Below are 72,089 nucleotides of genomic sequence, written 5' to 3'. Positions count from 1 at the left end.
TGAGATTCGGCACATTTGATTAATGCAGTTGATTCATTTATTGCCTATGGTGGCTAGACTTGTCTATTGTATTAGTTTTTATTGTTGTGATGCCGAGAGTGGCTATTTAGTGGTGTTTTGAGGCATAGGAGGTCGTGGAGACATATTATTGATATAGGTGTTCCAACAAATGGTTTAGGTTTTTGAATACTTTGCTTTACTTTGTTTGTATTTAAAATTTAGTTAAGAAAATCAATCGATTTAGAGGAGGATTTTATTATTACAAACTTCCATATAATGTCATGAACCAAACAAGAAAACTCAATAACATAAAAACTTAAGAACTTTATAGCTTGTTTGGATGGTTGTTACATATCATTTTATAATGTATCGTATCGCATTGTATTGTACCGTATCGTTTGATGAATATAATGTTTGGATAGATTGTGTCGTTTGCCGTCGTTTCATGATATCATGCACCAGCAATATGAAGAATAAACTTGCAATATTATAAAGAAAAATTATGATACAGGGTAAAATTATTATACAAAAAAGTAGGATAAATGATAAAATAAAATTATTTAACAATAATTAAGGGTGAGATTGAGAGAAAAAGACAAGGTAACGACGCGACCACACCAAATGTCGTTACATAAAGTGACACATTTCGTCGTTACGTAACGACAGAATTAACGATACGATACAATAAAATTTAAGTAACAATCAAAATAAACATCGTATTTAAAGTAACAATACGATACGATACAACAGTTAACAACCATCCAACAAGCTGTTAATGGGTCAAATATGCCCTCAAAGTATGCGTGTGGGACCAAATATGCCCTCCATATGGGGCCGTCTAAAATAAAGGTATATTTGAAGCAATTATGGGACAATAGTGACATGTTTGTGCCAAAGTATTAACGGCGAGCAAATCCGCTCAATTTCACATAGTTCGCATAGTTGGACCTTTTCCGTTCTATATTTTTTTAAAAAAAATCTAACTTTAAACTTCTAATTTAACAATTAATTTTATGATTTATAGCCACAAAACTTTTATGACATATTTTCGACCACAAGTTTTAAAATTCATTCTTTCTTAAACTTCGTACAACTAAATTGGGAGGAAGGGGGTAAGAAATAAGTCAAACGAAATGTAAACAGTAAGAGAAACTGAAATAGACGAGAGAAATGAGGTTTACCGTCATAGCTGCTGCTATCGAAACTCTGTTGAAGATGCCTACGCATGTCATAGGCACGTGATGAGACATGCTCTACAAACTCGTTAGGAGTTCCTGGAATAGTCCCATCCATACGAAGCGCTCTCTCCACTTCCTCATCTCTTATAGAACTTTCCTCTTCTTCTTTGTCTCCTCCGCTAGTCAATTTGCAACAAACAGCCATAGACCTCATTCTATTACAACTTCTAGGTATCCGGAATTGAGGAAACGGCGATTTTGGCTTGGCGTGAGAAGAAAGAGCGGAGATTCGCCGCTGATGGTGGTGGTGACGGAGAAGCTTTCCAGGAGGAAGAACGATCGACGGAGGAACTGATGAGAGAGAATCCATGAGTTTGATCAGCGCAGTTACGTCTTTGATACGATTCGATTTAAACTGTGTGAGAAAATTAGGATAGAAATAGAGAGTTCTGTGCGTGAAGGAGAAGAGAAATGGAAGTTGGAAGGGAAGAGAAGAAAAGGAAGATGTTTTGTGTAAGCAGCCAGAGAGTTTTGTGAATCTTTGGTGTGTTTTGCAGATTTTTTTTTCCGCTGTAATTCAAGGATGGGAGTATGGGACCCAGTGGAGCTCGCGTCAAACACGGTACCAAATATAAAATGTAAAGGGCCAAATATACACGTGTAATTTCGAAAATTATATAAGAATAACTTTCGTTATAGAGTTATTTATACTTTTACCATCATACTTTAGAATAAAAATACCCTTATTTTGGATGGACTATCACGTGGCAGCACCAGATGAAAAAGGTCCATTTCTTTTTGTTTATCTGATCCATTTTAAAAAACCTACCACCCGACCCAATTTTCACCCGAGAATAAACTTAGCATCTTTTGTTCTAAATCAATTTTTTTGTAAAATATTGAAAAAAAAAATTCAACAAAATATTTTCATTTTTTTAAAACTAATGCACATGTAGTCCACTATTTTAGGAAAGTCTTTTTTTTGTTTTCCAGTTTTTACAATTTTTTTTTTTTTTTTCAGTGTTTACAAAACGAAAATATTTTGTTGAATCTTTCTCAAAATTTTAAGTTAAATTGTATCTATATATAACAGCTTTATTTATTCCGATATTTTTTTACTACTATAGAAAAATGTTGTTATAGAAGACGATATATATTATAAAAATCGGTTCTAAGTAAAATTTGATTTTTATAGTGAATAGTTGTTATAGAGAGGTATGAGAGCACACACATTTAGAAACTCTCTTGCAGCTGAGCCGAGACATCTCATAATCTCGGAGTTCTCAGCACTTTCTTAGACAAAGACATCCCCAGTTAGAAATAAAATAGTGATCAACATGAGCATGTATAGGATATTTAGAAAGCACAAATACGTCACTTTCTTATTTGACAATCGCATAAACGTGAATTTCCCATTTCACTAGCTACAATGCATACCATTTACACAATTATATTGATGTTCAATGCCACATTAATAACCGCCAAATGACACTCACAATCAACTACGAGAGCCAGCAGGCAACTGTACAAAATGCCAGGTCGAAAGCGGGATAACTGGTAATCTGACAATCAAGTGTTTATTTTCCCTAGAGAGTATCAAACGGTTTAATAATTCAGGATATACATTAAAATGCAACTGAAAGTAAACCCGTAGAGCATAAAAGCCAGATAAAAGAAAACAAACTAGATTTACATCCAAGCTCCCAATGAATTACATGGGTACTCAATGGTGAAAAAGCTTGAAATACAGGATAATAATGATTGCCAGGATAAGGGCTCCAATTACAGAGCCCATAATCCACTTGTTTCGGCTAATCCTTCTAGACATAGAAGTCAAGACCTTCTTGCTCTTGTCAATGGCATCATCCACACCATGAAGCTGAAAGAAAACCAAGAAAATTAAACATAGCCACTCGGGTAGCTACACTAACCAGAACTGTTGAAGCTGCTCAAATAGAGAGCGAGGTAAAAAGTAAAGGGCTAACAGAACCAGAAAGAAAGTTAAAAAGTTACTCCAAATAAAGTATAACTAATTACACTAAACAAAGGTCTCATACCCTATGATGTGAATTTAGCAGTGATTCACGCTGTTGTTGCAACTCCCCAAGGATTGAGACACCAAGGTCTTCAGTCTCCAGGGCAGCCCTCCGGCTCTCCCTGATTCTGTCACTTGACTGATCTAGCCTCTCTGTTGTCATTGCTAAGCGTTCCCTTTGATTTGCAGAAGCCTGTGAAAATTAGGACGAGTGAAAAAAATCCACCCAAGAAATGCAAAGATAAATTCAACTAGCCACATACTTCGACTAAGACAATATGTTATTTCTACCATCTATTTCTTGAAAATTGCACCAAACAAACATTAGCAGCCTTGTCTTTAGCCATGCTGCACATCAAATGCTTCAACTATGCTCGCATAAGAAAGAGAAGGAATTGAACTGGTAAGCAGGTAATATATGCTGAACCTTTTCTACGCTTGGAGACATGGAATTTCATCGATTAGTGATGAGGCTTGACCAACAATGATCACTAACCATACGAAGTAAAACCAATAGATGGGGATGTCAATGTAAGTCAACCTAAGTAAATAGTTCCTCTTAGAAATTGATTTGACCGTCTCTGATATCAACAACCAAGAATGACCACTATATATAGAACCACATCTAGCTTCTCTACGAGAGAGTTGGATATAATGGATGCTAATATATCATTCAAGTCAAAGTCATATAACTTCGAGACTACTGCCACATAGTTGAACATCACCACACGTGTCTATGGCAAATGCTAATACATCATTCAAGTCAAATGATATGAGAGCATGTATGACATAGTGAAATCCATGAAAATAATAACAAGAAGAAAAAAAGGAGAAAAGGGATGTTTTACTATACATACTGCATGTGGATCCATCATTCCAGACTCTAAATCATGGGCAGCTTGATTAGCACCAGTCAAGGCTAGTTTATTAACTTCTTTCTTCAGTTTATTCAAATCTGATTTGTATTCCCTTAGTTTAGCAAGTAGTGCTGCTTTTAAACTTGGCTGCAAACTTCTTGCCTCAAGATCCATTTTTCGTATCTAAGCGCAGACCAGCATTCATCTTCAGTTCTAAAAAAAAGGAACTTTTTCCAGAGGCATAAAAGCTAAAATTCAATGACTTACCAACACATCTGCATCATCCAATCCCACTTTAAGTTCGGATGTCTGTTGCTTTTTTGGCTCTGCTTATTGAAGTTGCAAAGTTATAATCATCATCCATCAGATAGTGGTAACAGAAAACATTTAACAACTTACGAAAGCCTTAACACAAAAAAGGAAATTAGAAGGTTGTTTTGTTGTTTATTCAAGCAGAATAAACTAAATAAATTAGGGAAAATGCATACTACCATACATAAAAATCAGAATTTGTATAAAGACAAACAATCAATCAAACAACGACATCTCAATCCCGCACTAGTTGGGTAGCTATATGAATCATCATTTTTTATTCCACTTTGTACAGGCCCATTTTATTTCAATATTGGTGAATAATTTGTCTGTTAAGGCAAATAAGGGTTCTCCAAACCTAAAGATTCTTAAAATCTCACACTTATCTCTACACTAATATACAAAGCTCAAACCAAACTTAAAAGGTTCTTGGCGAACATTGGAAGCGTAACAAATCTATATAGATAAGAATGCAGAATTTATATAAAGCAAATCAATCAAAGAACTCCCTCTTAGTTGGGGTCGGCTACATGGGCAGATCTAGATAACAACTTATGGCCTTCATCCAAACCCATTAGCTTTTAGCTCAGACCCTGTAGATGTGCTAAAGTTCATTAAATAAGTACAAATAATAGATTTCGAATCCAATAACTCAATGGGCTGTGGTAGAATTCTGAACTCAAACCCATTATGTTCAAATCCCGGATCTGCCTCTGGTCGGCTATATGAATCATATTCCAATCTATATGGGCTAATTTCAATTATACTGGAAAATAATTTGTCTTTTAAAGCAAAATAGGAGTTCTCCAAAACTAAAGCTTCTCTAAATCTCACACTTATCCATTTTTCCTATAAGGAATATTGCAGCAGTAAAGTGAATCTCACACTTATCCCTACACTAACATAAAATTCTTTCACCAGTCTTAAATGAATGATGTAAGAGCACACAAACTAAGTCTTAGTCCTAACTAATTGATATCACCTATTAGCTAAGTCAGCATAAATCCCGAATTGATATTTCCGCATTGATCCCCAAAATTCATACTTCCTCCATACCAATATATGTGAACCTTTTCGCTTTTCGAGATTCAAACATTGTGAGCTTTGATCAACCTTTTGAAATGCATTTTTTCATCATATTGACATGAGAGGAATTGCAACTTAGTACTTTTCTTTTAATTTTGAATATATAAATTTTTAACTTTTCCTTCTCAAAAAATAAATTTTAACTTTAAAACATCGAGTTAATCTAATCCAATTTAGCTTCAAAGGTTAGTTAAATTGACTCTCGAAAAGCGAAAAAGGTTCACATAAACTAAAACTTGGAATAAGAAAGAATTCAAGTGAGTCAGTTACCTCCATCAGGTAAAAGAGCAGCGGAAGTGCATTTGTGAGACAAATTGACAGAGAGTTCACAGTACTGCCTCTCATATCCCTCAAAAACTTCACTCATCTTCCCTAAAAAATCTCCGCTCAAAACACAAATTCAACCTGTAAAAAAAGACAAATCAAACAAAGGATTGAATCAAGTTCAAAATTCAACTCAAACTTCATAATTTGGTACTAGCTACAACACTTCCAATTCACAAACCCTAGGTTTTCAACAAACCCAAACAAAATGAAACAAAAACACAATCGATCCACAATAAATAAGTAGATACATGTGTATGTATAGGCCAAATATACACAGTAATGAAAGAAAGCGTACTACGTACGTTATGATCGCAGACGGAGATGTACGTTGAGTCACGACGAGTTAAGACTGAGTAGACTCGGATCAGAGCTCTGTTAGGAGAAAATGAATTTTCATAGAAATGGTTGTTACACTCCGGAGACTTGCGTGTACTCACAGATTTTCTTTTTTCCTAAAAAGTCCTCCAGCTTTGGAAAAACGATGAGATTATAAGTTAATTTATGTTATATATATATATATATATATATATATATATATATATATATATATTATATTATAGATGTTCATTTAATACTCCGTTGTAAATAAGCTTCCTGAAGAAGTTTATTAGACTCCGCTGTAAATATGTTTATCTATTTAGTTTCCATTGGAAATAAGCCTCCTGAAGAAGCTTATTCTTTCGGTACTCTGTTATGGATAAATATTACTCATGGTATAAGATTATCTATATCTTGCACAACAGCTTAGAGTAGCAGCTTACACAGCAGCTTACAAGCAGCTTGCAGTAGCAGCTTACACAACAACTTCCTTTCTTCTATAAATAGAGGAGAATTCAGTTCATTATGTACATAAGTTTGAATAATATATCAGTTTCTCTCTATACTTGTCTTTACTTTACTGTCTTTATTTTATAACACGTTATCAGCACGAGACTCTGCCATCTCGAGAAAATACTTTGAAAGTATTAGAGGTACGAACTTTCTTTTTCTAAATAATGTCAAATCTTTCTAAACTTGAGTTTGTAGCCCTAGATATATCGAGCAAAAGCTATATGTCTTGGATGCTTGATGTTGAAATTCATCTTGATGCGATGGGTCTGGCAGACACCATCAAAGATAAAAATCAGGCATCAAACCAAAACCGTGCCAAAGCAATGATATTCCTATGCCATCACCTTGATGAGGGCCTGAAAATAGAATATCTTACTGTTAAAGATCCAGTCATACTGTGAAATAATTTGAAAGATAGATATGACCACCTGAAGATGGTCGTTCTTCCACAAGCACGTTATGATTGGACTCATCTAAGGCTACAAGATTTTAAATCTATCAGTGAGTATAATTCTGCTATGTTCAGAATTATTTCCCAATTGAAACTATGTGGTGATAATATTACCGATCATGATATGTTGGAGAAAACTTTCACCACTTTTCATGCCTCGAATATGCTCCTGCAACAGAAATATCGAGAGATGGGATTCAAAAAGTATTCTGAACTTATCTCACATCTTCTTGTAGCCGAGCAACATAATGGGCTATTAATGAAAAACTATGAAAGCCGACCTACTGGTTCTTGTCCATTCCCTGAAGTGAATGAGACGAACTTCCACCAAGTTAAGCGTGGAAGAGGACGTGGCCCCAGTCGTGATCATGGCCGTGGTCGGGGAGAAAACTCTAATCGTGGTAATAACAATGCACCAAAGAATCCTCCTCACTACCAGCAGTGGAAAAGGAAGGAACAAAAGCATGAAGCGGTGCAAGCAGCAAAGCTAGAAAATACATGCTATAGATGTGGAGGAAAAGGGCACTGGTCACGTACATGTCGTACGCCAAAGCACCTGGTTGAGCTGTATCAAGCCTTCCCGAAGAAGACAGAGAAAAATACTAAAGCAAATTTTATTTCTGAAGATAATTTAGACTTCATGCATTTGGATGTAGCTGATTACTTTGCACTCCCAGAAGGAGAAACAAGTCATGTGTTCGGCAGTGAATCTGTAGAAATGTAAATATTTTAATTTTTGTTTTTTGCAGTAGATAGTATGGTTATGTAATTGTTGTACATAAATAAAAGTTATGCTTTGAAAATGATGTTTACTATCATATTTATTTTGTTTATGTCATTTTGAAGAATATGGATAATCCTCAAATTATGTTTGGATCAAAAACCAATCATGAAGATATTTGTGTAATTGATAGTGGAACAACCCATGCCATATTCAAAGATGAGAAATACTTTTCGTATTTGCATAAGGAAAAAGTAAATGTTTCAACAATTTCTGGTAATATAAGTTTGATTGAAGGCTCCGGAAGAGCTACTGTATTTCTGTCTAAGAGAACAAAACTTATTATCGATAATGCATTGTTCTCCTCAAAGTCCCAAAGAAAATTATTGAGTTTTATAGATATCCGCCGAAATAGGTATCATGTTGAGACAATAGATTAAATGAACGTGGAATATCTTTGTATTACAAAGAATATTTCTGGCCAGAAATGCATTGTAGAAAAGTTACCAACTTTATCTTCTGGCTTATACTATTCAAAGATTAGTACAGTTGAAGCACACTCTATCGTAAACCAGAAGTTTACTAATTCAAATACTTTTGTTCTTTGGCATGGCCGTTTGGGCCATCCTGGATCAATAATGATGAGACGAATTACTGAAAATTCGAGTGGACATCAATTAAAGAACCTGAAGATTCTTACAAATGATGAATTTTCTTGTGATGCTTGTTATCAAGGCAAAATGATCACTAGACCATCACCAATGAAGGTTGGCATTGAGTCCCCTGCCTTTTTAGAACGTATACATGGGGATATATATGGACTTATTCACCCACCAAGTGGGCTGTTTAGATATTTTATGGTCCTAATAGATGCATCTTCTAGATGGTCTCATGTGTGCCTACTATCATCTCGCAACCTGACGTTTGTAAAGTTATTAGCCCAAATAATTCGATTAAGGGCACAATTCTCATATTATCATATAAAGGCTATTCGCCTTGATAATGCTGGAGAATTCTCATCTCAAGCTTTTGATAATTACTGTCTATCAGTTGGAACAAAAGTTGAACATCCTGTAGCTTATGTTCATACTCAAAATGGCCTTGCAGAGTCATTTATTAAACGACTGCAATTGATAGCAAGACCACTACTTATGAAAATAAAATTGCCCACTACTGTTTGGGGCCATGCTATCTTGCACGCAGCATCACTTATCCGTCTCAGACCAACACATTATAATAAATATTCTCCGTCATAATTAATTTTTGGTCATGAACCAAATATTGCCCATCTACGAGTTTTTGGATGTGCTGTATATGTGCCAGTAGCACCACCACAGCGCAGTAAGATGGGTCCCCAAAGAAGGTTAGGAATATATATTGGGTTTGAATCATCCTCTATTATTCGCTATCTTAAACCATTGATGGGAGATTTATTTACTGCTCGATTTGCAGATTGTCGATTTGATGAAATAAATTTCCCACAATTAGGGGGAGAGAAAAAGAAAATCAAAAGAGAAATTGTGTGAAAAGTTTCATCATTATCTTACTTTGATCCACGTACCCCTATATGTAATCAGGAGGTCCAGAAGATCATCCATTTACAGAATATAGCAAATCAAATGCCAGACGCATTTACTGATTTGAAAAGGATAACTAAATCGCATATCCCTGCAGAGAATGTGCCTATCCGAATTTATGTCCCAGCAAGACCATCTACTAGCATGAGAGCTAGTGAACCTAAAGCACGCCTGAAGCGTGGTAGACCTTTGGGTTCTAAGGATCGAAATCCTAGAAAAAGAAAATCGACAAATGATAAAAATGATATTATGAAGGGATCTCCTAAAGAGACCCAAGATCTGATTAGTTCTGAGATTCCTGAAGAAATCAATGAACCCGAGACTCAAGTGAGTGAGGAACTTTTAATAAGTTCTACTAGTGATGGGATTAATTTAAATCGATCTGAAATAATGGTGGATAATATTTTTGCATATAATGTTACACTTAACATTATGCAAGATAGTGAGAATCTTGAACCCCGATCTGTCGAAAAATGTCGACAAAGATCTGATTGGCCAAAATTGCAAGAGTCAATTCAATCGGAATTGAAGTCACTTGCTAAAAGAGAGGTCTTTGGACCAGTAGTTCAAACACCTGCTGGTATAAAGCCAGTTGGTCATAAATGGGTTTTTGTGCGAAAAAGGAATGATAAAAATGAAGTTGAAAGATACAAGGTTCGCCTTGTTGCACAAGGATTCTCACAACGACCTGGAGTCGATTATGAAGAAACATATTCACCAGTTATGGATGCCATAACATTTCGATATCTCATCAGTTTAGCTTTACGTGAAAGGCTTAAAATACATCTAATGGATGTGGTTACAACTTATCCGTATGGGTTACTTGATAATGAAATTTACATGAAAATCCCTGAAAGATTTAAAATGCTTGAAGCATATTCAAAATCTCGAAAAATATACTCAATCAGATTACAAAGATCTTTGTACGATTTAAAGCAATCTTGGTGCATGTGGTATAATCGCCTCGGTGAATATTTGCTGAAAGAGGGTTACATAAATGATGTTATTTGTCCATATATTTTTATAAAGAAAATGGCTTCAGAATTTGTTATACTTGCTGTTTATGTTGATGACATAAATCTTGTTGGAACTTCAGAAGAGCTCCAAAAGGCAATTGAATATCTTAAGAAAGAATTTCAGATGAAAGATCTTGGAAAGACAAAACTTTGTCTAGGTCTGCAAATTGAACATTTAGCAGACGAGATCTTTATCCATCAATCTGCCTATACAGAAAGGGTCTTAAAACACTTTTACATGGACAAAGCGTACCCATTGAGTACACCAATGGTTGTTCGATCACTTGAAGTGAATAAAGATTTGTTCCGACCTCCAGAAGAGGATGAGGAACTCCTTGGTCCCGAAGTACCCTATCTCAGTGCAATTGGTGCACTAATGTATCTTGCTAATGCTACAAGGCCTGACATAGCATTTTCTATTAATTTACTAGCAAGATATAGTTCTTCTCCTACACGGAGACATTGGAATGAGATTAAGCATATATTGCGATATTTAAAGGGAACTCTTGATATGGGTTTGTTTTATGCTAACAAAGATAGTGCAGATCTTGTTGGTTATGTAGATGCAGGTTATTTATCTGATTCCCATAAAGCTAGATCTCAAACCGGGTATGTTTTTACATGTGGAGGTACTATCATATCATGGCGCTCCACAAAGCAATCTATTGTTCGTCAAATCATGCTGAAATAATAGCTATTCATGAAGCAAGTAGGGAATGCGTATGGTTGAGATCAATAATTTATTTTATTCGAGAAAAATATGGTTTGGAATGTGAGAAAAGGCCCACAATTTTATACGAATATAACAATGCTGCATGCATAGCCCAATTGAAGGGAGGATTTATAAAAGGAGATAGAATGAAACACATTTCACCAAAATTATTCTACACACATGATCTTCAAAAAAATGGTGACATTGATGTGCAACAAATCCGTTCAAGTGACAATCCGGCAGATTTATTCACTAAATCTTTACCAACTTCAACTTTTGAGAAGATGGTATACAAGATTGGAATGCGGAGACTTAAATATTTGAAACAAGGTTTTCATCAGGGGGAGTAAAATAAGCGATGTACTCTTTTTTCCTTACTAAGGTTTTTTCCCACAGAGTTTTCCTTATAAGGTTTTTAATAAGGCAGCTAGCAATGTTTATTACTAATTATGTGTACTCTTTTTCTTTCACTAGGATTTTTTCCCATAGGATTTTTTTCTAGTAAGGTTTTAATGAGGCACATTATCTTTTAATGAATATTTAAGAGGGAGTGTTATAAATATATTATATTATGGATGTTCATTTAGTACTTCGTTGTAAATAAGCTTTCTGAAGAAGCTTATCCATATGAGACTCCGCCGTAAATATGTTTATCTATTTAGTACTCCATTGAAAATAAGCCTCCTGAAGAAACTTATCATTTCGGTACTCCGTTATGGATAAATATTACCCATGGTAGAAGATTATCTATATCTGGCACAACAGCTTAGAGTAGCAGCTTACACAGCAACTTGCAGTAGCAGCTTACTTATATAGCAGCTTACAAGCAGCTTGCAGTAGCAGCTTACACAACAGCTTCCTTTCTTCTATAAATAGAGGAGAATTCAGTTCATTATGTACATAAGTTTGAAGTTTGAATAATATATCAGTTTTTCTCTGTACTTGTCTTTACTTTACTGTCTTTATTTTATAACAATTTAAATTTTCTTTTACTTATTGTATACCAAGTCTACAATTTATATGACAGTATCAGCTAGACATGTAATGCAATGTAATTCGACTTGTCATAAAAAAAATTAAAGTAATTTTTAAAAATCAGTTTCATAAAACAACAACAACAACAACCCAGTAAAATTCATTAATGGGATCTGGGGAGGGTAGTGTGTACGCAGACCTTACCCCTACCCCCGAAGGAGTAGAGAGGTTGTTTCCGAAAGACCCTCGGCTCAAAAAACAAAAAGATAAAAGGACAAAAAGGAGACAATATCAGTATCACAACAACAATCATAGGAAAAATAGGAACACCATGAAATCCAGAAGAAAGATGCAAAGCAAAGGGAGACAATATTAGTATCACCACAACAATCATAAGAAAAATAAGAACACCATGAAATCTAGAAGAAAGATGCAAAGCAAAAGCGATAGCTAGTAAATAGGACCTACATTGAAAAGCGAAATAGTAAGACACAACATTGTCACTAGCTATCTTAGATAAAAACCCTACATGGCTAGTCCCACAATAGTACGAAGTAAGGCACGACTCAACTATCTCCTAACCTATAGTCCTAATACTCGACCTTCACATCTTCCTATCAAGTGTCATGTCCTCGGAAATCTGGAGCCTCGCCTTATCCTGCCTGATCACCTCTCCCCAATACTTCTTAGGCCGCTCTCTACCTCTTCTTGTGCCCTCCACAACCAGCCACTCACACCTCCGTACCGGAGCATCTGGGCTTCTCCTCTGAATATGTCCGAATCATCTTAGCCTCGCTTCCCGCATCTTGTCATCAATGGGAGCCACATGCACCTTCTCCCGAATATCATCATTCCTAATCTTATCTATCATAGTGTGCCCGCACATCCACCGCAACATCCTCATTTCTGCTACTTTCATCTTCTGGATATGTGAGTTTTTAACGGGCCAACACTCAGCCCCATACATCATGGCCGGTCTAACCGCCGCTTTATAGAACTTACCTTTGAGTATCGGTGGCACTCTCTTGTCACACAGAACTCTAGATACTAACCTCCACTTCATCCATCCTACCCCAATACGGTGGGTGACATCCTCGTCGATCTCCCCTCCCCCCTGGATAACCAAGGTACTTGAAGTTGCCTCTACTCGGGATGACCTGTGAATCAAGCCTCACATCCACGCCCACTTCCCCTGGCTCAGCGCTGAACTTACACTCCAGGTATTCCGTCTTCGTCCTGCTCAGCTTGAAACCCTTAGACTCAAGAGCCTGTCTCCAAACCTCCAGCCTCTCGTTAACACCGGCTCGCGACTCATCAATCAGAATTATGTCATCAACGAATAGCATGCACCATGGCACATCCCCTTGAATATGGTGTGTTAACGCGTCCATCACCAGGGCGAATAAGAACGGACCGCAGAACCTTGGTGTAACCCCATTACAATCGAAAAATACTCAGAGTCGCCTCCTACTGTCCTAACCCGAGTCTTAGCCCCATCATATATGTCCTTAATCGCCATAATGTAGGGAACCGACATACATGTTATTAGTTGAATAATATTGTATGTTTTGAGAAAAATGCACATGTATTTCTTCATTGTACTTGTAGAAAATCACAGTCTTTTCATGAAATATAGTATAAATTAAATAAATTAATTTGAAAGTGTTGCGTGTGGAATGAGATAAATCCAAATGGAACAACATGGCTATAGAAGATGTTTACAAACTTGTCACTTCATTATCCACCGATGTTTAAATCGTGTTTCGCTGATCCTCATAAATTTCTTGATAATAAAAAAAAAGTTGTAAAAACTAAATCAAAATGCTGCTAACACGGATCATGGATTGGTAATTTGACTTGTAAAGAACTCAAGTATTGCAATTAATACACACTATCTAAATTTTGGTATTCCTAGGTTCTAGCAAGCAATCACAAAAAGTGAATATGTAGAATTCTCCTAAGCTTTTGCTCCAATGCCAATGCCAATGCTTTCTAGCATTATGTCAATCAGACGCAAGTTAGGAATTAGGACCTTTGACTCCCAACATTGCAATAAACACAGCAAACATAGCAAAATTTTCAATCTTCTTCAGATTGTGCAGAGAAAAATAGTTGGTTTAGAAACGAGAACCAGACCACAAGATAATGCTAAAATACTAGTAAAACAAAAGAAAGTAAAGGGACGAAAAGGGTTAGCTCAGGACTAAGCAATCTCCATCTCCAGAAGGTCGAAGGTTCGAGTCGCACTGACCAAAAGTGGAAAACGACTACTACAAATCCATATTAATTACAGCAAAGCCTGAAAGAGCAAGATACAAAGACCACTTTGCCGTTCATCACCAGAGGTTCTTAACAAACTTAGTACTGAAACTTTTTAGCAAAAACACTCTCCATGACCAACATTACACAAATGGTAACGTGTCAAACAGTAGACATTTCAAATTTTCATGTGACGAAGCTGCACAAGTCTAATACAACGACAGGGTAAAAACTACGTTAGAACTCTACATTCTGTACAATATGCTCAATCTAATACAATATCTGGGAAAGATCATGTTCCAATTCCTCAGGGAGAAGTGAGCAGATATTCATTTCTATATATTCTATATCACAGCAAAAATATGCAAATCCTTTGCCTCACATAGTGCAAATTTGGACACAAATGTAACTCTCATCTAAGAGACTCAAAGATAAGCTTCAGTAGTTTCTCAACTCGGACCAGTTTCATCATATGCATTTCTACCTATGTCTGTCTGGTCAGAGTCCAAGTGTCCTGACTCATTATCAGGGAACACCTCAGATTGCAGAGAAGGAACGATATTATTCACGTGCAACCATGTCAGTTCCCACAAGCTATCTCCGCCGAGAGCACCCCTCTGAACAAGTACCCCCTTAGATTTCATTACAACCAAGGTGTTCTTAAGAAGTTCAGGGACTAGCTCCTGAAGCTTTTCACTTTTCTTACCTCTGAGCTTCACCTTCATGTATTTCTCCATCCGGTTGAGGACTCCAAGCCAGAGTTTACAGAAGGTGGTCAATTGAGATAGCTCGTGAAGCAACTGTAAAAACACCTTACTTAAAAGCTTCAAGGCAAGAACAAGCGTCTCTTCCATGTTTCGATAATCTTTCTGTGATGTGAGCTCAATCAAGTCGTCCAGCATTGTGAAAATGACAATATCAAAGCACTGCAACCAGAGACCATGTGGAAGGTAAATTTCATCTACTCCTGTCAAGCACATTTGTAGGGATGAAAGAGCATGATTCCTAACTTCTCTCTGATCCAGACAAACTTTCCTTAGACCCTGTACAAGCCTCAGCCACATTTCCCCTATATCCTGAGACAGCTTCAAAGCTTCTGCCTCCGCCATCGCTTCCCTGGCATCTTTGGACCAGCGTGCTAAACAAGCAACAGAACCTGCCATAAGATCCACCGCACAAGCAGGTCTATCAGCTGGTCCAGTACGGGATTCTGCAAAATTTCTTGCTGCATCATTGCAAAGAACATAATTAGCTGAAGACAAATGGGCTCCCTCAGACATGATGAAACATAGGGCATCAAATCCTGGTTCCGAAGCTTCTGTATGTCGAGCTGTAAAAGAAAGTAATTGAGTAATATTTCGCCATCCCATTTGAGATCGGATATGTGGAGCATTTGCTTTAACCAGCCGACTCACTTCCTGCGTAATTTGTTCGCAATATGCATCAGCTACCCGGGCATCAAGCTTGAGAACAAGATGTAGCGACTTTAGAAGTTCATCTGCGAAGTTCTCTTTATAAGGAAGAAGCCTCTGGCAGATGCGCAGTAGTCCAAAAACAGCTTTCTCAATTAGAGCACAAGGCATTATTGTTGAGTGTACAATATTAGCACTATGTTCATAAACTCCTTGCCAAAGAAGTTCTATTCTATCTCTATTGTTCAAGGTGATTGCAATCAGCAATTCCAAGCAGAACACTGCGGTATCTTCATCCTCGGGGGAACTACTACCCTTCTGAGGTCTCCCTGCAGCCCATATGAGGGCCCTTGCCAACTGCAACAAAGAATCAGCTAGGAGAAACTTACTTCCTGTGAAGATGGTATCGATATGGCATTTCTGAATTGTCTGCAGTGTGCGCTGATGAGCCGCAAGTTGTTGCTCAGTAGGTTGAGACCTAGGCTCTTCTGTATCTAGAGATAGGAGTTGACTAAACCGGCCCATAAGTCCTGAAGATCTTCTGGGAGTACCTAGGGATTGCATATGAGCAGCAGACAATGAATTTGTGAGGGGTTTCCCATGTCCTGGATCAGAACAAGCCTCTGAATCATCAGCTGCATCACTGGCCACACGAGCAGGAAGAAGGCCAAGCTTGTGCAGTCTTAAGATGCAATCCAAGATATTTCTCCAGCCAGTACGGATAAAATCACCATATTCGTTTGCTATATTGAAAACTGTAACAGTTGCCATCCTTGCTTTTGCATCATCGCCAAAGGCTAAAACAGGTTCCTCCACCATTGAGGGATTCAAGAGAGTTGTGAACTTACATAGAGATACTACTAGATCATCCAAAACATCTTCAAGATGATGGCAAGCTGAAATCTTTGCAACAGCCAAGAAACCATCTATACAAGTTTGGTAAACATCCTCATGTTCAGCATGATCAAACACCACAGAGATAGCAGCAATAGTAGGGCCCGACATTATTGCAAACATATCATGGTCAAGGTAGGCTTTAGAATCACACATGATGTATGGAGATGTTTTTTTAGATTTGTGCATCAAATCAATCCAACGGCTTGGGTTCATTTCAGCAAAACCAGCACCTTGTTCTGGTGTTGTCCGGATCTCATTGTTGCAGATTGAATGGTACAATTCAGATAGAAATTCACGAGGAAGATCATTACCTCCATTAATGTGCCGATTATTACGGATGAAATCCTCCTCTGTCATCTTCTTCTTTACCTGAACATTGTGCTGGTCAGTGTTGAGCATTATTATAGAATACGATAACAACAGAGCAGCATCTTTATTAGCTAGAATCTGCGGAGATTGCTCATAGTATCTCTCTGAAAATGCCTCAAGCACCCTTGCTATCTTTTGAGATTCCCCAGGCAATCGGAAAGTTTCCAAAAAAAGCCTCAATGCGGTATCTAGATTCATGTCTTGGAAATCAAATGTTCCAGCAAACTCATGAAGCACCTGGACACAAAATTCATCATGATTTCCAAGAAAATCCCCAACAAGATTCTTATCTAGCCCAGCTGTGAACCTAAAAAAGCAAGCCACACTCTGCGGATCAAGTTTTTCCGGCAATAGATGTGTTCCTTGAAGAAACTCCAGCCCTTTCTTTGGGTCCCTATTAAAGTGATCAGCTCCAATCATTAACCTTCTCTTGATGTACTTCCGGCGACGTACGAATGGTACCCAATGATCAGGATCACTATAGTTCTCACACTTAACCATCCAGAATGGAGTATACTCCTCTAGATTTATTGGAGTGTATTCCGAATCATAGGATCCATTGCCTATCCTCTCAGCCATTCCCTGGATTACAGCAATCAGACCATCCAAAGCAAGAATGTGCATGGCAGACAATGGAGAGTTCACCGGAAATGCACTCTTAGATAATAAGTTCGCAAGGTCTTCAAAAATGTTACTGCAGGTGATATCGCAATCTAAATTTGCATACATTTCTACCATGAAGGATTTTTGTCTGCAAAAGTCAACAAGAGCCTCCATTGCTACTTCCTGCTGCTGGTATGAAGCCCCATAACGACTTTGTGCAAGTCTCAAGACCACACAGGAAAAGAAAGCCTCAAGCTGTAGTTTCAGTTCAGTACGCAAGTGCTGATATAGATTTAGTACAATACTGCAGACCATTGAAAGAATCAATGGACTAATTGACAAACCAAACTGCATTAGATTACGGAATAATTCATCCTGGACTAAACTCAACAATCTGGGGTGACTGCAAATAGCAGGGCCTCCCAGTTCAATGGCTGAGTTAATCAAACCAAGGGCAAATAGTGGAACATCTTCATCAAATGCCATAGTATTTGCTCTAGGACCCATCCCTACATGTTCGACAACATTCAACAAAGAGCACAAGAAGTGAAATATCTCGACCATGCATGGGACACCATATGGCTCTGTCATCAAATGTAGGTCATAAGGAATGTTATCCTTCCCGTTATCACCCATGACCATGCCTTCATCTGTGCTAAGCAGACCTGTGGAAACAGAAGAAGTGAAACCTCCAGAAGGTGGTAGGCTATTATATTCGGAGGTACCAGTACCATTTCCCGACTTGCTACTGAAACTGTACTCATTATCATTAGCAGCAACCTACGTAAAAAGAAATTAACATATAATGCTCCAAACACATTTGGGTAGAAGAATAAGAAGAAAAAGCAAAATATTAATTCACAGGAAATACTCGATCAAATCTGGACTGCTGAGCAAAAAGGAGACAACATATAATGCACTGTATTCATGCCTATTTAAACCAGTTGAACATATTTAAACAGCAGCTCATTGAGTCAAGATCCTAATTTTAGTGCTAACATATTTATGGTACCTGCATAGCAACCCTACTAACTTCAATTATCCTACTGCACAACCCACCCCTGGGCGGAAAAAAAAGAGATGCATGTGCGGACAAAATGAAAAGGCAAAGTAAGCTCGAAGGATGAACTTAGTCAACAGAAAAGAAAAGCTCCCATTTTCTTTGCTCTTCTGATGATGCCCATGAGGCAAGATTGGTCAATGAGAAGATTCTTTTTTTTAGTTCGGGCCAGCTTGCATGCACTTTGACTTATCCAAGGGGTAACTTACTACATTCCACAAGCACATGTACTGGATAAACCTATCCGCTAAGGCTGGACCAGAGCACCGAGTGTTTTAGCTAAAATCCAAATCTGGGATCTCCGGACTGTTACTCCTATTCCTTAACTACTCAATCTCCCCCTCGGAAATGGTTCATGGGAAAAATGTTAACACTACTAAATTATAATATGTTTCGCATTTTTTATTGATTTTGGGGTCCAAGGACAGAAGATTGTGGAAACTTTGATAGATTGACTTCAATAGCTGGGAAAAATAATGTTAGAGACTCCAGCAAAGGATAGCTTTCAGGGATTAAAAAGAATGTGCACCTATACCTCGCTTTTGGTAGAACTGCGCCGTCTAACTATGGAATGTTGCATGTTGTCAACTTTTGGAAGGTGCGCAAAAATACATCTCACGAGTTCATGCATGGTGTGACGTGCTATCCGCTGTAAGAGCTCACTTTTTGTTCCAGCTTGATGAACTACTCTGAAGCATGTGTTGACGATGGTGCAAACATGCTGATTACTCAACACAACCGATGCTTTACTTCTCATGCACGCCAAAAGAACTCTAAGTATCTTCATCAATACAACTTCTTCTGATGCAGGATCTGTCACCTCAAATCTGCAACTAGTCACAGCATCCACAACAGAGTGCATTGCATCTTCAATATTGACAGTATTAATATCAAAAATATCGAGGGTCAAAATCTTGAAAACAGAAGACAATGCAACACTAGTGATTGGTGCCCCAGTTTCATCAGACCGAATAACATCCAGAAATGGCTGGAGATATAAGGCTGGACTGATGGCTTGCCCTGAATGCTGCCATGAAAATATCTGCTTACGCAATGTCTTAAGAGACTGGATTAGAGAGTGTTCTAGCTGATCATCTCCTGAAACATAACGACCACCCCACCTCACGTTTCTTCTCATGACTGCTAAAACAGCACTTACTTCAGAATTAATCATACAAGCTATAGCAGTTTTGTTGGAAGAAGTCTCACAATCTTCTGGTTCTTCTTCAATTGCTTTGATACTAGATTGTAGCCTTAAACGCCCCATTTCAGAAAAATAATAAACTGGATTGTCTTCTGGCTCTGTATTCACTAACCTTCTTCGCGGGGGTTGTTCTAGAAGGAAGTCAAGTCATACCCCTCGTGATCTGTAAAGGACAACAGTAGAATTGAATGTTGTTATATTAAATCTTTGTTAACTTCTATGAAAGAGTATTGAGGTACCAAATGCATTCTGAATAATTCTGCAACATAAATGCCATGTAATTTTCATAGTTCTCAAAGGTAGAGGCATAGAAAAAAGCCAAGGTCTGCTTTTATACTATCTTTAATTGCAGGAGATAAAACAATAGTAACGGTATAGAAAACTCATCCCTTTCAATCTTAAAGTTATTTGATCAAAAGATTGAAACATAGCAACATGATACACCACAGCATAATTTATGGATATCATTGTAACTACATCTTAGTCCCATATTTGCTTTACTGCCGCCACCACACCACATTTTCCCTCATTCTGCTTGCATTCTATACTCGTGCCAAATATTATGCAGCAAAAGAGCACTGGTACTACCACAATTTTACATCTTGGTACTCTCAATTATGGCACCAAACAACACGGAGCTTGGATTAGTAAAAGGAATTGTCCCTCTGGAAGGTAGAGAGGATGAAGATATACCATCTTATGGTGCTGCCAGATTCCAGATGTAAAGCTGAAATATGCTAATATAATGTGATTAATTAATAAGAGAGTCATCAAGACTCAAAGATACAATGCCTAATCTGGTCGTTGCCCATTTGCCTTTCCGAAAGACTGCTTTTGCAAAAAGGATAATTAAGTTGATGCCCATGCATAGAAGCAGAAAACTTTCTGCCCTCTAAATCCAGCATGTAAGCATAACATTATATTGTAAGTCGATTTACCTATTTTGCTGGCTGCTATCACAAGTAGGAATTTTCTACAGTGAGGCAACAAGATTCCTAAACGACTACAGACTACTCACCTATTACAAGGACTGGATTGTGAATTTGACTTTGGATATGAATCTGGCATTGGTATATCCACTTATCAGTAGGTAATTAGTACGTTTTGAACAATCTATTGAAAGTAGCAAGCCCATGTCATTCCCATTTTACACAGGTACATTTAGGCAAATGGTAATTCCATGTTACACAGGTACTCATTATGCAGTGCATTTCTTCATCACCCTAATTAGATATCACATTGTTTGCCAAAAATAGAAAAGTAACACAAATAAACATTTGAAGTACTTCCACACCTTCCCTTGGTCAGAAAAACTCACAAAGAGAAAAGAAAAACGAAAAAAGGGTACTACAGTCCCACAAATGTTCCATGAACTACCACAGCTAACTAGAACAAGTAAGACTCCTGAAAACTAATTGACATTCTTTTGGGATAAAAATAAAGAAGAAGACATGCACAACGCGAAAGAATAACAATTCATTCAGCAAGGTGATCCAGGATTTGAACTTTGTGGGTTTGAATTCGAAATGCTACCACAGCACATTTGATTTACTACGTTAAAAATCTATTATTTATACTTATCCAACGAATTTTAGAACACATATACAAGGTCTGAGCCAAAGTTACAGGGTCGGATTATGTACCCTAAAAACCCTCAATTTTCAAATCTTAACTAGATGGAAATAATATCTTAAACTTAAGATCAACAACTAAAATGTTGGAGATCCAAACCACTAATTGTAACACCAAAACATATCAAATTATCCAAAATTGATTACTACAAACAACTCAACAACTTGTCAACAACTCTAAGCATTTTATTCTTTTCTGTGAATGAAATTGATATAAACTAAAAACAAAAACTATATTCACAATGTTCTGTCGATAATTGATCATCAAAAGGAATATTTTAGTAAAAATGTGAACAATTGAAGAATAGAAAGTAAAGAAGAGCGAAACTAAGTAAGATCAAGTGAAAAATGCTTTACCTCAGTTTGGATCTATAGCTGAAGATGACTAGAGAGACCCCCGAGAGAGTGACGAAGAAAATCCAGAAAAAAAAGAGAAGACTAGTGAGAGAAAATGGAGTTTTTCCGTGAAGAGAAAATCTCGTATTCCTTCATAATTTTGACTTCACATTCTAAGCTCTATAAATTAAACGGTAAAAAGTATTTATAACAAGTTAAGTATTTATACCTTAAATTTTAAAAAAAATCTTGAGTTAATATATGTATGCACGGATATTATAAAGTTTTTTTCATATTATCAATTATTTTGACCAATTATAAAAGAATGCTTTCCATGTTTTTAAGACTCACAACTTTTATAAAAGATTGACCAATTATTAGAGTAAATTTTATGGATAGTCATTCAACTTTGTGTTAATTACCCTGAAGTCACTTTTCTTTTCTTTTTTTGCGTTATATAGAAATAATTCAACTTTGTGTTCATTACCCAAAAGTAACTTTTCTTTCTTTTGTAGTTTTGTTACACAAAAATTATTTTACTATGTTCTAGTTATCACAATAGTCACTTTGACCAAATTTTATAAAACTTTCACATGAAAATCTATTATACCCTTGACATTATAAATCCCTCATTTATGTAATACCTTCTATATTATATACTGTATAATATATTTTTACCTAGGTATTTTACTTATAATTAAAATAACTTAATATTATTTGATTTATTATTTTTATAATAATTCAACATTTAATTTTCCCTTAACATTAATTTTCAAGATATAGAGATAGCATTATTAAATTTGTTAGTAACATTACTATGAATAAATCTCAAGTCAATATTCTTAACCATACATAATGAAATATTTTTGACAAAAATTATAAAATTAAAGCTCACAGATTTATTAGTCAAGCCGTATTCGTTAATCAAATAAACAAAATACCCACATTTAGCACATTGATACATCAAATTAATACTTTCAAAAAAAAAATATTAACAGATAAAAGCTTTAAAAGACTTAATATCAAACACAAATATCTTTGAATTTTTTTGAAAGTTTTACTGACTATAAAAACGATCATTTGTTATTTAAAATATATTTTTTTGTCATTTTTATGTTTCAATATATGTTCATGTTTGAATATAACTAAACAAATTGAGTGTCATGACAAAATTAAATATATGAATATATTATAAAAAGTTATTTTAACTATCGGAACCCATAGGTATATATATATATATATATATATATATATATATATATATATATATATATATATATAAAAGGTATTATATAAATGAGAGGATTTATAATGTCAAGGGCATAATAGATTTTTCAGGTGAGTTTTATAAAATCTGATCAAATTGACTATTGTGATAACTAGAGCATAATAAAATAATTTTTGTGTAACATAAGAAAGAAAAGTGACTTTTGGGTAATGAACACAAGGTTGAATGATTTTTACGTAACCAAAAATAGAAAAGTGACTTTAAGGTAAGAACACAAAGCTAAATGACCACCCATGCAATTTACTCTTTGACAATTGCTTCTAATATTTGTATAAAGAATTATCGGCAATTATGTTTTAACTGATATAATGCTGCATATTCGTTTGCATAATCGATATATAAAATTTGCACTCTTTTTTATTTATGATTTCCAACTTGACTTCTCCTTCCGTTAGCAGAATCATAAGATATGTCATGGGCGGCTTTCCAACCATGCCCCATGACCCCTTGGACACGCCCCGTGGCGTCCTGGCCAGCCTCCCAACGCCCGTCGCCACGGTCCGCCCCCTGGTCTCGGCAGCTCCAAGTGACAAGCGCGCATGTGCCTCTGTCGCCCCACCGATAGCCATCGCCAGCGCCCAGCCACAGGCAGATGCCAACAGCACCGCGCGCGTAGACAATGCCGCGCGCGCAGACCCTGATGCTAAAGACAAAGTTGCTGCCAACGGACTTGTTGCTGCTTTGTAGAAGACTAAGTCCTTTTCATTGTAAATATAGAGTAGTTTTGCTGCATTTTCTTTAAGTGTGATTTTCCAGCTTTTATAGATCTAGTCATGTAACTTTGGTTTATTTTTTTTAAGCATTATTAAGGGGGACCAAGCAATCAAAACTTTCAAGCAAGCAAACAATTCTCTGTACTGGTGTCTCTCCCCCCCCCCCCCGACACCGTCTTGTTTTCTGTAATAGCTTCCATTCAATGCAATCAAGCTTTCTTTCATTCTCAATTCTCTTTTCTGCTCTCTTTCAATTGCTCATGACATTGGTTTTCTCGTACGGTACTGACAATCTAGTCTAGCGTACGGAGGGGACCTCAATTGGCGGACAGCAACCGTACTGATATCGGTTGCTTAGCCTTACGTCGCCCTTCCAAGGAACTTCAGGAAGGCGTCACGTAACAGTCGGTATCAGAGCCTAGGCTCGACATCGGACGAGGGATTATATTACAATTACCACCATTTCTGACCATGGTGAATTATGGGGATCGCATCGCGACCCTTGAGGGAACGGTTGACGCATTACGGCCCATCGTGAAAATGGTGCCCGATCTAAAGACCAGCCTAGTGCAAAGGTTGGACGACCTGGGCCGCAGACTCATCCAGGCCGAAGTTGACATAGAAAACATCAGTCACGACTCTAAAGGAGACCGGCAAACAGCACCCACAGAGGCACCTAAAATTTTTGGTAAATTTGAGGTCCTCCAGCAGGAGCGTGCCGAGGATTTAGCCAACAGGGAACAAGAGGCAGACAGGGTGACTGCCATGCAACAAACTATAGACAACTTAACAGGCCAACTCAATGTTGTCAATGCTGCTTTACAAGGCCTACTTCGAGGAGGCGGAAACTAATTTGGGGGTGGTGTGAACCTCGCCCATATGGCACAAAAGCTGAAAATTCCTGAGCCAAAGCCATACAGTGGAGCTCGGAATGCCAAAGAAGTGGAAAATTTTATTTTCGACATCGAGCAATACTTCAATGCCGTGGGAGGCCTAGAAGAAGCTAAGAAGGTAGCAACTGCTGCCATGTATCTTTAGGGTGATGCCAAACTCTGGTGGCGGGTGAAGTACGAAGCCATCAAGGCTGGTGAAGATGCCCTCGAGACATGGGCGGAACTGAAGGCAGCCATCCGCCTATAGTTCTTCCCCGAAAATGTTGAGTACAATGCCAGGAGAAAGTTGCGGGAGCTCCGCCAGACCAAATCAGTGCGAGATTACGTGCGGGAATTCTCCGCGCTCATGCTAAACATCCGTGACATGGGGGACAAAGACAAACTCTTCACCTTTCTGGAAGGGTTGAAACCTTATGCCCGGATAGAGTTGCAGAGACAAAGGGTAGACACGTTGCCTAAGGCAATCCAAGCAGCAGAGTGTCTTGGGGATTACCAAGTGGAAGCCCGGAAGGATAGGCCTCAATAGCCTGTCCGAGGAGGATACAAAGGGGGCCAACCAAACACTGGTGGCCCTAGCAGAAGTGGAGGAGACCGGAGTGCACCCAAATCCAAGGCTCCCTCTTCCGGCAGTACTAGTGCTACATCTAAAAACAATGATCGGGGGAGGAAGCCCCCCTCAGGATGTCGTCATTGCGGCGGACCACATTGGAATAATGAATGCCCACATACACAGATGAACGCCCATCAAGCTTTTGAGGATGGGACGAACGACGATGCCGATGATGCGGACCAGACCGAGTCAGTAGGTGCATTCAATGCAATTGTTGGCTCCATTTCTGAGCCCTTAGCGGGAACCAGTGCCGGTATCCGCAAGAAGAAGGAACCCTGTCCAATTGCCAGGAAAGGAAATAAGAAGGCGAATTTGAGGACTCCTCCTCATCAAGAGAGGACCTTAATGTTCGTTGACATGAAGGTAAATGGCAAGCCCATTCGGGCAATGATAGATACGGGTGCCACCCACAACTACTTAGCCTCGACTCGGGTGGAGCGTCTTGGACTAGTTGTAGGAAAGGGAAAAGGTCGTGTGAAGGCTATCAATTCACCACCTCAACCGGTGGGTGGAATAGACAAAGAAGTACCAGTGAAGCTTGGCCCTTATGAAGGAAAGTTCAACCTGCGCGTAGTGATCATATATGACTTTGAGTTAATAGTGGGGTTGGAATTCCTGAGACAGACCAATACCATGCCCGCACCGTATGCAGACATGCTACTGATGATGGGAGCAAATGGGGCCAAGCCCTGCATTATTCCGTGCATTCCCATGAAGATGGCAGCCGAGAACATCTCGGCCTTGCAGTTGAAGAAGGGGGTAAAAAGACATGAACCCACGTTCCTAGCTACCCTCTGCATGGAAGATATAGAACGTTCCTCGGGTCCCATTCCTGCACCGTGAAGGAGTTACTTCTGGAATTTGAAGACATCATGCCACAAGATATGCCAAAGCGCCTTCCGCCTAGGCGAACTGTGGACCATGAGATTGAGTTGGTGCCGGGTGCGAAGCCACCTGCCTGGGCACCGTACAGAATGTCACAACCCGAACTCTCCGAGCTTCGGAGATAATTGACGAAAATGCTAGACACAGGGATCATCGTGCCCTCCAATTCCCCATACGGGTCCCCTGTGCTATTCCAAAAGAAACATGATGGTAGTTTACGACTCTGTGTGGATTACCGGGCTCTAAACAAAATCACCGTGAAAAACAAGTATCCTATTCCGCTAATGGCAGACTTGTTTGATAGACTGGGTGGTGCGACGGTATTCACCAAAATAGACCTGAGGACAGGTTATTGGCAAGTTCGGATTGCAGATGGTGATGAGCACAAGACGACCTGTGTGACAAGATATGGGTCGTACGACTTCCTGGTTATGCCCTTTGGCTTGACTAACGCGCCAACCACATTTTGCACCTTGATGAACCAAGTCTTCCGAGAATACATTGATGAATTCGTCGTGGTTTATTTGGATGACATTGTGGTATATAGCCAGACACTGGAAGAACACCTGGAGCATTTGCGGAAGGTCCTAGCCCGATTGCGGGAGCACGAATTATATGCGAAGCTATCCAAGTGCTCCTTTGCTCAGAAACAAATTGACTTCCTCGGACATGTCATCAAGGAAGGGAGGATCAAGATGGACCAGCAAAAGATTCAGGCCATTACAGAATGGCCGCCTCCTAAGGATATACATGCCTTGAGGCCGTTCCTTGGTCTATGCAACTTCTATCGGCGTTTTGTGAAAACTTACTCCCTCATTACAGTGCCGCTGATAGAACTTCTCAAGAAGGCCACCCCGTGGGATTGGGGCCTCAAGCGGGTAGAGGCCTTCGACGCATTGAAGATGGCTATGTCTAGTAGCCCAGTCTTGGCCCTCCCTGACTTGGCCAAGCCATTCGAAGTACAAATGGATGCCTCCGACTATGCACTTGGTGGACTATTGCTACAAGAAGGGCATCCCGTAGCGTACGAGAGCCGGAAACTGAAGGATGCAGAGCGGCGCTATGCCGCCCATGAGAAAGAATTACTGGCTGTCGTTCATTGCTTACGCCTTTGGAGGCATTATCTACTGGGAGCCCCATTCGTGGTCAAGACAAACAACACATCCGTTAGCCATTTCATGACCCAGCCAAAGCTGAACGGTCGACAGGCTAGGTGGCAGGAACTCCTACCGAAATTTCACTTCAACCTGGAGTACCGAAGTGGAAAGACCAATCATGTTGCTGATGCACTCAGTCGGAGAGCTGATCTAGCATCGATGTGTGTACTCGCCGCCCTAAAGGGAAGCGAAATAACCACCACCATAAAAGACCAGATACAGGATCTACTCATCAAGGATCCTGCTGCATAGTATTTGGTTGATTTGGTAGGACAGGGCAAGACTCGCCAGTTCTACACCGAAGATGGTTTCCTGAAGGTGAAAGGGAACCGACTTTATGTTCCTAAAGGAGGAGATCTGCGACGGGCTCTTCTTGCAGAATGCCACGATACTTTGTGGGCCGGTCATCCCGGCGAGGAACGCACCATGGCATTACTTCGCCGTGCATATTATTGGCCTCAAATGGTCGATGACGTCACTCAGTATGTGAAGACTTGTCTAGTATGCCAAGTAGATAAGTCAGACCGCTTTACGCAGGCAGGGCTCTTGGAACCACTAGCTGTCCCAAAAGACCCTGGGAAAGCGTTTCCCTGGACTTCATCACCGGATTGCCCAAGGTCGGAGATCTCACAACTATCTTGGTCGTGGTGGATCGATTTTCCAAGTATGCTACCTTTATAGCAGCCCCACAATATATATCAGCAGAAGATACAGCTCGACTATTTTTTTCTCATGTCGTCAAATATTGGGGCTTACCTAAAGACATTGTTAGTGATCGCGACTCACGCTTCACTAGCAATTTTTGGACCCAACTCTTTAAGTACCTCGGGTCAAAATTGAGTCATAGCTCAAGTTTTCATCTGCAATCTGATGGCCAGACGGTGCGATTCAATGGCATGCTAGAGGAATATCTCCGGCACTTTGTGACCGGATCGCAGAAGAATTGGGTGAAGCTTCTGGATGCTGCTCAACTGTGTTTCAATTCACAAAAGAGCTCAAGTACCAACAAAAGCGCTTTTGAAATTGTTACCGGACAGCAACCGCTACTCCCACACACAGTGAACACACCAAACATATCAAAATCTCCTCGAGCTGCTAGCTTCTCAAAAGAATGGAAGCAAAATTTGGAGATAGTGCGGAGCTATATTCTCAAAGCCCAAAAGCGGATGAAGAGGCATGCTGATCAGAATCGCCGCTTTGTTGAATACCAGGTGGGAGACAAAGTGATGGTCAAAATCCCAAAGCGGTACTTGTTTGTAGGGGTCCATGACCCTCGCCTATTGCAAAAATATATTGGACCCTTGTCCATTGAAAGGCGCATTGGGAAAGTTGCATACCGGGTGGATACCCCAGCTTGGTGGAAAATCCATCCTGTTTTCCATGTCAGTCTCCTGAAACCTTTTCGGGAAGATATGGAGGATCCTTCATGAAGCCAACTCACAATACCAAGTATTCGAGGCCCCAATTCAACCGGGAAAAGGCGTGCTGAAGCTATTCTTGATGATCGAGTGATTCACGCCTCAAGAAAAGATCACCAGGAGTTCTTGGTGAAATGGCAGGGATGTGATGCAGAGGAGAATACTTGGGAGAGGGGAACAAACCTCAAAGCCTACAAGAGCCTGATTGATGATTACCTTGCAAGGAAGGCGCCGAGGACGTCGCCAACTCAGGTGGGGGAGAATGTCATGGGCGGCTTTCTAACCATGCCCCATGACCCCTTGGACGCGCCCCGTGGCGTCCTGGCCAGCCTCCCAACGCCCGTCGCCACGGTCGGCCCCGTGGTCTCGGCAGCTCCAAGTGACAAGCGCGCATGTGCCTCTATCGCCCCACCGATAGCCATCGTCAGCGCCCAGCCACAGGCAGATGCCAACAGCGCCGCGCGCGTAGACAATGCCGCGCGCGCAGACCCTGATGCTAAAGACAAAGTTGCTGCCAACGGACTTGTTGCTGCTTTGTAGAAGACTAAGTCCTTTTCATTGTAAATATAGAGTAGTTTTGCTGCATTTTCTTTAAGTGTGATTTTCCAGCTTTCATAGATCTAGTCATGTAACTTTGGTTTATTTTTTTAAGCATTATTAAGGGGGACCAAGCAATCAAAACTTTCAAGCAAGCAAACAATTCTCTGTACTGGTATCTCTCCCTCCCCCCCCCTCCCTCCTCGACACCGTTTTGTTTTTCTGTAATAGCTTTCATTCAATGCAATCAAGCTTTCTTTCATTCTCAATTCTCTTTTTTGCTCTCTTTCAATTGCTCATGACATTGGTTTTCCCGTACGGCACTGACAATCTAGTCTAGCGTACGGAGGGGACCTCAGTTGGCGGACAACAACCGTACTGACATCGGTTGCTTAGCCTTACGTCGCCCTTCCAAGGAACTTCAGGAAGGCGCCGCGTAACAGATATGTTAATTTCAGGCGTTAAGTAAACGCACGTGAGAATTATCATTTGCACCTTTTGATAAGGGCAAAATTATAATTTTGATTGTAAAGAGTTTTAATTTTATGTGTAATTTTTTTTTAAAACGCTGTCAGATTTTAAAAAATCATTTCACTTAATCGATCATGGTAAAGTCAGTAATAAACTCGGCATATCATACATCATATGTTAGAGTTTTGGAAGGACATCTATGAGGTCGAGGATAAGTTTACGATATGTTAAAATATACTGATAATGTAAAATAAAATATATTGCTAATATACATAAGTTAAACCAAATTTTAATCTAACAAATAGACTTTTCTATTTGTTTACTTATCTTGTTTGGGCGATAAATCCATGACAAGAAATGGATCACACTTGACAATCCAATCTCATAGACTGATAGAGGATACAAAATATAACAAGAAGAAGATAGCCACTAGATGCCCCCAAAATATAAATTATATTAACCGTTTGAAAAGAAAAAAATATAACTTTCTACTTTTGGAGTATTTTTTCGTTTTCTTGTTTAAACTGCTAGATTTGTTATAAATATGGAAAAATTTCACAAAACGGTCAAACTCCTTATCAATTTTTCACAAATGAACAAAACTCTCGAATCTCGATTGTTGTGAATATGTATGAATGAAGATAAAGGAATGGGCACAAAAGGGTTTACCAAAGAAAATGAAAGGAGCTTCAAATGATTGTGACGCAAGGGGACAAAAGAAAGAAAAAGAAAGAACAACTTATTACAATAAGATTAAATAGCAGAGAAAAAGAAAGAAAGGACTAAAAAAGAAAAGGAGATTAAAATAGCCCTCTGTTTAGATTTATAGGTTTCAGTCGGTGAATTTGAAATGGAGAAAATAAAATAAGTAAAAATACTTAATTATACTCAATGTATACCTCAAATCATAATAATTTACCCATAATTCATTTACTATAGGTAATTTAATACTTCATAATTTATCATAATTAAGTGATAACAGTTTATATACAACCATATGTTCATTCATTTATTGATTTAGTACATGCTTATCATAGGTAGGTGGATACTCCATATTCATCTCATATAGAAAAGGTTCACAGTGAAAACATCAATATTTTTCCTGATATTCTTAAATTAAAAGAATTGCTTTATCTTTTATTTTTCTAGAGTATATCATTTCAGAGAGACTTTCTTTTTCCCATTGGTTCCTGGAGTTTGATCTTTCATCCTTTGACCAGATAGAGTTCATCAAATACTCACACAAGACTCCTAATATTGCAAGGATCGAGATCTAGAGAAAATGACACTACTGTACAACCGCGGTAAAAATAATAGCCCAAAAAATATATAAAATTTATATAATTTTTGTATATAACATATAGGCACGAGCTAAAAGTAATAATACCCCAAGGATTTAAACCAATTAATAAAAACGGGCCCAGTATCAGGTACTGTAACAGATAGATAAAAAAACAAAGAATCAATCATCATAATAAATAAAGCTTGCAATTAGATGGTCCAAACATCTCATGGCACTGATAAAGTCATAAAAAATCTAAAGGAATTAAGTTGAGTTAGCTCATCTGTCACTCCAGCAATGTAAGGTTTAAACTAAGTTCAGAATGCATTGGGAAAGGAAGCATAAGCAGCCGCTGAAAACAGATACTGCCTGCAGCTCAAGAAATACAAGTCTTAAGATGAAGGATTTGAAACTCAAGCCATTATCTTTGTAGATCTTACAAAGAGACTGTCAACAACCTTCCCCATATTCGAAACGGTTTCCAATGAAGCCGGGTAAATTGCATCTTGCTTAGGGTCCTCAAAAATTACAAGGCATCCAGCACCCTGGTCCAGAGTCCCAGCGAACTTCTTATCTAATATCATTTGAGATAACTTCTTCTCGACATGGTCAGCTGGCAATTCAATCAACTCAGCAATATGAGCAATCTCGACCCTTGAGAAAGGCTCAATCAACCTGCAAAGATTCTGCTCCATTAAAGTGTCGTAGAGCGAAGAGAGGTGCCTATGGACGATAGGATCTTCATCAAGCTGAGCCTTAAAGTTCTGAAGAGCAATCTCAAAGAGCTGCAAAGATCGCTTGGAGTGAGCATCGGCAACAGCTTTCATAGCATCAAGTTCTGGCCCCTGATAATTCAGTCCACGTGAAGATATTATTCCCGCAACATCATCAGCCTGGTTGACCATGATTTTGCATAGCAACATATACTTGAGGCTGTATATGGCCTTGGCTATGTACTTTGCCTTGGCCTTCGGATCTTTTTTTGATGAAGCGTCCTTGGAATCATTAGTAGCAAGGGCATTAAATGCCTCAAATGCCTCATAGAAATAGCTGTAGGCAGTTTTATAATCTCTCTCTTCTGCATGAAGTATCCCACTCTGCAAATCAATGTCACCTTGCTGATCTGGAGGAACATAAATAGCATTGGCTGCTGTTCGAGCAGCTGTAAGTGCAGCCTTGGCTTTGGGAAGATTTCTCAAAGAATAGTGGAGCTTGCTCTCCGTCAAGTCAATCTCCAGAAGAAGCAGCTTGTCATCCAATCTTCTCACCTCCTTGATCAGTCCTGAAAGGAGTGTCAATGCTTCAGAATACTCTTTGTTTTCCATCAGAAGAGCTGCAAGTTTTGACTCAATTCGCTGACGAAGGAAAGTTCGTTTCTCTGAATGGGTCCACTGAACTATCTCTTTGCAAAAAGTAATCTGAAGATCAGATGTACCCGGTATTTTAGCCATTGCGTCAACAATTCCTTTATTAACAATTTTGGCTGTTTTTGCCTTGGGTATTAAAGAGAAGAAGGGACGCAACTGGCTGAGAAGGTTTTTGAGATCCTCAGCCCTATTCTCCTGACTTAGGAGGTCACACAGATTGAAAATTGCCTGCTCTTTGATCCTTAGGGCCTCGGAAGATGATGAAGGATTCTCAAGGATGCGGTAGAGAATGGAGATAGCCTCAGATGGCGTTTTAGCCTCAGAAGCCTGGGCTAGTGAATCTGAGGTTGCAGGTAGATACGAAGACGACATGGTTACAGCTAGCAGAATTTAAGTCCTGCATTTTTAGTCAACAAGGAAATTAGATATGTACAAGCAGAGAGGCAGCATTTGGAACACTTAGTCAAGTTGTCTTTACAGACTCAATTTTGCAATTAGTAGCTAAAGATGTAAGAGTAGTTAAAATGAAGAAACTGCATTAAGCTATGCCAGCCACTTTAACATAGAAAGCAAAAATTCTCTAATATGTAAACAACTGCAAAAGAGTACTATGGCAAAACTACAAATACCAACCCTTTGAGAATATAAAAAAAAATACTCCTTACATGATGAAACTTTACAAGTGATTGAAGAAATTATTAGGCACAATACAAGCAATTTAACCTCACCTTCAAATGATCCTCCTCTATTTTCACTTGAAGGATCAGCCTAGAAGGTGTATCACAACTAATCTTCTTCTTTTTTTATAAATTAAGTTGCTTCATTGAAAGGCATCAAGCAGATGCAGTGATTACAAAAATAAAGATGCTAGCTCCATTACAAGATGTTATTATGGGATCTTGGAGCTAGCCAATAACAAGAAGATATACCTCAAAGAGGCTAGTCAAGAGTAAGGGAGCTAGCATCTTTATGCTTGTGATAGCAACGAAAGAAAAGGGAAGGTCAAATAGAAGGGAGGGGAGGGGAAATCAGTCTCTGAGGGGAGGGGAGGGCTCACCGGATCACTGGATTAAGCCGGAATCAGACGTTAGATCGAGAAGAGACGGGAGGTTTGAAATTGGGGGAGGAAGACAAAATTTTAACAGGAGGAGAAGACGTGAATGGGTCAGTGATGGGGCTGAAAAGGCAGAATGGGACGATCCTCTTCTACTTATCATAGGGCCGGGCAAGTTTTCAGCAAGTATAGGCCTGGGCCTCCTCACATGGGCCCAGCAACTTTCCCCAATTCCATTAGAATTGATCCTAAGGGGCCCGGTTTATTTCAAGCTGCGCATGATAAGGCTCCTAAGCATATGGGAACAATCGTTCCTCCTTCCTCTGGCCATGGTGCTTCACACAGTGGCACTCCTTCACCGAGCTCTAGTGACATGTGCCCCTCTACGATGGCCGCTGCTGCAGGGGCAGAATCGGCTAAGGATGGTGTTGTTAATCCACGGCCCCCCACATCCATTGAGCTGGGATGAAAACAGTACAGATATATTTGTGAATCAAAATCCCGACAAAGCACTGGACACGGACGTAAAACCAGCACGAAACTTTAAAAGCTCCGACACCAACACATTTAAAAAGCAATATAACAACACCATCCTCAGCGTTCTTGAAAACTCAGAATGGTGAGTCATCATTGGTGACAAGTGATTACCCATTGTCTATTATAGCCAATATCCACCAAATGCATTGAAGTACTAAAGCAATATGTGAGAAGTAAAGCTGAATAAAATAAGAGCAAAAACAGAGACCAAGATTCATGAGATCAACATAAAACCCTCATTTGTTCATATAAATATCACATGTAAAAATCTCTTTGAAATGGCACAGATAAAAAAATCCTTTTCAGATGGCAAGGGAAATTGATCATCGACGCAATCCCTAGGGTTATAACTAAAATTCTAGAGGACGCCTCGATTTCTGCAAAATACTCAACGCACACACTGATGGACAGAAGGAGAAAGATAGTAGGCATAACACATAGATGGCCATCTGAACTTGCCAGGATTAATATTGTGGAACAATGTGAATTTGCATCTTCTGATGCCTTCAATGAAATTCATTACCTTATAGAAAAAAAGATGGTGGAACACTATCCCAGAGAGTGTCTGTTGGAAAGTCAAGAAATTCGCATGATAAGGGACCAAAAGATTTTATTAACTCGTATCAGTGATCTGCGCAGCTGAGAACTCTTCTTTCTTTCTTTTTGTATAGGGGGTTGCCACACTATCTTTCCACAAAAGCACCATCCTGGTGCTTTGTTGCTTCATCAATGAAATTCTTACTTACCGGTCCCGAAAAATAAAAACTTGCCAAAATTTCTTATTTAGACACCTCGACTAAGTATGTAATCTATTGAGCATCTGATGCACGTGCAAAATGTTCCTACTAAACACAGCATCAACCATCACCAAGAGTGTGAAACCCAAAAACGTGGAAGACGTGGCAATTGAGAAAATGAGATGATGACACATGACAATTGAGCAAATGAGATGATGACACCCCCCTCCCCCAAAAAAAAAACTATCCTAGCTGGCCTTTTCAGACCATTTAAAATATAGAACTCTAAGGATAACCATCTCTACCAAACACTCATACAGGCCCTCATCATTAATTACACAGATACCATCTATAATAACTCCATAACCATGGCAGCCACCAAGAGCAAATTACCTCTCCTCCATGAACGAATCAGACCAGTCTCAGCAGATAAACCATTAAACCTCACCTTCAAGCCTCATTTCCTACACACAAACATACACTGCCAAGCTCCAAAAAATTCACCACAAACCACCATAACCATACATGCAGCATCACCTTCAGTCATTCAACTACCGCCCAAACACCATCAGCACCTCCTTAGTCACTTTCCTCATCCTCCAAACAGCCACCACTACATTGCCAAGGATCCTTATATCCCTCGAACTCCAACCCCCCCCCCCCCACAACAAACATACATACAAGCCGAATCCTGAGGTACACACTCAACACCTCACCAGAGTTCTTTATGAGAATGGAGTCGTGTGATTCTAGCGTGTGAAGGAGTCTCTACTGTATAGCTGTGGCGATGGGTGAATCGGTTGATCTATGTAGGTGTTGTCTGGTTGGTGGAAAAAGATAATGAGCTGCTACATTAGGGAACAAGGCCAAAAATGGAGAAGAAGCAGTGTATGAGCATGGCCAAAAATGGCCACTTGAGACAGGAAGACGGTGGTGTGAGAGAGATGATGATGTTGGGTGTTATCTTCGTCATGTCAGTAGAAATTAGTCAATTCACGCGCTTAAATTCAAGTGAGGATGACGCGTTGTGCTATGTCAGCTTGTTGTGTTCAATTGGCACATTTTGTACCAACTCAGGTGTTCATCATGTCACACGTTTAGTTGAGGTGCCTAAATGAATTTTTTTAGCAAGTTTAGATGTTTGTCTATCAGTGTTGTCAAAGGCGCGCTTAAGCCCTGAAGCGAGGCTCAAAACATGTTGAGCGTTTCGCCTCGCTTTGTGGGCGCTTCAGTGTCGCATTAAGGCTCTAAGTCATACTTTTACTTGCCAATGAGCGTAATCCTGAAAAGGCGACACTAAATAATTGATATTTCACTTTATCGTAATCTTTTTTTTTTCAGTTTCTTTGTTCATATATTTGTTATTCATGCTTATAATTATTGTTCTTAGACTAAATATGCATATTTTTACTTTTTCTCCAGTTGTGCCTTTTTTCATTAAAGCTCATGCTTTATTTGCGCTTTGCGGTTAAAGCCCCAAAGGAGCTTAGAGCTTTTTTGCGCTTTTCGCCTTTGATAGCATTGTTGTCTATGTATTCTACTAAGATTATAATAAGCACTAACCATCTACATTCTACACCTAGTCAAGGACTTCAAGCACGACTTCAACAAAATCAGACTAAAATTAAGCATCGCAAACAATCAACAATTCCATCAGCTGAATAAAAGTTTCACAACTTCCAGAGAGTAAATGGGAAATGACCACCTACACTGATGAAAACTTGAGGTTTCATAAGACCGTATAATAGGCAGTCAACATATTCAAGCATTCATGAAATTCTTGAAATTGAACCCCGTTAACTAAACCTAACATCCCAGTGTTGAGAAGCAGAATCTGATGACAAAAGTTCTATATCTTTTTCGTCCCTTTCTCTTTTTTCCTTGTTATACAAAAGAATAACAATAAGTCCTTGGCATATAAGGTTGTGTCCTAGTGATCATTAAAGTTGGAGGAGAACCATGTGGCCTCTGGCTCAAGTCCTAGTGGAACAAAAAACACTAGGTGATTTCCTCCCATCTACCTAAGAATTGGTATGCAGAGTTACCCAGTACCTATGTTGATGGGAGGCAGCAGGTACCCAGAGGAATAGTCGAGGTGTGGTCAAGTTAGTGTGCTCGAACACTGCCATCATCCTAAAAACAATAATAACTCATCAATCCTAAACTAGTTAAAGTTGGCCTTATGAATCCTCAATATCCATTCCATTCACACTCGGTAAAATTATTCTACTAATAAAAACAACAATAACTCCTCAACCCTAAATTAGTTGGAGTCCGCCTTATGAATCCTCAATATCCATCCCATTCACAAATTACTTCAACACTAATGGGGTTTTCTCTACATTCTCTAAGGACATACAGATCTCTAAAAAAACTAAAAAAAACTACGGGCAATAACTGGACCTTATGACTAAACTTAATTCCAATATCGCAACACACATGTATGTAGTGTGAACAGACATAATTCACAAAGGCATTGTAAAACCCACAACAAAGTTCTTATTTTTTTAACTTGCTGCGAAAAGGGGTTAGGGTTTTTTTCACTTCTTAAAGAGGATGAAGTAAAAGGAGGGAGAGAGCATAAGAAAAAGACAAAAAAAAGAACTTACACAGAGATTTTGCTGAAGGAAGAGATCGCCGGCGAAGGAGATGGGGAATGGAGCTGGGAATCGTAGTTGGCGTGCACAGTAATTAAACCTTTGATAGAGCTGTGCGAATTAATAAGTGCAGATTTTTGTTTGTATACTTTTTTTTTTTTTTAAATTCTCTTTCTTGTTATAAATATATTATATAATGGATGTTGAGCTTCCTAAAGAAGCTTATCCATATGAGATTATGCCGTAAATATGTTTATCTATTTAATACTCAATTAAAAATAAGTTTTATGAAAAAGCTTATCTTTTCGGTACTCCGTTATGGATAAATATTATCCATGGTAGAAGATTATCTATATCTGGCACAACAGCTTAGAGTAGCAGCTTACAAGCAGTTAACACAACAGCTTACAAGCAGCTTACATAGCAGCTTGCAGTAGTAGCTTACACAGCAGCTTGTAGTAGCAGCTTACACAGCAGCTTCCTTTCTTCTATAAATAGAGGAGAATTCAATTCATTATGTACATAAGTTTGAAGTTTGAATAATATATCAGTTTCTCTCTATACTTGTCTTTACTTTACTCTCTTTATTTTATAACACGTTATCAGCACGAGACTCTGCCATCTCGAGAAAATACTTTGAAAGTATCAGAGGTACGAACTTTCTTTTTCTAAATAATCTCAAATCTTTCTAAACTTGAGTTTGTAGCCCTGGATATATCGGGCAAAAGCTACATGTCTTGGGTGCTTGATGCCGAAATTCATCTTGATGCGATGGGTCTGGCAGACACCATCAAAGATAAAAATCAGACATCAAACCAAGACTGTTCCAAAGCAATGATATTATTACGCCATCACCTTGATGAGGCCTGAAAATGGAATATCTTACTGCTAAAGATCCAGTCATATTGTGGAATAATTTGAAAGATAGATATGACCACCTGAAGATGGTCATTCTTCCACATGCACGCTATGATTGGACTCATCTAAGGCTACAAGATTTTAAATTTATCAGTGAGTATAATTCTGCTATGTTCAGAATTATTTTCCAATTGAAACTATGTGGTGATGGTGATAATATTACTGATCATGATATGTTAGAGAAAACTTTCACCACTTTTCATGCCCCGAATATGCTCCTGCAACAGCAATATCGAGAGATGGGATTCAAAAAGTATTCTGAACTTATCTCACATCTTCTTGTAGCCGAGCAACATAATGAGCTATTAATGAAAAACCATGAAAGCGGACCTACTGGTTCTTGTCCATTCCCTAAAGTGAATGAGACGAACTTTCACCAAGCTAAGTGTGGAAGAGGACGTGGCCCCAGTCATGGTCATGGCCGTGGTCGGGGAGGAAACTCTAATCGTGGTAATAACAATGCACCAAAGAACCCTCTTCACCACCAGCAATCGAAAAGGAAGGAACAAAAGCATGAAGTGATGCAAGCAGCAAAGCCAAAAAATGCATGCTATAGATGTGGAGGAAAAGGGCCCTAGTCACGTACATGTCTACACCAAAGCACCTGGTTGAGCTATATCAAGCCTCCCTGAAGAAGACAGAGAAAAATGCTGAAGCAAATTTTATTTCTGAAGATAATTTAGACTTCATGCATTTGGATGTAGCTAATTACTTTGCACTCCCAGAAGGAGAAACAAGTCATGTGATCGGTAGTGAATCTGTAGAAATATAAATATTTTAATTTTTGTTGTTTGCAGTAGATAGTATGGTTATGTAATTGTTGTACATAAATAAAAGTTATTCTTTGAAAATAATGTTTACTATCATATTTATTTTGTTTATGTCATTCTGAAGAATATGGATAATCCTCAAATTATGTTTGGATCAAAGACCAATCATGAAGATATTTGTGTAATTGATAGTGGAACAACTCATGCCATATTCAAAGATAAAAAATACTTTTCTTATTTACATAAGAAAAAAGTAAATGTTTCAACAATTTCTAATAATATAAGTTTGATTGAAGGCTCCGAAAGAGCTACTGTATTTCTGTCTAAGGGAACAAAACTTATTATCGACAATGCATTGTTCTCCTCAAAGTCCTGATGAAACTTGTTGAGTTTTATAGATATCCGCCGAAATGGGTATCATGTTGAGACAATAGATGAAATGAACGTGGAATATCTTTGTATTACAATGAATATTTCTGGCCAGAAATGCATTGTAGAAAAGTTACCAACTTTATCTTCTGGCTTATACTATTCAAAGATTAGTACAGTTGAAGCACACTCCATCGTAAACCAGAAGTTTACTGATTCAAATACTTTTGTGCTTTGGCATGGCCGTTTGGGCCATCCTGGATCAATAATGATGAAACGAATTACTGAAAATTCGAGTGGGCTTCCATTAAAGAACCTGAAGATGCTTACAAATGATGATTTTTCTTGTAATGCTTGTTATCAAGGCAAAATGATCACTAGACCATCACCAATGAAGGTTGGCGTTGAGTCCCCTGCCTTTTTAGAACGTATACATGGGGATATATGTGGACCTATTCACCCACCAAGTGGGCTGTTTAGATATTTTATGGTCCTAATAGATGCATCTTCAAGATGGTCTCATGTGTGCCTACTATCATCTCGCAACCTGGCGTTTGCAAAGTTATTAGCCCAAATAATTCGATTAAGGGCACAATTCCTAGATTATCCTATAAAGGCTATTCGCCTTGATAATGCTGGAGAATTCTCATCTCAAGCTTTTGATATTTACTGCCTATCAGTTGGAATAAAAGTTGAATATCCTGTAGCTTATGTTCATACTCAAAATGGCCTTGCAAAGTCATTTATTAAACGACTGTAATTGATAGCAAGACCACTACTTATGAAAACAAAATTGCCCACTACTGTTTGGGGCCATGCTATCTTGCACGCAACATCACTTATCCGTCTCAGACCAATACATTATAATAAATATTCTCCTTCACAATTAATTTTTGGTCATGAACCAAATATTGCCCATCTACGAATTTTTGGATGTGTTGTATATGTGCCAGTAGCACCACCACAGCGCAGTAAGATGGGCCTCCAAAGAAGGTTATGAATATATATTAGGTTTGAATCACCCTCTATTATTCGCTATCTTGAACCATTGACGGGAGATTTATTTACTACTCGATTTGCAGATTGTCGATTTTATGAAATAAATTTCCCATAATTAGGGGGAGAGAAAAAGGAAATCAAAAGAGAAATTGTGTGAAAAGTTTTATCATTATCTCACTTTGATCCACGTACCCCTATATGTAATCAGGAGGTCCAGAAGATCATCCATTTACAGAATATAGCAAATCAAATGCCATATGCATTTATTGATTTGAAAAGGATAACTAAGTCGCATATCCCTGCAGAGAATGTGCCTATCCGAATTGATGTCCTAGCAGGACCATCTACTAGCATGAGAGCTAGTGAACCTAAAGCACGCCTGAAGCGTGGTAGACCTTTGGGTTCTAAGGTTTGAAGTCCTAGAAAAAGAAAATCGACAAATGATCAAAATGATATTATGAAGGGATCTCCTGAAAAGACCCAAGATATGATTAGTTCTTAGATTCCTGAAGAAATCAATGAACCCGAGACTCAAGTGAGTGAGGAACTTTTAATAAGTTCTACTGGTGATGGGATTAATTTAAATCGATCTGAAATAGTGGTGGATAAAATTTTTGCATATAATGTTGCACTTAACATTATGCAAGATAGTGAGAATCTTGAACCTTGATCTGTCGAAGAATGTCGACAAAGATCTGATTGGCCAAAATGGCAAGAGTCAATTCAATCGAAATTGAAGTCACTTGCTAAAAGAGAGGTCTTTGGACAAGTAGTCCAAACACCAGCTGGTATAAAGCCAGTTGGTCATAAATGGGTTTTTGTGCGAAAAATGAATGATAAAAATAAAGTTGAAAGATACAAGGCTCGCCTTGTTGCACAAGGATTCTCACAACGACCTGGAGTCGATTATGAAGAAACATATTCACCAATTATAAATGCCATAATATTTCGATATCTCATCAGTTTAGCCTTACGTGAAAGGCTTGAAATACATCTAATGGATGTGGTTACAACTTATCTGTACGGGTCACTTGATAATGAAATTTATATGAAAATCCCTGAAGGATTTAAAATGCCTGAAGCATATTCAAAATCTCGGTAAATGTACTCAATCAGATTACAAAGATCTTTGTACGGTTTAAAGCAATCTGGGCGCATGTGGTATAATCGCCTCAGTGAATATTTGCTGAAAGAGGGTTACATAAATGATGTTATTTGTCCATATATTTTTATAAAGAAAATGGCTTCAGAATTTGTTATACTTGCTGTTTATGTTGATGGCATCTTGTTGGAACTTCAGAAGAGCTCCAAAAAGCAATTGAATATCTTAAGAAAGAATTTAAGATGAAAGATCTTGGAAAGACAAAACTTTGTCTTGGTCTGCAAATTGAACATTTAGCAGACATGATCTTTATCCATCATTCTGCCTATACAGAAAGGGTCTTAAAACGCTTTTACATAGACAAAGCGCACCCATTGAGTACACCAATGGTTGTTCGATCACTTGAAGTGAATAAAGATTTATTCCGACCTCCAGAAGAGGATGAGTAGCTCCTTGGTCCCGAAGTACCCTATCTCAGTGCAATTGGTGCACTAATGTATCTTGCTAATGCTACAAGGCCTGACATAACATTTTCTGTTAATTTACTAGCAAGATATAGTTCTTCTCATACACGGAGACATTGGAACGGGATTAAGCATATATTGCGATATTTAAAGGGAACTCTTGATATGGGTTTGTTGTATGCTAACAAAGATAGTGTAGATCTTGTTGGTTATACAGGTGCAGGTTATTTATCTGATCCCCATAAAGCTAGATCTCAAACCGAGTACGTTTTTACATGTGGAGGTACTATCATATCATGACGCTCCACAAAGCAATCTATTATTGCTACTTCTTCAAATCATGCTGAAATAATAGCTATTCATGAAGCAAGTAGGGAATGCGTATGGTTGAGATCAATAATTCATTTTATTCGAGAAAAATATGGTTTGAAATGTGAGAAAAGACCCATAATTTTATACGAAGACAATGCTGCATGCATAGCCCAATTGAAGGGAGGATTTATAAAAGGAGATAGAACGAAACACATTTTACCAAAATTATTCTACAGACACGATCTTCAGAAAAATGGTGGCATTGATGTGCAACAAATCCGTTCAAGTGGTAATCTGGCAGATTTATTCACTAAATCTTTACCAACTTCAACTTTTGAGAAGATGGTATACAAGATTGGAATGCGGAGACTTAAATATTTGAAACAAGGTTTTTATTAGGGGGAGTAAAATACGCGATGTACTCTTTTTTCCTTACTAATGTTTTTTCCACAGGGTTTTCCTTATAAGGTTTTAATGAGGTACATTATCTTTTAATGAATATCCAAGGGGAAGTGTTATAAATATATTATATTATGGATGTTCATTTAGTACTCTGTTGTAAATAAGCTTCCTGAAGAAGCTTATCCATATGAGACCCCGCCGTAAATATGTTTATCTATTTAGTACTCCATTGGAAATAAGCCTCCTGGAGAAGCTTATCCTTTCGGTGCTCCGTTATGGATAAATATTACCCATGGTAGAAGATTATCTATATCTGGCACAACAGCTTAGAGTAGTAGCTTACAAGCAGCTTACACAACAACTTACAAGCAGCTTACACAGCAGCTTGTAGTATTAGCTTACACAGCAACTTGCAGTAGCAGCTTACACAACAACTTCCTTTCTTCTATAAATAGAGGAGAATTCAGTTCATTATGTACATAAATTTGAAGTTTGAATAATATATTAGTTTCTCTCTATACTTGTTTTTACTTTACTGTCTTTATTTTATAACATTTCTTTTACTTGTATGTAACTTTTTTTCTTTCTTTCCGAATTGGACTTGGGAGGTATGGTGAAAAATTGGGGTTCATTTGGCACGAGGTATTAGAAAAAATAATGCAAGAATTAGTTTTGTGCATTAAATCTTTGTATAATTAATACATATACTAGCTATATCATATTTGGTATTATGCTATATATAATTAATACATAGCAAACTATAATATTAACAATGCAAATATTTTTAAAACTTACATAAATATGATTAAAGACATAATTGCCCCTCAAATCCCTCAAAATCTATTCCAAATACTATCCATAACAGATAACATTAATGAAATATGGTGAAGATGTATTCTTCTTCAATACATAATAACTCATAAGAAAATGTTAAATCGAAACGGTTAAAGATAACATTAATTAAAATTATCTTATAGTACTATTATTTAGAAAATCAATTTTCTTTTTATTTTCTATTATTGACTTCTATGTAAGAATCCTGATCCATAACGGCTGACAATTCGCTTTTCTTGTGCAAATAATCAGTATTTTGTAGGGTAATAAAACAGCTGCAATAAAAATAGTGTACAAAGTTAAGAATGTGGAGGGTATTTTTATAAACAAATATTTTTTTTAGAAATTATGTAATCCCTTTAATACACTAAACCAAATAGTGGATAAAAAATAATCTCGGCATAACTAAGGCCAGCATTAATAATTTCAGCATTACTAATACACCTTATTCAACATTATTCTTATACTTCCTACCAAACGACCCCTTAATAGTATGTTTTTAAATTTTTAACAATTTTAAGCTTCTTATATAAGTGCAAAAATAGCACTTTTTAAAACCCCTATTTAAAGAAGAGTTGAAATTTATAAAGTTTTTAAAGTTAAGTCGCCTTAGAATCAACTGCAAACTCGTGAGACTAAGTTAAAAATTTTAAGTTTGAAGTTTCAAATTTAGACATAGTAGTTTGAAGTTGGAACTATTAGTTTGGGTATGAAGTTAGGCTTCCAATCCCCAACTTCATATGTCCGCCGTATGAAAACATTCAACCAAAAGTCTAACGCTGAAAACTAGCCAAGCCTAACTTCAAACACAAATGTCTGAAGTTCACTGCATTTACGCTTAGCTGCTTTTAACTTCATATTTTATTTTACGAAATTGAGACTCAGATTTTTTATGCTACACTTCAATCAATTAATACCACAATTTTTTTTGTTGGTGACACTAAGATCGTATCTCTTGCCTTATTCACATCACATATGTTTTATTGCATTTTTAGTTATTGTAATTCATGCTTCATTGTCAATTTTCTTTAAAAATTTGACCAATCTTGCCCTTAAAGATCATACATTGTTATTTTGGTGCTTTTTTTTTGGGGTTAAATTTTGATTCATATCAAAGAGTACTTTGGTGGGTGGGTGTTTGTGTGGAAGAACTGATCAACAGTATTATATTTTAGTGTGAGAAAATTAAATGCTAAAGAGAGTAACGCCTAAAGGTTTTAACTTATAAACACTAATGGTGTAAAAAGAAATTACATTAGTAATGTATTCTAACATGTTATAATAGAAACATGTATCAAGTAATTAATTATGTTCATCAAGATTTGGACAAATAGAAAGAAATGAGATTTGAGTCTGAAATCTCATAATTCTCAAATGATCACTTCATTGACCATGAAGTCACTCCCTCTTATGTCACGCAGTTACAACATAATATTGTAAGAACTTTTCTGCATTAGTCGCGTACAAAAATTACACTTATGCCTAAAAACTATGGTGTAATAAAGGTTGGTGATCTAATTTCTATACAATGGCGTATATATAAAGTCTTGTTTTACACTGTAATATCACCTAACTACCGATAATTAGTAAAATTAGTAACTCGGCCTGAAAAATAAACAGATAATTTTCTATTGCGCAATTGTTTTTACATTATAAGTAGATATATAAATTAAATTCATAATCGTATTTATAGAAACTCATTAAAAATAAAACTAAAAAAAAAAAAATGACACGATTCACAAGCAATGTGATGAAAATAGAAAGGAATAAGAAAAGAAAAAAGTAAAATGAGCTGGTTATGTTTCCTATTATAGCACTCTATCTAACTTCCACTTGCATGGCATGGGTGTCGTGGGATCAGGATACCATAGTCGGTATCCTTTCACCATAGATGCATACCCAAGGAAAATGCACTTTTTAGCCCTTGACTCTAATTTTCCATCATTTACATGCATATATGCAGGGCAACCAAATAACTTTAAATCGCAATAATTAGTAGGAGTACCTGATCATATTTCCTCTCGAGTCTTAAAGTTCAAAGATGCAGAAGGAGCTCGGTTAACAATATAACAAGTTGTAGAGATAGCTTCTGCCCAAAAGACATTTGTCAACCCAGTATTTGAAATCATGCAACGAGCCATTTCCAAAAGAGTTCTATTCATCCTTTCTGCCATACCATTTTGCGGAGGTGTCATTCTCACAGTACGATGTCGACCGATTCCTTCATTCTTGCAAAATTCGTTGAATTCATCATTACAAAATTTCAAGTCATTATCTGTTCTAAGCCGCTTAACCTGTTTTTCTGTTTGTTTCTCAATCAAAACTTTCCATTGTTTGAAATTTAAGAAAACATCACTTTTATTTTTCAGGAAATAAACCCAAACTTTCCTTGAATAATCATCAATGAAAGTTAACATATACCTGACACCACCTTTTGATGGGGTACGTGAAGGACCCCAAAGATCTGAATGAATGTAATCCAAAGTATCTTTTGTTCTATGAATCATTGAAAATTTGAAGCTGACTCTTTTCTGCTTCCCGAACATACAATGTTCACAGAACTCCATATTTCCGGTACTTTGGCCACATAAGAGATCTCTTTTGCTCAGGATGGAAAGACCTTTTTTACTAATATGCCCCAATCGCATATGTCACAATTTGGTGATGTTAGAATTTGATTTATCTGATGTTGAAATTGCAGCAGTACCTGTAACAGTAAATCCCAATAGAGTATACAACGTACCAGATCTGCATGCTTTTATGATCACAAGAGCACCATGAGAAACTTTTAGAACTCCACCTTCACATGTATACTTGCACCCAAGAGATTCTAGAGTGCCCAAAGAGATGAGATTTTTCTTCAAGTCAGGAACATGTCTAACATCGGTGAGAGTTCTCATCACACCATCATGCATTTTGATTCGGACTATACCTTTTTCTATAACTTTGCAGGCAATATTGTTGCCCATCAAAACAACACCACCTCCAATAGATTCATGTGTGGTAAATAAATCCCGATTGAGATACATATGATAAGAACAATCCGAATCTAAAATCCACTAATTGTTAGATTTGAAACTATTATTAGTTGCTAAAAAAATAGTTTCCTCAATCTCATCAGCGGCTACACTTGCTTCGGCAGTGTCAGTATTTTTGTGCTCATTTTTCTTTTCTGTATGCTTTTCTTTTTTTTTCAATTTAAAGCATTCAGAAATAATGTGACCTTTCTTATGACGGCAAACTCCCCGTCCGTCATTTTATCCGGCTTCTTCTCATTTCCTTGGAGTGCCAAATCTAAGCCATCCTGAATTAGGATAGCTTCCATCTTTGATTGTCACATTCTGAAGTTTGCATTCCGGTCAAATTTCTCAACATAAGACTTTGTTAGAGTCATTTTTGGCTATTTAAACTAACCCGGTTAGATCTGGCTCTAATACTAATTTTTTAGGATCGGGAACCCGGGTAGTGCGATATTTAGCCAAACAATGTTATAATGATAATAACAAAGACAATGCAAGTTGATAACAACGAGAATTAAAGCATATAAAGAAGGCACCAATTTAACGTGGTTCGGTCAGTATGACCTACGTCCACAAGCGGAGAAAAGCAATTTCACTATAGTAGCAAGATTACAAAAGAGAGTACAAAATTATAGTAAATACTCTAATCAACCCAAAAAATTCCTAGAGAATATCATCACAAGATCACTCCAAAGAAGGGTTCACACAAGTATTTTTCGACACTCAATTCTCTTGCCAAATACTCTCAATTGCTAAAAGAGGAGAAGAAACAAGAAATGAAGAACTCAAATCTTGTTGGTGTGTTTGGAATGAGGTAGAATCAGCTCAATTTATAGTCAAAAGAATTGGAATTGCTGGGTATACAATTGGCCAACAAGACCTAGAACGAGAGGACATAATATGTCCAACGAGGGTCACTAAGGAAAAGCCATGAAGAAGCCAACAATGCTAATAATCATTGGCCAAAACTAGGCCACATATATTACAAAAAGCTTGGCTCCATGAAAATCCAAGATTTCCTAGCTATGTTAATGGCACCCATCGTGTTTTGCTGGTAATGTTCGACACTTAATTATTAGTAATATATAAGTCTTTATTTGTTAAAAGACTTGGTATATTTTCTATTTTATTTAAAACTTGAATTGAATTATAACCATAAATCTAAGTTTTAACTAACTTTAAGAGAACATGTATGTTCATGAAATTGATGACTATTTTGAATAGTTAATTTGCAGTATATAGTGGCTTAATTGTATTCGGAAAGAACTTTTCTTAAAAGTCTCGCTAAGATTTTTTTTTGGTTCGTCGCCCGGTGTCCGGTATTCGCATTGGGATCCGACTAAATTCGGATTCGCGCCGGGAAGTCTCACATTGGGGTAAAGCGCTCCCCAACAAATGCGACTCCGTATCCAGAGCTCAAACCCGAGACATCTGGTTAAGAATGAAAGAGTACTTGCCACTCTACCACAACCCTGGTTGGTATCACTAAGAAAAGTTGTTCTCACGTCTCATAAGTCTTTCTTCTTATTTTCTGTTATTCTAATTTTCTAACAGGTAACAGGTTCACCTCCAAATCCCTGTGACAATCCAATTGGTGATCATTATTTGTTAAAGTCAATAAAGAACAAGATTGATTATTGCAGAATTCACAACATAGAAATTGTGTACAACATAGCTCATTTGGATAATCAGCTATCAGGGTACTGGTCAAAATTGCCATGGATGGATAGTGATGCAATGTTCACAGACATGACATTTGAAATTCCATTATCTAAATATGATGGCAAAAATTTAATTATTCATGGATACCCTGAATTGTTAAATGAGAAATCTTGGGTTGAGACTGGGAGTTTTCTACTTAGAAATTGTCAATGGTCTTTAGATTTGCTTGATTCTTGGGCACCAATGGGACCAAAAGGTACAATTCGCGACGATGCTGGAAAAATGTTAACAGCAAATTTAAAGGGTAGACCTAATTTTGAAGCAGATGATCAATCAGCACTGATATGCCTTTTGATTTCGCGGAACAATAAGTAGATTGATAAGGTGTTTATTGAGAGGTCTTATTATTTACATGGATATTGGGCAGGTTTAGTTGATCGATACGAGGAAACGATCGAGAAATACAAACCAGGTTTTGGTGATGAGAGATGGCCATTTGTGTCACATTTTGTTAGTTGTAAGCCTTGTGGGAGTTATGGGGATTATCCGGTTGAGAAGTATTTGAAGAGTATGGAGAGAGCTTTTAATTTTGCAGATAATCAAGTGCTTAAGTTGTATGGTTTTTGTCACGATCCGAAATTTTTCACCGACGGGATCGTGATGGCGCCTAACATTTTACTTGCTCGGCAAGCCAACGTTAGAGAATCATTAACCAATTCCTTATTTCATTCAGTAATTAACAATAATTGACTAAGATGAAATATAATAAGTGCGGAATATCATAAAACTGTATTAACTGCTACCACCCGGATCTGGAGTCACAATTCACGAGCATTCTAGAATTTACGACAAGTAATAGTCTGAAATAAATACAACTGTCTGAATGAAAGAAAACAGTAGGACATAAAGATAGACGGGGACTTCAAGGTCTGTGAACGCCGACAGATCTACCTTGAGTCTCTGGACAGCAGACCAGCAGCAAATCTCGATCAACCTGAGCCGGTATCAAAATCTGCACAGAAAGTGCAGAGTGCAACATCAGTACAACCGACCCCATGTACTGGTAAGTGTCGAACCTAACCTCAGCGAAGTAGTGACGAGGCTAGGACAAGACACACACATATAACCTGAACAGTATAATCATGCTAGTGGCAACAACAGTAAATAAAGCAATAACGCAGAAATAATGGGAAGGGGGCATACAGTGGGGGAATACAACATGAAGAGTGAGAATAATGAAAAGACAGAATTAAACAGAAAATCCTTAAACGAATTGAGCAATTAAGACAGCAAAGGAAAATTGCACGGCATCACTCTTCGTGCTTTTACTCTCAACCTCACCAAATAACAAATAAGACTGCACGGCATCACCCTTCGTGCTTTTACTCTCTTCCTCACAATATAAATAATTCATTCACGGCATCACCCTTCGTGCTTTACACTCTTCCTCACAATATAAATAAATTATGCGCGACATCACCCTTCGTGCTTTACACTCTTCATCACCCTTCGTGCTTTACACTCTTCCTCACAATATAATTAAATTATGCACGGCATCACCCTTCGTGCTTTACACTCCTCCTTACAATATAAATAAATCATGCACGGTACCACCCTTCGTGCTTTACACTCTTCCTCACAATGCATAGAATCAATAACAACGGATAGAGAGAAGTTTCACAAGAAATCAATATTTCATAAATGATTACTTTCACAATTTAACATCTCAACTTCGAATCAATATTCACAATTTTATCGACCTTGGTGGAATCGGATACAAGTCTTCCAACATTTCAACAACAACAATAAGCATGGAGAACAAGATTTAAGACTACAAATTTGCAAGAAATGGAATTTCACTCGCATGCTATGACTCGACCACAACGTATAGATTCTCGTCACCTCAACTATACGTCGTATTCAACAACAAAACACGTAGGAAATACTCACACAATACCTATTCCCTCAAGCCAAAGTATACTCACACAATACCTATTCCCTCAAGCCAAAGTTAGACACAACACTTACCTCGCTCCGAATGCCACTTAATTCTCAATCACAACTTTTCCTTTGGAATTCACCTCCAAACCACTCGTATCTATTCAAAAATGACTCAAAGATATCAAATATTGCTAAAGGAATCAATTATATTTCATAAATTAAATTTCCCAAATTTTCCTCCAAAATTCAAAAAATCGACCCCGGGCCCGCTTGGCCAAAGCCCGAGGTTCGGACCAAAATCCTTTTACCCATTCATCCTCGAGCCCGAATATATAATTGATTTTGAAATCCGAACCCCAAATTTAGGTCTAAATCCCCAAATTTTCGAAATTTCTAGTTTCTACCCTAACCCTTAATTCTACCATGAAAACTCTAGATTTTTGGTTGAAAATTCAAGAAATGTAATGGGTAATTGAAAGAAAATGGTTTAGAATCACTTACCAATAATTTGGGGAAGAAATGACTCTAGAAAAATCGCCTCTCACCGTTTGGTTTTTGAGAAAAATGAGTTTTTGGCTAAAATCACGTTTTTGGATTCTATTAAGTGCTGGGCGACAGTGTTCATCGCGTTCGCGAGAGCACTATCGCATTCGCAAAAGGGTATTGGCTGCCAAGCCTTCGCGTTCGCGAGACCCAGCTCGCATTCGCGATAATTACTCCCCCTGGACTTCGCGTTCGCGAGACATGTCTCGCGTTCGCGATGAAGCAACGACCAAACCTCCCTAGGTCCCCACATGCTTCGCGTTCGCGTTGAGCCAGTCGCGTTCGCGAAGGGTAAGCCCCACATCACTTCGCGTTCGCGACCAGGCCTTCGCGTTCGCGAAGAAGAAAACTTTAGCTGCCCAGTTTACTCTTCGCGTTCGCGAGAGTACCTTCGCGAACGCGAAGAAGGACATGCCAGGACACAGACTCTGCAGAAAAATCAGATTTTCAAAGTCCAAAACATCCCGTGGCCTATCCGAAATTCACCCGAGCCCTCGAGGCTCCAAACCAAATATGCACACAAGTCTAAAAATATCATACGAACTTGCTCGCGTGATCAAATTGCTAAAATAACACCTAGAACTACGAATCTAGCACCAAATCAAATGAAATTCTCAAGAACACTTTAAAAATTCTATTTTCTCAACCGAAGGTCCGAATCACGTCAAATCAACTCCGTTTCTCACCAAATTTCTCAGACATGTCTTAAATATCATAATGAACCTGTACCAGGCTCCGAAACCAAAATACGGACCCGGTACTAACAATTTCAAATATTAATCAATTCTTAAAAATAATTAATTTTCAGACTTTTAATTTTCATCAAAAATTCATAACTTGAGCTAGGGACCTCCGAATTCGATTCCGGGCATACGCCCAGGTCCCATAATTCGATACGGACCCACTGGGACCGTCAAAATATGGATCCCGGCCCATTTACCAAAAAGGTTTACCGAAGTCAACTAAATTCAACTTTTAAGGCAAAAATTCTTATTTTTATTAGTTTTCAACATAAAACTTTCTGGAAACCTGCCCGGACTGCGCACACAAATCGAGGAGGATAAAAATGAGATTTTTAAGGCTTAAGAGTGCAGATTCGAGTTCTAAAACATAAGATGACCCTTTTGGGTCATCACAATCTCTACCTCTAAAACAACCGTTCGTCCTCAAACGGACATAGAAAAGTACCTGGACTGGTGAAAAGGTGGGGATATCTACTCCGCATATCGGACTCGGACTCCCAAGTAGCTGCCTCAATAGGCTGACCCTTCCACTTCACTCGAACTGAAGGGTAACTCTTTGATCTCAACTGGCGAACTTGCCGGGCTAGAATTGCCACTGGCTCCTCCTCGTAAGTCAAATCCTTGTCCAACTGGACAGAGCTGAAATCTAACACATGGAACGGATCGACGTGATACTTTCGAAGCATGGACACATGGAATACCAGATGAACAACTGATAAACTAGGTGGCAACGCAAGCTTGTAAGCCACCTCTCCCACTCTCTCCAGAATCTCAAAAGGTCCGATATACCTAGGACTCAACTTGCCCTTTTTTTTGAACCTCATTACACCCTTCATGGGTGATACCCGAAGTAACACTCTCTCTCCGACCATGAATGCAACATTACGAACTCTACGGTCGGCATAACTCTTCTGCCTGAACTGAGCTGTGCGAAGTCGATCCTGAATAATCTTGACCTTATCCAAGGCATCATGTACTAAGTCTGTGCCTAACAACCGAGCCTCTCCCGGCTCGAACCACCCAACTGGCGACCGACACCGCCTACCATATAACGCCTCATAGGGAGCCATCTGAATGCTCGACTGGTAGCTGTTGTTGTAGGCAAACTCTGCAAGGGACAAGAACTGATCCCACGATCCTCCGAAGTCTATAATACAAGCGCGGAGCATATCCTCTAAGATCTGAATAGTACGCTCGGACTGCCAGTCCATCTGAGGATGGAATGTTGTGCTCAACTCAACCCACGTACCCAACTCACATTATACTGCCCTCCAAAAGTGCGAGGTAAACTGCATACCTCGATCAGAAATGATAGACATGGGTACACCATGAAGACGAACGATCTCACGAATATAAATCTCTTCTAACCGCTCCGAGGAATAGGTAACTACCACAGGAATGAAGTGCACTGACTTAGTCAGCCTGTCCACAATAACCCAAACTGCATCGAACTTCCTCTGAGTCCGTGGGAGTTCAACAACAAAATCCATAGTGATACGCTCCCACTTCCACTCAGGAATATCTAACCTCTGAAGTAAACCACCAGGTCTCTGATGCTCACACTTTACCTGCTGGCAATTTAGGCACCAAGCTACATAGGCAACTATGTCCTTCTTCATTCGCCTCCACCAATAATGCTGCCTCAAGTCTTGATACATCTTGGCGGCGCCCGGATGAATAGAATACCGGGAACTGTGGGACTCCTCAAGGATCAACTCACGAATTCCATCTACATTAGGCATATAGATACGACCCTGCATCCTCAAAACTCCGTCATCTCCAACAGTAACCTGCTTGGCACCACCGTGCCGCACTGTGTCTCTAAGGACAAGTAAATGAGGATTGTCATCATGCCGATCGCTGATGCGCTCAAACAAAGAAGACCGAGCAATTGTACAAGCTAGAACACGGCTGGGCTCAGAAATATCCAACCTCACGAACTGGTTGGCCAAGGCCTGAACATCCAATGCAAGCGGTCTCTCACTGGAATATATTCAAGGCTACCCATACTAGTTGATTTTCTACTCAAAGCATCGGCCACCACATTGGCCTTCCCGGGAAGATACAATATGGTGATATCATAGTCTTTCAATAGCTCCAGCCACCTCCTCTGCCTCAAATTGAGTTCCTTCTGCTTGAACAAATACTGCAAGCTCCGATGATCAGTGAATACCTCATATGGCACGCCGTAAAGGTAGTGCCTCCAAATCTTCAACGCGTGAACAATGGCTGCCAGCTCTAGATCATGAATAGGGTAATTCTTCTCGTGAACCTTCAGCTACCGTGAAGCATATGCAATAAGCTTGCCACCCTACATCAATACCGCACCCAGACCAATACGAGATGCGCCACGATATACTGTATAAGATCCTGAACATGTGGGTAACACCAATACCGGTGCCATGGTCAAAGCAGTCTTGAGCTTCTGAAAGCTCGCTTTACACTCGTCTGACCACCTGAACGGGGCACCCTTCTGGGTCAATCTGGTCAACGGGGCTTCTATGGATGAAAACCCCTCCACAAATCGACGGTAATAGCCCGCCAAACCCAAGAAACTACGGATCTCTGTAGCTGATGTGGGTCTAGGCCAGTTCTGAACTGCCTCAATCTTCTTAGGATCCACCTGAACACACTCTGCTGATACAACGTGACCCAAGAAAGCAACTGAACTCAACCAAAACTCGTATTTTGAGAACTTAGCATATAATTGGCTGTCTTTCAGAGTCTGAAGAACGATCCGAAGGTGCTGCTCATGCTCCTCTCGACTGTGGGAGTAGATCAAGATATCATCAATAAACACAACCACAAAGGAATTCAAGTAGGGTTTGAATACCCAGTTCATCAAATCCATGAATGCTGCTGGGGCATTTGTCAGCCCAAATGACATCACTAGAAACTCATAATGCCCATACCGAGTCCGAAAAACTGTCTTAGGAACATCGGATGCCCTAATCCTCAACTGATGGTAACCAGATCTCAAATTTATCTCTGAAAACACCTTGGCTCCCTGAAGCTGATCAAATAAATCATCAATCCTCGGCAATGGATATTTGTTCTTGATGGCGACTTTGTTCAACTGCCGATAATCTATACACATCCTCATCGATCCATCTTTCTTCTTCACAAACAACACAGGTGCACCCCAGGGCGAGACACTAGGTCTAATGAAACCTTTATCAAGCAAATCTTGCAACTTCTCCTTCAATTCTTTCAACTCTGGCGGGGCCATGCGATCTGGCAGAATGGAAATAGGCTGAGTGCCCAAAGCCAAATCAATGCAGAAATCAATATCCCTCTCGGGTGGCATCCCCGGCAAGTCTGCAGGAAACACCTCTGGGAACTCACGAACAACCGGCACCGAATCTATGGAAGGAACCTCCGCACTAGAATCACGGACATAAGCCAAATAAGCTAAACACCCCTTGTCAACCATATGCCGAGCCTTCACATAAGAGATAACCCTGCTGGCAGAATGGCCAAGATTTCCTCTCCACTCTAATCGAGGCAACCCCTGCAAGGCTAAGGTCACTATCTTGGCGTGACAATCTAATATAGCATGATAAGGTGACAGCCAATCCATACCCAATATGACATCAAAATCAACCATGTCGAGAAGTAGAAGATCTACACGAGTCTCAAGACTCCCAATGGTGACCACACACGAACGATAAACACGATCTACAATAATAACATCTCCCACTAGTATGGACACATACACAGGAGCACTCAGAGAATCACGGGGCACAACCAAATAGGAAGCAAAATGGGATGACACATAGGAGTAAGTAGATCCCAGATCAAATAGAACTGAAGCATCTCTACTGCAAACTGAAACAGTACCTGTGATAACAGCGTCAGATGACTCAGCCTCAGGCCTGGCTGGGAAAGCATAACATCGGGGATGGGCCCCACCACCCTGAACTATGTCCCTGGGATGACCTTTAGCTGGCTGGTCTCCACCTCTAACGGCCTAACCTCCACCTCTAACAGTCTGGCCTCTACCTCTGGCTGCCTTACCCCTGCCTCTGGCTGGCTGAGTAGGTGGTGCAGCAACTGGTGCCGGAACCATGGCACGAGAACTCTGATGCTGTGAGCTACCCGTTGCCCGAGGGCAAAATCTAGCAATGTGCCTCGGATCACCACAAGTATAACATAACTTCGGCTGTTGTGATTGTTGACCCTGCAACTGACCCTGTCGACCTGAATAACCACCCTGATGACTTTGGAGTGGAGGTGCACTAATAGGAGCTGGTGGTGCACTGTAGGCTAGATGGTCGGAATAATGCATCTGAGGGCCACGACCACCTGAGGCACCGTGGGATGCCTAGAGCACTGAATGAAATGGTCTGGGAGGATGGCCTCTACCAAAAGTACTCTCGCCTCTAGGTGAGGCACCGTTGAACTCACCGGAATGACGAGGTCTCTTGTCATACCCCTGACCTCCCTGAGTAAGAACTAGTTCGACTCATCTGGCGACATTAGCAGCCGCCTGAAAAGAAATCTCACTCCCAGTCTCCTTAGCCATCTACAATCTGATAGGCTGAGCAAGTCCATCAATAAACCTCCTCACCCTCTCTCTATCAGTGGGAAGCAGGAGAATAGCATGACGGGCTAAATCCACAAAACGGGTCTCATACTGAGTAACAGTCATACTACCATGCTGGAGAAGCTCGAACTGACGGCGAGTCATTTGAAATGCAGCAAAATCGACCCCATTGGTCTCCACTATACCCATGTTCCGTAAAACCTCGTGACAGCTGTCAAGATACTCCTGGGGATCTTCTGAAGGAGCACCACTGAAGTGAACAGGAAAGATCTTGATAAACCTGTCTAATCTCCATAATGCCTCAGAGGACATAGTTGGCCCATCTCCGACCTGTGTCGCAATAACCGGCTGAACTAATCCGACTGGCTGAGCTGCTGGAGCCTGATATTGGGGAGCAATCTGCTCTGGAGTGGGAGTGGTAGGAGTCAGGGCTCCTCCTCCAGCCTGAGAGACTGCTGGTGCCATGGGAAATGCGCCCATCTGGGCCACACTCTCCATAAGGCCCACCAAACGGACCAAAGCATCCTGAAGTACTGGGGTGGCAATGAACCCCTCCGGAACCTGAGCTGGTCCGGCAGGAACAGCCTAGACTGGAACCTCCTCCTCAAGCTCTATATGAGGCTCCACTGCTGGGGCTGCTTGTCGGGCTCTAGGCTGAGCCCTGCCCCTGGCCCTGCCTCGGCCTCTGGCACGGCCTCGACCTCGACCTCTGCCCTACATAGGAGCTGCTACTGGAGGCTCTAGCTGCTACTCAGCTGAGGAAGTGGTACGTGTTCTCGCCATCTGCAAGAGAATAAGAGTAGAAGAGTTCAATCAGTATAGAGAAAGCAAAATCACACGACAGAGAAGAAAAGAAGTGAAACTTGTTCCTAAACTTCGCCTCTGGAAGATAAGCACAGACGTCTCCGTACCGATCCTCCAGACTCTACTAAGCTTGCTCGTGAATCGTGAGACCTAGGCAACCTAGTGCTCTGATACCAACTGTCACGACCCAAAATTTTTCACCGGCGGGACTGTGATGACGCCTAACATTTCACTTGCTAGGCAAGCCAACGTTAGAGAATCAGTAACCAATTCCTTATTTTCATTCAGTAATTAACAATAATTGACTAAGATGAAATATAATAAGTGCGGAATATCATAAAACTGTATTAACTACTACCACCCGGATCTGGAGTCACAATTCACGAGCATTCTAGAATTTACGACAAGTAATAGTCTGAAAGAAATACAACTGTATGAATGAAAGAAAACAGTAGGACATAAAGATAGACGGGGTTTTCAAGGTCTGTGAACGCCGACAGATCTATCTTGAGTCTCCGGACAGCAGAGCAGTAGCAAATCTCGATCAACCTGAGCCGGTATCAAAATCTGCACAGAAAGTGCAGAGTGCAACATCAGTACAACCGACCCCATGTACTGGTAAGTGTCGAACCTAACCTCGGCGAAGTAGTGACGAGGCTAGGACAAGACACACACATATAACCTGAACAGTATAATCATGCTAGTGGCAACAATAGTAAATAAAGCAATAACGCAGAAATAATGGGAAGGGGGCATACAATGGGGGAATACAACATGAAGAGTGAGAATAATGAAAAGACAAAATTAAACAGAAAATCCTTAAACGAATTGAGCAATTAAGACAGCAAAGGAAAACTGCACGGCATCACCCTTCGTGCTTTTACTCTCAACCTCACCAAATAACAAATAAGACTGCACGGCATCACCCTTCGTGCTTTTACTCTCTTCCTCACAATATAAATAATTCATGCACGACATCACCCTTCGTGCTTTACACTCTTTCACACAATATAAATAAATTATGTACAGCATCACCCTTCATGCTTTACACTCTTCCTCACATTATAATTAAATTATGCACGGTATCACCCTTCGTGTTTTACACTCTTCCTTACAATATAAATAAATTATGCACGGTATCACCCTTCGTGCTTTACTCTCTTCCTCACAATTCACAGAATCAATAACAACGGATAGAGAGAAGTTTCACAAGAAATCAATATTTCATAAATGATTACTTTCACAATTTAATATCTCAACCTCGAATCAATATTCACAATTTTATCGACTTTGGTGGAGCCGGATACAAGTCTCTCAACATTTGAACAACAACAATAAGCATGGATAACAAGATTTAAGACTACAAATTTGTAAGAAATGGAATTTCACTCGCATGCTATGACTCGATCACAACATATAGATGCTCGTCACCTCAACTATACGTTGTATTCAACAACAAAATATGTAGCAAATACTCACACAATACCTATTCCCTCAAGCCAAAGTTAGACACAACACTTACCTCGCTCCGAAGGCCACTTAATTCTCAATTACATCTTTTCCTTTGGAATTTACCTCCAAACTACTCGTATCTATTCAAAAATGACTCAATGATATCAAATATTGCTAAAGGAATCAATTATATTTCATATATTAAATTTCCCAAATTTTTCTCCAAAAGTCCAAAAATTGACCCTAGGCCCGCTTGGTCAAAACCCGAGGTTCAGACCAAAATCCTTTTACCCATTCATCCCTGAGCCCGAATATATAATTGGTTTTGGAATCCTAGCCCAAATTGAGGTCTAAATCCCCAAATTTTTGAAATCCTTAGTTTCTACCCTAACCCCTAATTCTACCATGAAAACTCTAGATTTTTGGTTGAACATTTAAGAAATGTAATGGGTAATTGAAAGAAAATGGTTTAGAATAACTTACCAATAATTTGGGGAAGAAATGACTCTTGAAAAATCGCCACTCACCGTTTAGTTTTTGAGAAAAATGAGTTTTTGGCTAAAATCCCGTTTTTGGATTCTGTTAAGTGCTGGCCGACAGTGTTCATCGCGTTCGCGAGAGCATTTTCGCGTTTGCGAGACCCATCTCGCGTTCGCGATGATTACTCCCCCTGGCCTTCGTGTTTGCGATCAATATTTTTGGTAAATGGGCCCGGATCCGTATTTTGATGGTCCCAGTGGGTCCGTATCAAATTATGGGACCTGGGCGTATGCCCGGAATCGAATTCGGAGGTCCCTAGCTCAAGTTATGAATTTTTGATGAGAATTAAAAGTCTAAAAATTAATTGTTTTTAAGAATTGATTGATGTTTGGCATTGTTAGTACCGGGTCCGTATTTTAGTTCCGGAGTCTGGTACAAGTTCATTATGATATTTAAGACATGTCTGAGAAATTTGGTGAGAAACGGAGTTGATTTGACGTGATTCGGATCTTCGGTTGAGAAAATAGAAATTTTAAAGTGTTCTTGAGAATTTCATTTGATTTGATGCTAAATTCGTAGTTCTATGTATTATTTTGGCGATTTGATCGCGCGAGCAAATTCCTATGATATTTTTAGACTTGTGTGCATATTTGGTTTGGAGCCCCGAAGGCTCGGGTGAGTTTCGGATAAGCCACGGGATATTTTGGACTTTGGAAATCTTATTTTTTTGCAGAGTCTATGTTCTCGCATGTCCTTCTTCGCATTCGTAAAGGTACTCTCGCGAACGCGAAGAGTAAACTGGGCAGCTAAAGTTTTCTGCTTCGCGAACGCGAAGACCTGATCGCGAACGCGAAGTGATGGGGGACTTACCCTTCACGCACGCGACTGGCTCAACGCGAATGCGAAGCATGTGAGGACCTGGGGGGTTTGATCGTTGCTTCATCGCGAACGCGAGACATGTCTCGCGAACGCGAAGGCCAGGGGGAGTAATCATCGCGAACGCGAGATGGGTCTCGCGAACGCGACAATGCTCTCGCGAACGCGATGAACACTGTATTAGACTTTTAATTCTCATAAAAAATTCATAACTTGAGCTAGGGACCTCCGAATTCGATTCCGGGCATACGCCCAGGAACAAGTGCTTGAGAGTCCGATGATCTGTAAATACCTCACAAGACATACGAAGCTACCAGAATCGTCATAACATCGACCCGAGGTTGTTTACCAATAATTTTGACCGTAGTCAACTCTAGCCATTTTCAAGGTCAAAAATCAAGTTTTATTTAAAACATCACAGTTAGACTTTGCAGAAATCAACACAGACCATGTACGCAAGTCAAAAATCATCAAATAGCAATAAGAAAAGTCCCAAGTCATATAAAAGGGAAGCTAGTACTCAAAACACCGATCGGGTCATTACATTCTTCACCTCTAAAAGAAATATTCGTCCTCGATGGGACATAGAAATGTACCTGTACTGGTAAAAAATACGGATATCTACTCCTCATATCGGACTCAGACTCCCAAGTAGTCTCTTCAGTTGGCTGCCTCTCCAACATACTTTCAAAGAAGGATTATCCTTAGAACTCAACTTTCTAACCAACTGATCTAGAATGTCCTCTAGTTATTCCTCATAAATCAAATCCTCATCAAGATGCACTGCGCTGAAGTTAAAAACATGTGACCTATCTTCATGGTACTTCTGAAAATGGAAACATGAAATAGTGAATGTACCCCTACTAGGTTAGGAGGCAATGCAAGCTGATAAGCAACCTTCCAAACTCTCTCCAAGATCTTAAATGGGCCAATAAAACTCCGGCTCAATTTTTCCTTCTTCCCAAATTGCATCACGCCCTTCATATGCGAAACTCAGAGAAGAATCTTCTTACCCTTCATGTAAGTCACATCACGAACCTTCCTATTAGCATAACTCTTTTGTGTGGATGGTGTTGTACGAAGCCTTCCTGAATCAACACCTTCTCCAAAGCATCACTAACTAAATTTGTGCCTATTAATCTAGCCTCACTGGGCTTAAACCATCTAACCAGAGAACGACATCGCCTGCCATATAAGGCCTTATATGGAGCCATTTGGATACTAAGACTGATAGTTGTTATTTTAGGAAAATTTCGCTAGAGGTAGAAACTAGTCCCTCTGACCTCCGAAAATGATAGTGCATGCCCTCAACATATCCTCCCAAATATAAATGGTCCGCTTGGACTAACTGTCCGTTTGAGGGTGAAACACAGTATAAAACTCAACCTGTGTGCCAAACTCACGTTGTACAGCTCTCCAAAAGTGTGAAGTGAATTGCGTGCCACTATCTGAAATGATAGAAACGAGCACACCATGCATGCAAATAATCTATCTGATGTAGATCTGAGAACACCGCTATGAAGGGTAGGAAGTCATCAGCGGGATGAAATGCGCGGACTTGATCAACTGGTCCATAATGGCCCAAAAAGCGTAATACTTCCTCAAGGTCCGTGGTAAGCCTACCATAATGTTTATAGTGATGCGCTCCTACAAAATCAATTTACCTATTATTTGGCACAAAGCCATCCATTCCTTCTTATCTTGCTCCCTCTATATTTCCTCCGGTTCTTCTTCATCTTCATCATTTGATGAATAACTTGGATAAGGATCTAACAAGTCGCTAAAGTTCGAACTCTCCATTTAACTGAAATGGAAACATAAAATTAACTAACTGGCTAATTGCAGACCATCTCAACCCATTTCTCCATTTTCCATTGCAAGCTAGGAAACATACACATAACTGAAGCTAGGAATTATTTTCCATTACTTCATTTCTGCCAGACAACACATGACCATTGCAAGTTAGGAAACATACAAGGATGCATATCATAATATCTTTAGTTGTAACATAGATATTTCCATGCATCAGATTAGTAGCTACCTATACAGCACCAGAACACATCTCACTATAATATAAAGAAGGGGCAAGCAAAATGGTAATCTTTTTTTACTTTTTTTGTGTAGATAGGTAGGCAACAATCAAGCAAATAAAAGGTAGCAACTAATCTGTTGTTGTTAATCCTCAAATGAAAGGTAGCAAATGAAAGGCAACAATCAAGCAAATGAAAGGTAGCTACATCCCAGACAACGCATAAAGCAAAGATGAGTCCTACGATCAATGAAGTTAGCACCATAACTGAAGGTTACACATAGATATGTAGAAAAATGTTCCGTGCATGTTTACACATAAAAACCATAACTGAAGCTTACACATGAAACCATAATAAAGTTTACACATACAACTATAATATTCGAATACGGAACAATAAAAATATTCAACCACAACAACACATTATCCATTTTTTTTGAGGTATAACTGATAGTTAAACTTCAACCAAGACTTGCGAGCTTCATCAGTAGGCATCCCAAAAAATATTTGTCGGTTATTTTTCTTGCGGAACATATTCATAGTGAAACTGTAAATTTCACTCCCTGCTAGAATATTAGGAATTTGTTCCAACTTGCCAATACACTTCTCGATGGATGTCTCATCAACTGCAGGAGATGTTGCAGTGCTTTTGCTAGACATAAACTCTATGAGAGAGTGTATATCCTCTTTTATTAATGGTGCAGCTGTTTTTTTCTTTTTTCTTACTTGACTACTAGTGCTAACACCATCAGTTGATTTTTGTCTTTTTAGTGATGACTCTGGAAACATAACAGAATTTATATTCTGTAGATCATCACTTTCATCGCTCATTTCATCATTAATAAGAGTAAAGTGTTCTTTGTCACAACCATTAATATCATTTATTCCCTCTTCGTCAAGATTTAGTCCAATGCCGGACGATTGTTCTTGATTTGTTGCACGTGCTCTTTCTCCTGTGGCAACAACATCAGCAAATAGTGCATCGTAGCGAAACCATATGAGCGAAAGATCTTTGTTCCTAAATTTTTTATATCGAGCATTCTCCTGAAAATAAATTCAAAGCCACTTTAAGCTAAAAAAGAAATTTAGCAATGAAAAAGAAAAAGAACCACACATGTAGCAATATGAGATATGTACCTTAAGTTTTCGCACCCACCAATCATCATCTGCTATAATTGTATTTTTTGTGGCATCCCATCCTAAATCTGTCTCTCCTCTCATCAACTACTTAAAAAGTGTCCATTCGGCTTTCATGTAATCCTAATGGTTTTTGTCACGACCCAAAACTAACCTATGTCGTGATGGCGCCTATCGTGGAACTAGGCAAGTCGACTCATTTCCAAAACAATTCGATATTTTCATTTCAAAGAAAATTTCAAGGTTATTTAACATAAAATCTCCATTTAAAGAGTTCAAATAAAAAAACAGAAGTGCGGAAAAGAAAAGCCCGACATCGGGATGTCACTAGTCATGAGCATCTACTACAATCTGTCTAACAATATCAAGGCTAACTCAGCCTAGAAAATAGCTAAATACAACTAGAGAAAGATAAGAGGTGGAAGAGCAGGGGCTGTGATCGCCAAACAGCTACCTTACTATCTCTAAGAAAAAAATCTGCAACCAGAACACTCAATAACTGCTACCGTATCCAGCTACACCCGAATCTGCACACAAGGTGCAGGGAGTAACGTGAGTACGCCAACTCAGTAAGTAGCAATAATAAATAAAGACTGAGCAGTAGTGACGAGCAATAAAGCATATAACGTTCATATCATGAAATCTCAGTAAAGTACAACATGCTTTAAAAATCAGTGTTTGAATCGAATCATCTCGTTTAAACCCGGTTCCAGTAAAAAAATCATTTAAAGATATTTTTCCAACAGTTTTTCAAACCAAGGCTCAATGCAAAGGTGAGAAAAAGAAATGATAAAATCATAAACAACCCCTCGGGAAAAACATCACTCATAAACAACCCCTCGGGGAAACCTCACAGTCACTCGTGCCACTCGGGCATACCTCACAATCACTCTTGCCACTCGGACATACCTCACAATCACTCATGCCTCCCAGTCACTCGGCACTCGCACTCAGTAGGTACATGTGCTCACTGGAGATGTGTACAGACTCCGGAGGGGATCTTTCAGCCCAAGCACTATAATCTGCACGGATAACTCACATGCAATAATAATAAAGTATACTGCAGGCGGGCAGCCCCGATCCACACTCATCCTCACAAATCAGGCCCTCGGCCTCACTCAGTCATAAATATGCTACAGGCGGGCAGTCCCGATCCTCACTCATCCTCACAAATCAGGCCCTCGGCCTCACTCAGTCATAAACCTCTCAAGCCACTCGGGCATTTCAGTAGAACACGGCATTCATCCCAAAACAACATTTATATGCATCAAAATAGAGTCATAAAACTGAGTTATGCGATAAACAAGTATAAACATGACTGAGTATAGATTTTCAATCAAAAACAGTGAGAGGATGGTAAGAAACAACCCCTAAGGGTCCAAATAGCATTGGTGCAAGGCCCAAACATGGCATTCAACCCAATTTACAAAATGTTTTTTAAAACATATAAGTATCAAATGGTTTCAACAAAGTATGCAACTTTGCAGTTGCTACGGGGAGGACCAAGTCACAATTCCCCAACAGCACGCCCATACACCCGTCACCTAGCATGTGCGTCACTTCAAAATAGTAGAATGATACGAAATTCGGGGTTTCATACCCTCAGGACCAGATTTATAATCGTTACTTAACTCAAACCGCGAAATTCTTATTCTGCAATGTACTTTCCTCGTGAATTGGTCTCCAAACGCCTTGAATCTGGTCATAAATAATTCGTGTCAGTCAATAAAATTCATTGGAATTAATTTCACAAGATAAAAATGATTTTCCATAAAAATCCAAAAATTAGCTCAAAAATCGCCCGTGGGGCCCACATCTCGGAACTCAACAAAAGTCATAAAATCCGGAAACCCATTCAACCACGAGTCTAACCATACCAATTTTACAAAAATCCGACCCCAACTCGACCCTCAAATCTTCGATTTAAACCAAGAGGGTTTTCAAATTTTCCCAACTCAATTCACCAATTAAATGATAAAAACAACCATGGATTCGGGTAATTTAACCAATATTGAGTTAAGAACACTTATCCCATTGTTTCCTCTGAAAATCACCCAAAATCGCCTCACTTCCGAGCTCCAAATCGCCAAAAACTGAAAATGGGACTAAGTCCCATTTTCAAAACTTAAACTCACTGCCCAGACTTTTCTTCTTCGCGAACGCGGTCAGTGCCTCGCGTTTGCGAAGTACAAAATAGCTCTCATCCAAATTCCTCCTTCGCGAATGCGACATCTCCCTCGCATTCGCGAAGCACAAAAAAATGCATTTGCCTCAATGCCTTCTACGCGAACGCGTTCAACCCATCGCGAACGCGATGCTTCGTTCCCTCGCACTACGCGAACGCGACACCCCCTATGCGAACGCGTAACACCTCTCGCGTTTGCAATGCACACCCAGTCCACCCTTCGCGAATGCATGCTTCTCTTCGTGAATGCGAGTCTCCACTCGCGAACACGATGAAGGAAACCAGATGGTGCATCAGAAAAATTTCAGCAGAGTTCCAAGTCCAAATTCTAACCCGTTAACCATCCGAAACTCACCCGAGCCTCTCGGGACCTCAACCAAATATACCAACAAGTCCTAAAACATCATACGGACTTAGTCGAACCCTCATATCACCTCAAACAATACTAAAACCATGAATTACACCCCAATTCAAGCCTAATGAACTTTAAAATTTCTAATTTCTACAAACAACTCCGGAACCTATTAAATCACGTCCGATTGACCTCAAATTTTGCACACAATTCATAAATGACATAACAGAGGTATTCCAATTTTCAGAATCAGATTCTAACCCCGATATCAAAAAGTCAACCCTCCGATCAAACTTCTCAAAAATTAAACTTTCGGCATTTCAAGCCTAATTCCTCTACGGACCTCCAAATAATATTCCGGACACGCTCCTAATCCCAAAATTACCATACGGAGCTATTGGAATTATCAGAATTTGAATACGAGATTGTTTACACATAGGTCCATATCCGGTCCACTTTTCTAACTTAATTTTTCAATTATGAGACTAAGTGTCTCATTTCACTCTGAGTTCCTCCCGGACCCGAACCAACTAACCCGATATAACATAATATAGCTGAAAACCACAAAAAGAAGTAGAAATAGGGAAAACGGGGCTATAACTCCCGAAACGACCGGCCGGGTCGTTACATCCTCCCCCTCTTAAACATCCGTTCGTCCTCGAACGGGTCTAGAAACACACCTGGAGTCTCGAATAGGCATGGATATCTGCTCTGCATATCCCGCTCGGTCTCCTAGGTGGCCTCCTCCACATGCTGACCTCTCCATTGCACCTTCACTGAAGTTATATCCTTTGACCTCAACCTTCAAACCTGCCGATCCAAAATAGCCACCGACTCCACATCATAAGTCATATCACCCTCCAACTGAACCATGCTAAAATCCAAAACATGGGACGATCTCCAATATACTTTCGGAGCATGGAAACATGAAACACTAGATGCACACTCGACAAGCTGGGTGGCAAGGCAAGCTTATAAGCCACCTCCCTATTCTCTGAAGCACCTCAAAAGGCCTAATGAACCGGGGGCTTAACTTGCCTCTCTTCCCAAACCTCATAACACCCTTCATGGGTGATACCTTCAGCAAAACCTTCTCCCCAACCATAAAAAACACATCACAGACCTTCCTATCCGCGTAGCTCTTCTGCCTGGACTGCGCCATGCGAAGCCGCTCCTGAATCAATTTCACCTTATCTAATGCGTCCTGGACTAAGTCTGTACCTAAGAGCCTAGCCTCACCCGGCTCAAACCATCCAACCGGAGATCTACACCTCCTCCCATATAAAGCCTCGTACGGAGCCATTTGAATACTCGACTGATAACCGTTATTATATGCAAACTCCGCGAGTGGCAGAAACTGGTCCCATGAACCCCCAAAGTCAATGACACAAGCACGCAACATGTCCTCCAATATCTGAATAGTGCGCTCGGAATGCCCGTCCGTCTGAGGGTGAAAAGTTGTGCTTAACTCAACCTGAGTACCCAACTCTCGCTGCACGGCCCTCCAAAACTGCGATGTGAACTGAGTACCCCTATCTGAAATGATGGAAACTAGGACACCATGTAGGCGAATGATCTGTAAATCTCAGCCAACTGCTCTGAAGAGTAAGTAGTACCAACTGGAATAAAGTGCGCGGACTTGGTCAGCCGATCCACAATAACCCAAATAGCGTCGAACTTCCTCGAAGTCTGTGGGAGCCCAACTACAAAGTCCATGGTGATCCGCTCCCACTTCCACTCTGGTATCTCTAACCTCTGAAGCAAGCCACCCGGTCTCTGATGCTCATACTTAACCTGCTGACAGTTTAGACACCGAGCCACAAACCCAACTATATCCTTCTTCATCCGCCTCCACCAATAGTGCTACCTCAAATCCTGGTACATCTTCGCGGCACCCGGATGGATGGAATACCGCGAGCTGTGGGCCTCCTCACGAATCAACTCTTGAAGCCCATCTACATTTGGCACACATATCCGGCCCTGCATTATCAGCACGCCGTCATCACCAATAGTCACATCCCTAGCATCACCTCTCCGAACCCTGTCCTGAAGAACGAGCAAGTGGGGGTCATCATACTGACGCTCCTTGATACGGTCATAAAGAGAAGACCTGGAGACCACACAAGCCAATACCCGACTAGGCTCCGAAATATCCAATCTGACAAGTTGGCCCGCTAAGGCCTGAACATCCAATGCCAAAGGTCTCTTTGCTGCTGGAAGATATGCTAAAGTCCCCAAACTCTCTGCCCGGCGACTCAAAGCATCGACAACCATATTGGCCTTCCCCGTATGGTATAACATAGTGATATCATAGTTCTTAAGAAGCTCCAAACGTCTCCGCTGATGTAAATTAAGATCCTTCTGCTTTAACAGATACTGCAGACTCCGGTGATCAGTATAGATCTCACAATGAACCCCATACAAATAATGATGCCAAATCTTCAAGGCGTGAACAATGGATGCTAACTCAAGATCATGGACATGATAGTTCTTCTCATGGGTATTCAACTGGCGTGAGGCATAGGCGATCACCCTACCCACCTACATCAAAACACAACCAATGCCTATGCTCGAGGCATCACAATACACGGTGTAAGAACTTGAAGCTGATGGCAGAACTAACACTAGAGTTGTGGTCAAAGCAGTCTTGAGCTTCTGAAAGCTCTCCTCACACTCATCCGACCACCTAAATGGAGCACCATGTTGGGTCAATTTGGTTAAGGGCGATGCAATAGATGAAAATCCCTCCACAAAGCGACGATAGTAACCCGCCAAACTAAGAAAGCTCCTAATCTCTGTGATTGAGGACGGTCTAGACCAACTTTGCACCGCCTCTATCTTCTTCGGATCCACCTGAATACCCTCGTTGGACACCACGTGCCCCAAGAATGCTACTGAACTAAGCCAAAACTCACATTTGGAGAACTTTGCATAAAGCTTCTCATCCCTCAATCTCTGCAATACAACCCTCAAATGTTGAGCGTGCTCCTCCTAGCTACGAGAGTACACCAGGATATTGTCAATGAATACAACGATGAATGAGTCCAAATAGGGCTGGAATACACTGTTCATCAAATGCATGAACACTGTTGGGGCATTGGTCAGCCCAAAAGACATCACCAAGAACTCATAATGTCCATATCGGGTCATGAAAGATGTCTTGAGAATATCTGAATCCTGAATCTTCAGCTGGTGATAACCGGACCTTAAATCAATCTTGGAGAACACCCTCGCTCCCTGAAGTTGGTCGAATAAATCATCAATACGAGGCAAATGATACTTGTTCTTGACTGCGCCCTTGTTCAACTGCCTGTAATCAATACACATTCTCATGGAACCATCCTTCTTCTTCACAAATAGAACTGGTGCACCCCAAGGTGACACACTAGGCCGAATAAACCCCTTATCAAGGAGTTTTTGAAGCTGTTCTTTCAATTCCTGCAACTCCGCCGGTGCCATACGATATGGTGGAATAGAAATGGGCTGAGTGCCCGGCACGAGATCAATATCAAAGTCAATATCCCTGTCAATCAGCATGCCCGGCAGGTCTGCAGGAAACATATCCGGAAAATCACGTGCCACCGGAACAGAATCAATGACAGGAGTCTCTGCACTAACATCCCTCACAAAAGCCAAATAAGATAGGCAACCCTTCTCAACCATGCGCTGAGCCTTCAAATATGAAATCACCTTACTTGGTACATAATCTACAAAACCGCTCCACTCAACCCTCGGAATTCCCGGCATAGCCAACGTCACCGTCTTAGCGTGACAATCTAGAACAGCATGACATGGAGATAACCAATCCATACCCAATATCACATCAAAGTCGACCATACTGAGCAGCAAAAGGTCCACTTGGGTCTCCATACCCCCAATAGTCACCACACATGACCGATATATACGGTCCACAATAATAGTATCGCCCACAGGAGTAGATACATGTACAGATGAAACGAAGGACTCACGGGGCATATCCAGAAAATGGGCAAAATACGAGGAAACATATGAATACATGGAATCAGGGTCAAATAATACTGAGGCATCTCTGTGACAAACTGAGACAATACCTGTAATCACAGCATCTGAAGCAATAGCATCTGGTCTGGCAGGGAGAGCATAGAAACGGGCCTGACCACCCCCTGATCTGCCTCCCCCTCTAGGGCGACCCCTAGCTGACTGACCTCCACCCCGAGCTGACTGGGCGGGTGGTGAGGTAGCTGGTATTGTAGTCGGAGGCTGACTCCTCTATTGAGATAGACCTCCATGACGACGAGGACACTACCTCCACATATGCCCAAGCTCCCCACACTCAAAACAACTCTCTGGTGTTGGCGGCGGAAACTGAAGGGAACTCTTAGCACCGGGATGACTGGTAGAAGAACCTGGCATAGAATAGCCCTGAACAGGTGGAGCACCGGACGAACTCTGAACTGGAAGGGCACTAAGTGATGAGTGGCCCTGATGAGAACTGTGAGAACCATGGCTAGATGATGCACCCCGATGAAATAGCCGAGCTGACTGAGCCTGTCTGAAATGACGACCTCTATCGTGCTGGAACTGACCCCCAAAAGGAGCACCGCTGAATCCACCCTGACCACGAGGCCTCTTGGCCTCCCGCTCAACCCTCTCCTGACCGCGAACCATCTCAATCTATAGAGCAATGTCGATAACCTCATCAAAGGTAGCACCCAAAACCCGCTCCCTGGTCATGAGCAACTGTAGCTGATAAGTGAGGCCATTAATAAACCTCATGATCCTCTCTCTATCCGTGGGAACCAACTAGATAGCATGACAGGCCAACTCAGATAACCGCATCTCATATTGTGTCACAGACATATCACCCTGGTGAAGCCGCTCAAACTATCTGCGCAACTCCTCTCTGCGAGATCGAGGCACGAACTTCTCCAAAAAGACCACGGAGAACTGCTGCCAAGTAAGGGGTCCTGCGCCAACAGGCCTACGCCTCTCGTAAGTCTCTCACCATCTGAGTGCAGCCCCAGAAAACTGAAAGTTAGTGAATGAGACCCCACAAGTCTCCAAAATACCAGCAGTACGGAGTATCCTCTGACACCTGTCCAAAAAGTCCTAACCATCCTCTCTCTCTGTGCCACTGAAAGGTGGTGGCTGAAGTCTCCCAAACCTCTCCAACCTATGCTGATCATCCTCAGGAATAGCAGGAACCACATAATCATGAGCAACAGTAATCGGTTGTGGCTGGTGGTGCCTCTGGTGTCTAAAGTCCCTGAATAACCTGCTTGGGTGTGCGAGCGACGGGAGTCTGAGTGCCTCCCCTGGCCTGAGAAGTGGCTGCGGCCATCGAAATAGAGACCGCCTGAGCAAGGCCAGTACACGCTATCCGAATTTGAGCTAGGGCCTCCTGAAGGCCTGGAATCACAATAGGCACATGTGGTGCCTGAACTGGTGCATCAACAACTAGAACCTAGTCCTGATCTGGGACAACCGGTTGATCTGCAGGTACTGCCCCAGCTGCTATACGGGCTGCACCTCTGCCCCTACCACAACCTCTACCGCGTCCTCGACCTCTCATGGCCCTGGCTGGTGGTACTGGTAGCTGGCCCTCCTGACCGGTAGTACAAGTCCTCACCATCTGTGAGAGAATGAAACAACAAATGTTTAGTTACTAGAATCAACAGATTCGCACGATAAGAATTCAAGAATGTGGAGTTTCCTAAAGGTTCTGCAGCCTCCTGAAGATAAGTACAGACGTCTCCGTACCAATCCGCAAGACTCTACTAAACCCGCTCATGACTCGTGAGACCTATGTAACCTAGGCTCTGATACCAATCTGTCATGACCCAAAACTAACCTTTGTCGTGATGGCGCCTATCGTGGAATTAGGCAAGCCGACTCATTTCCAAAACAAACCGATAATTTCATTTCAAAGAAAATTTCAAGATTATTTAACATAAAACCTCCATTTAAAGAGTTCAAATCAAAGAAAAATAGAAGTGCGAAAAAAAAAGCCCGACATTGGGGTGTCACTAGTCATGAGCATCTACTACAATCTGTCTAACAATATCAAGGCTAACTCAGCCTGGAAAATAGCTAAATACAACTAGAGAAAGATAAGAGGGAGAAGAGCAGGGGCTGTGATCGCCAAATAGCTACCTTACTATCTCCAAGAAAAATATCTGCAACCAAAACACTCAATAATTGCTACCGTGTCCAGCTACACCCGAATCTGCACACAAGGTGCAGGGAGTAACGTGAGTACGCCAACTCAGTAAGTAACAACAATAAATAAATACTGAGCAGTAGTGACGAGCAATAAAGCATATAACATTCATATCATGAAATCTCAGTAAAGTACAACATGCTTTAAAAATCAGTGTTTGAATCGAATCATCTCGTTTAAACCCGGTTCCAGTAAAAAAATCATTTAAAGATATTTTTCCAACAGTTTTTCAAACCAAGGCTCAATGCAAAAGTGAGCGAAAGAAATGATGAAATCATAAACAACCCCTCGGGAAAAACATCACTCATAAACAGCCCCTCGGGCAAACCTCACAGTCACTCGTGCCACTCGGGCATACTTCACAATCACTCTTGCCACTCGGACATACCTCACAATCACAATGCCTCCCATTCACTCGGCACTCGCACTCAGTAGGTACCTGTGCTCACTGGGGGTGTGTACAGACTCCAGAGGGGATCCTTCAGCCCAAGTGCTATAATCTGCACGGACAACTCACGTGCAATAATAATAAAATATGCTGCAGGCGGGCAGCCC

At 39.9% G+C, this 72,089-nt stretch overlaps 5 protein-coding genes and 1 pseudogene across 5 annotated transcripts in view; 1 reads left to right on the top strand and 5 right to left on the bottom strand.

The window, feature by feature from the left end:
- LOC107831363 (uncharacterized) overlaps positions 1–1,738 on the bottom strand; it is a 7,009-nt gene extending 5,271 nt beyond the window's left edge. Inside the window, exon 1 of the mRNA XM_016659129.2 lies at positions 1,182–1,738. Coding sequence (XP_016514615.1) covers positions 1,182–1,548 — 367 coding nt within the window. The 5' untranslated portion in view covers positions 1,549–1,738. The remainder of the gene's footprint in view (positions 1–1,181) is intronic.
- Positions 1,739–2,736: 998 nt separating this feature from the next.
- On the bottom strand, positions 2,737–6,235 carry LOC107831362 (vesicle transport v-SNARE 12-like). The gene is made up of 6 exons (XM_016659128.2): positions 6,098–6,235; positions 5,739–5,873; positions 4,338–4,396; positions 4,071–4,253; positions 3,236–3,406; positions 2,737–3,057 (listed from the first exon to the last, which is right to left on the bottom strand). The coding sequence occupies exons 2-6, from the start codon at positions 5,833–5,835 to the stop codon at positions 2,902–2,904; spliced, it is 666 nt and encodes a 221-aa protein (XP_016514614.1). The 5' UTR covers positions 5,836–5,873; positions 6,098–6,235; the 3' UTR covers positions 2,737–2,901.
- Positions 6,236–14,449: 8,214 nt separating this feature from the next.
- LOC107815777 (ARF guanine-nucleotide exchange factor GNOM-like) lies at positions 14,450–22,045 on the bottom strand. The gene is made up of 3 exons (XM_016641407.2): positions 21,871–22,045; positions 19,214–20,045; positions 14,450–18,398 (listed from the first exon to the last, which is right to left on the bottom strand). Exons 2-3 carry the CDS (start codon positions 19,943–19,945, stop codon positions 14,787–14,789), a joined length of 4,344 nt encoding a protein of 1,447 aa, XP_016496893.1. The 5' UTR covers positions 19,946–20,045; positions 21,871–22,045; the 3' UTR covers positions 14,450–14,786.
- A 9,217-nt stretch (positions 22,046–31,262) lies between these two features.
- LOC107786727 (26S proteasome non-ATPase regulatory subunit 11 homolog) lies at positions 31,263–37,543 on the bottom strand. Its single transcript, XM_016608243.2, has 2 exons — positions 37,408–37,543; positions 31,263–32,867 (listed from the first exon to the last, which is right to left on the bottom strand). Exon 2 carries the CDS (start codon positions 32,840–32,842, stop codon positions 31,517–31,519), a length of 1,326 nt encoding a protein of 441 aa, XP_016463729.1. The 5' UTR covers positions 32,843–32,867; positions 37,408–37,543; the 3' UTR covers positions 31,263–31,516.
- A 9,818-nt stretch (positions 37,544–47,361) lies between these two features.
- LOC107760852 (putative xyloglucan 6-xylosyltransferase 3) lies at positions 47,362–61,783 on the top strand (annotated as a pseudogene).
- Positions 61,784–62,084: 301 nt separating this feature from the next.
- LOC107790086 (L10-interacting MYB domain-containing protein-like) lies at positions 62,085–62,882 on the bottom strand. Its single transcript, XM_016611988.1, has 2 exons — positions 62,799–62,882; positions 62,085–62,705 (listed from the first exon to the last, which is right to left on the bottom strand). Exons 1-2 carry the CDS (start codon positions 62,880–62,882, stop codon positions 62,085–62,087), a joined length of 705 nt encoding a protein of 234 aa, XP_016467474.1.
- Positions 62,883–72,089: the final 9,207 nt, after the last annotated feature.

Source organism: Nicotiana tabacum, chromosome 24 (genome assembly GCF_000715075.1).
Source record: "Nicotiana tabacum cultivar K326 chromosome 24, ASM71507v2, whole genome shotgun sequence".
NCBI lineage: Eukaryota > Viridiplantae > Streptophyta > Magnoliopsida > Solanales > Solanaceae > Nicotiana > Nicotiana tabacum.
The sequence above is the reverse complement of the archived record's forward strand: the minus strand, read 5'-3'. Positions and strand labels throughout refer to the sequence as shown.

Coding starts and splice junctions, on each gene's coding strand:
- LOC107786727 (XM_016608243.2), bottom strand. CDS start 32,842: ATGTCGTCTTCGTATCTACCTGCAACCTCAGATTCACTAGCCCAGGCT.
- LOC107815777 (XM_016641407.2), bottom strand. CDS start 19,945: ATGGGGCGTTTAAGGCTACAATCTAGTATCAAAGCAATTGAAGAAGAA. Junction 18,399..19,213: donor GCAGTTCTACCAAAAGCGAG/GTATAGGTGCAC, acceptor CTTTTTACGTAG/GTTGCTGCTAATGATAATGA.
- LOC107790086 (XM_016611988.1), bottom strand. CDS start 62,882: ATGAGAGGAGAGACAGATTTAGGATGGGATGCCACAAAAAATACAATT. Junction 62,706..62,798: donor GGTGGGTGCGAAAACTTAAG/GTACATATCTCA, acceptor ATTTATTTTCAG/GAGAATGCTCGATATAAAAA.
- LOC107831362 (XM_016659128.2), bottom strand. CDS start 5,835: ATGAGTGAAGTTTTTGAGGGATATGAGAGGCAGTACTGTGAACTCTCT. Junction 4,254..4,337: donor TGGATGATGCAGATGTGTTG/GTAAGTCATTGA, acceptor GTCTGCGCTTAG/ATACGAAAAATGGATCTTGA. Junction 3,058..3,235: donor TGCTAAATTCACATCATAGG/GTATGAGACCTT, acceptor GTTTTCTTTCAG/CTTCATGGTGTGGATGATGC.